Consider the following 52,881-nt stretch of genomic DNA (forward strand, 5'->3'; position numbering starts at 1 on the left):
GTATATAAAGATTTTGTAATTTGTAAAAATGAGAACTTGTTTTTTTCTTTTAGATCCTCGCCGTATAACTAAAAATGTAAAACCAATAATTCAAGAACAAAAGCATATTTAACACAATTGCTTTAATGTAAACACACTTACGATCGTTTCAAAAAAGATTAAAAGCAGCAACCGTAATAATAAACCTCCTGGGAATTTAAATAATTTTAAAAATGAGTCAAGTAATAATGAGAAGAGTTTCATGAAAGAGTTGTCAATGAATCAGAGTCTGACAAATTACTTTTATGTATTAGGTTTTTACTCAAACAAAGAGTTTAAACACATGATAGAATAAAAAATATTTCAAAAATAAGCTACAAATGTTTACGAATTTTTGTATATTTATAATCTGAAATACGTCAATGCAAAACGTCTCAAAAATAGTTGCATTTTAATATCTATTTAAATGTTGTAATATTTTAATTAAAACTTTCGTTACAAATTGATTTTAAAAAGTACATGAAGTATACAAATATTGCTAAATATAATAAATAAAAAAACAACCATTCAAATACCGAACTACCGCTATTTGAGCCTTTTAATACCGGTATTCAAAACTAGACAAAATCCACCGAAATCCCGTTTTTCGGTATACCGGTATACTGGTATTGGATTTCCTACTTTATATATTATAATTTTATGCTTACATTTACTATTTATTAAATATTGGAATATATTTATATATTTTCAAACTCTAATTTACTTCCAAAAAGATTGCAAGCAAACACTATTAAGTTATGAGAATGAATAAAAATAGAATAATGAGATTAAGTAAAATACTAGGAAATGGTTAACTGAAGACTTGGAAAGTTGTAGGTTGTATATAAAAGAAAAACATGAAGATTGCTGATAGTTATAAGGTTTTTTTGATGTGCAAGGAAAAAAACTGGATTAATAAAAGTTTTTATAGCATGAAAGAACAAATACAGTGAAAGGATGCAACTTGTTGAATAAGAAACAAGCGAGAATGAGTTTTGGTTTATCGTAATAGATGATAGCTTGTTTGAGCATTGACCGTAATTGTATTTGTAGAAAAAAGAAAGAAATGCAACCTTAAAACAATGGGACAGTGGCTCAAGCTTGGCAGATAAAGCTGGTCTAATTAATAGTTATTTTTTTTTTTATGTTTGTTCACTTCCCCAAGGCTGAAAACACCACTACAGACAAGGAGGCTACTTAATTGTGGTTATAACCCTCTCTCAACTATATAACTTTAAAACACGAACCATAACAATCAAGGCCGCTGAGCAACAAGTTGAGCACGGTACTACCAAATACGTGGTGGGGATCGAACTCGGTACCTCTCGCTTACGAGGGTAGCGCATTACCACTACACCATGACCACATTACATTTACAATGTGCTTATGACTTTGTCCGAGAGTAAGAGGGTTGTTATTCATCAATATAGAAATACCAACATTATTGTAATACTTTTTTGCAGTAAATAAATCAGTTTTGTTGTCTAACAAAAATCGAAAATTTTAGGTCCAGAATTTAAATCCATAAACCACAGCAAGCCTTAGGCTGTTACAGAAGAGAGATCAGATTAAAAACTAGCTACTTGCTCTAAGCAATCAAAGAGTAACAATTTTTTGTCAAGACAAGAGTATAAAGTTGAGTTGTCAACAAATAGAGCCGCTTTAGATGTTAAATTTGTATGAATATTGATATTGTAGATAAGAAACAATACTGGAGCAAAGATTTAAGGGTACCACAAGATGCCTTTCGGTACCCTTATATTTACTTGAAAAAAAGAAGAGTGTAGGCCTTCAAGAATAACTTTACTGCAGTTAGTAAGAAATAATTTAATAATCTCAAAACCTTTATATAAAGAAACTAATAACAGAGTGAAGACTAACCATATGAAAGTTGGAGAGGTTAAAGTGTTTTCAAGAGTTTTGAAAATTGGAACCACTTATTTAGCACTTTTTAAAAATTAAATACTATTAAATATTATATAATTAATAAGAATTAATGTTAGACTTACTTTAGTTAATGATATTCTTGAAGACTTACCAAAAGTCTCTAGAACATAACCTCTGATATAAGATACAAGATTTAGTAAACTGAGAATAACAGAGCTTAACATCAGACGGGACTTTTTTACATTGGCTTCTTGGAATAATAAAGGGACATTTGCTCTTAAAAGAGTTGTTCTTGTAAAAAAGATCTAATAAATGATTAATAAAGCAACTGCTCAAGATGGTGAAAATATGGAGTTGAATGAGGTTTGACTTGATGAGTAGGAATAAAAGCTTCCAAACATTTTGACCAGAAGAAATAAAAGCTTGTGAGATGCGCTTTCTGCATACATATTATGGATATAAACATATGTTTGCTATTTATTTGAATGCTGGCATACAATATCATTTCATATTTATATAAACTTATCATTTCATATTTATATAAATTAGAACTAGGATCTATAGTGAGTTTAGGCGATTTTTCAAAAGATTTTAACTAAGTTCATGTTAACACCGATGAGCAAAAGTGATCTAAAGACTCCAAAATGGTGTTCTTTAGATTCACTATTAGAGGTAGTAAAAATGAAATATATATAAAAAAAGGTTTCTTTAAATATTAAAAAAACCTGAAGCAAACGATTTATAGTTATTTTATATATATTATATATATTATTTTGTATATAGTTATATATAATTTATAATTATGCAACATCTAAAGCTCTTAATTGGAAATAATCGCTGATAAAATCATGCTAATTCCAAATAAAAGAATTCAAATAGTTTGTAAATTGCCTTAACTACACCGAGTAGCTTCAGTCCTGATAGTGTCTACTTAAAAATATAAATAGTATGTTATTACTGCAGAGCTGTAATTTTCGGTTGGATTTCTTCGTTACAATTTTTTTAGTGTTTTGTTTAATTTCAGAAACAAGAAAATAATTTTTTCATCTTCAGGTTTTGATGTTTTTTATTACAAAAGTATAGCATTTTATTGTTAGTAGAATTAGGATAATAAAATAACAGAAAATATAAAGAATTAAAAAAATAGCTATAACAGCCCAGCTCTATCAACACAAAACACAGAAACAATAACGCATAGCATAAGATATTTGTAAGCACGCATTACTATGTCTCTCCAAAATAATTAAAAAAGAAAAAATTATAGAAAGGCTATACAACTTAACGTAAAAACATGGCCAAATAACACCACAAATTAATAAGATATTTTATCAACTAAAATATTTGAACTAAAAAGATTTATTACAATATTGAACAATCATGGTTAAACAATTTGAACAATTATATCATAAAATAGCAAGCAACTCATAAAATATTTTATATACATGATCATTATCAATTGTGGTATTAAGAAATACGTAAGAACTCAGTAATTGCATGTTTTATTGATGCTCCCTGTACTAATTCTCATTTAAATCTCATCTAAGAGAGAGAGAGGGAGAGAAAGAAAATGTTTCCAAAGCAGCATATTAAAAAAAGTAAAAGAGACACGCAATAAATAATATTAACTGGTTTTATTAAGTTCCAGAAGTTCCAGCTTTTTTCTAACTGTTGACTAATGATTAAAAGAGTATATTTGATATCATTAAATTTACAAAATTAAAACCATGTTTCAACAGTAAGCAAACTAACAAGTGATGACAAAGGCAACTAAAAAAAAGAACATAATTATGTTTGAATTTATAAAAAAATTCAAAATCATCTTAATTTAAAACTGTTATCAACTGTTAATATAAATAGTAAAATTCATTCTTAGTATTATTCTAAAGTGTTTAAAATCAAATAAACAAACATTAACACTGCTTGACACTGACTTCTGGTAAGAAAGTTTTCTGCTCGCCGAGCAGCATTTTTTACATTTCAACAATGACTAATTTCATCTTGCCTAGCTCTATCTCTTTCAATTGGACAACAATTATTTTTGCCTATTAGAATTTACACAAATAAGTTCTTCGCCTATTATTTGCCATTTCAATATCACTGTATTCTTTAAACATACTACCAGTATTACTATTGTTACAATTGGATAATAAATAAATGTAAAAGAACCTCACAAATTGTGATCTTTTCTAATTAAAGACAATATTTTAACTTAAGATTAATTAAAATCCATATCTTTTTTAAGTATATATATATATATATATATATATATATATATATATATATATATATATATATATATATATATATATATATACAGAGACGTATTTGAACTTTTGGCGCCCTGGGGCACTTTTTCTTTAAGCGCCCTTTTTTTAAAATAAATGTCAACTTTGATAAGGGTGATTATTAAAAAACAAAAACATTTTCTATACAAACATATATTAGGTTATATTAAACACTATAGAAAATTATAATTTTCTATGCGAGTTTTGTTTTGCAAATGTATTTATAATGTCATTGAAGTTCATATCTATGGTAAGTGCAGATTCTATAGATAGAATTGCTAGCCTATTAAGACGATCACCTGTCATTCGTGACCTCAAATAAGATTTAATCCTCTTTAATGCTGAAAATGATCTCTCGGCTGAACAATTGGACGTTGGACAACATAGATATATTCTTAATGCTATATCTACGTAAGGAAACAGCTCTTGAAGTTTTTCAGTTTTTTTAAAACTAAATAGCTGAGTCTATACCTATTTCTGTTAATAAAGTTAATTAAGCGTAAAATAAAAATAATAGGTAAAACCCATCATTTAATAATTTCTAGTATGTTGTTTACTAATTAATAAATAAGGATCAAATATTTAATCAATAAAAATTGAAAATCACTTATTCTAAAGAAATTTAGAATTGGTATACTAGTGGGAATCAGATCTCGGAACGCCGGCGCACGAGAGTAGAATTTATCCATTACACTATCGGATCATGTTTAGGAGGTACATTTATAATAAATAAATTGTTTTAACATGTGACTTAGTATTAACCAAGGTTTTTGGATGAATAATTAGCGCATAAATATGTTTAATTTGCAAGTTTATGATTTGGTCATAATAATAATAGTATAAAATTTGATTTATGTATGGCCTAAAATATATTTATATATGGTTTATGATTTGGACATAATAATAATATAAAAAATTTTGTGAAACGATATAAAATGACTATTTTTTGATTTTCTAAAATTTTAGCATACAAAAAGCAGGCGCCCTGTCAAAACGTGGCGCCCGGGGGCCAAAGCCCCCCCCCCTAGCCCCCTTAAATACGTCTTTGTATATATATATATATATATATATATATATATATATATATATATATATATATATATATATATATATATATATATATATATATATATATATATGTATATATACTTAAGTTGTTTATCAAAAATAAAATAATATTTATTTACATCAATAAATTGTAACTTAACAAAGAATCTAGACAACAATATACTATCTAGAAGAGTAAAAAATGAAGCAATATCAGTCAGTATATTTTACTCTTAAGTAATAAAAAAAATAAAAGAATTCAAGAGTATGTGTATATTAATATTATAAATTTATTTATCAACAACTATATAAACTTGTCAATTATATAAATTTGTCAATAAATATATAAACTTATTTGACAACAAATAACAGACAGTTTTCCATAATAAATTCATGAAATATATATCTAATAAAGAATATACCCAATACAAAATAAAAAAATATAGCAAACTTACTAAAATCAGTTCTACAGTCTAAAACTACAGTACCAGTTCTACAGTCTACAGTTCTACAGTACCAGTTCTACAGTCTAAAAATTTTTATTATTATTAAACCTTCTAATAATTATAAAAAATAACAATAAAGTGATCTGAAGTAATTAAAAATCACTTCACCTTTTTCCAATTGCTCTACAAAAATAATTTTTAGCTCTTTCCAATTGCACTAAAATATAAAATAAAACTTGCTTAGCTAAGCTGCTTAGTTTTTAAAAATCTGAAAACAGAAAAGCAAAAAACCTGGAACAAATATTTTTTATTAAAACTACTATATTTAAACAAATTAAACTAAATAAAGCTCTAGGACTTCCTACATTGTTGATGGCAAAACTACAACACGTCCTGGTCTAATATTATGATCATTTCAAAGGTTGTTTACATGTTTGGGTAAGACATCATACTGCTTGTTTCTCTGTTTAGGTTAATTGTCTAACTGAAAGTCTATAATTGAAATAATGAGATAATGCAACATGATTTCTAACCAATGTAGCACATTCAGGGTTGTGAACCAATTGATTATGCCAACCAGCATCACCCCTTGGAAAAAATAGAGAACAAACCATAGGATCTATGTTGGCAGACATAATTGATATAGTTTTAAGAGGATGACCTCTTGGGTAAATAACATCTTCCCTGGAAGCAGTTGGAACACTATCTTTGCCAACAAATACAACTGCAACATCACCATGTGAAGGGAGATTATAGCAATGTCTATCTTAACATTTTTACAACTGACACTGAGCGACCTTCTATAGCTGCTCGGCGAATTTTTTCATCTTTCACTTCAGCTATGTTTTTAAATGCAGGACCAATTGGGTTCTCTTCGCTAATAATATTTTGCAATCGAAACATTAAATCATTTAAGCAAAGATCATTACCACATTGAAAAGCAATTGCTTTTCTGAACATAAAATAATTAAAATTCATTATTAAAAATCACTACTTTAAATCATTCACTAAAAGCCAATACAAATATTTTGCCATATATACAATTTGTTTTATCTCAATTTGATTTTTTTTATTTAAATACTGCAAAGTGAACTATTATTTATGCAAACTATTATTTATGAAGAACATTACGTTAATAATAATAACAGTTAATATAATTAATAACAATAACTGACTTGCTGATTTAATCAATATTCTGTTGTTCTTTTGTGTGTGTGTGTGTGTGTGTGTGTGTGTGTGTGTGTGTGTGTGTGTGTGTGTGTCTGTGTGTGTGTGTGTGTGAGTGAATTTAATTTCTTGGTTTTTATTAATTTAAGAACTAAAGATAATACCCAAGATTTACAATTATTATATACACACCTGTTTTAAATCATGATATTTCTATAGAGGATATTTCTATTAAATACCCTTTAACAACTGCAAACAATCCAATAAAATTTCAAACAGTATTCAATAAGATTACTGTATATATATAACTATAAGACATTTTTCATTCTATGTTTTATAAGACTCTGAATGAACAATACCTTTTAGTTTTATATTTTAGGAATCCTATTCAATCTTGTTGCAAAATCTTATAGGAGTTTTTATCCTATAAGACACCGATTGAGCAATATCATACAGAAACCCTACTCAAATAAGTAGGATTTCCGTGCATATAAAACTATAGGATATTGTTTACCGGTGTCTAATAGGATAAAACTCCTATAAGGTTTTGAAACAGGATTCCTGCACGCCCACACCTATAGGACTTTTATATATAGTGTCTTATAGGAAAGAACTCCAACAAGATTTTGGAATAGGATTGTTTAGGAATCCTATCCTAAAGAAACTCCTATAAATTGTATTTAATTGCGTTATCCTAAAAAAAATCTATTGACATTTCGCGTTATCCTAAAGAAAAGCCTTCGACAAGTCAATAAAAACAACTAATGTAAATTGGGATCTTTGAAAGGAATTTTAGATTCCTACAAATTGGATGACTGCATGTTTTGTGGAAATTTTTTTTTTAAACCAAATTGGTTATTTTATAAAAGATTATTGGAAACAAGATAACTGTATACTCTATTGTACATAATACGCTCTAAGATTTTTGAAAAAGTAGAAGCAATAGATATAGGAAGATATTGTTACTGATATTGTAACAGTCCCTTTTCTTTTAAAATTAGAATAACTTTTGTAATTTTTACTCGATCATAAATAACTCCTTCGTGGACAGATGATTTATAAATTTTAAAAAGAGTATTTTTAAGATGGTCTAAACACTCAATAATTATGTCACGATTAATCATCAGCTCCAATAGCTATATCCATCAGCATCCATAATCCATCACCAATAGCTTCTTTTTTTTATTTTTTTTTTATTTTTTGTGGTTTATAAGCAATTTTTAATTATCAAAAGATAATTATGAGTGTATTTCTTTAGAGCAGTTGCAATCATCCATTGGTACTAAGAAATCATTAAAGTAGGTTGTGGTTAAGAGAATCTTATTAGCAAATTTAGGGCCGATTTTGATAAAGTATTTATCAAATTCGTCAGATATAACTTTTGATTCATGAATACATTTGTTATCAACTATAATAACTTGGGGGAGAAAAAAACACTTTAGTTTTTAAAAATAAAATAAAAATTTAATTTAAAAATAAAACAAAGTTCAAATTTTTTTTTAGTGTAAAAAATTAAAAACAAAAAATATTAAAACAAATAAGAACTAAAAAAGAAGAAGAAAAAAAATCAAAAGTCTGAAAACAAATACTGTAAACTATAATATCCATATATATATATATATATATATATATATATATATATATATATATATATATATATATATATATATATATATATATATATATATATATATATATATATATATATATATATTTTCGAACATCGCATTAGCAATAAATTTGTAAAAATTTTAATAAAAATCACAATATTTTTTATTCTTGACATGTTTCGTAGTCTTACTACATTTTCAAAAGATTTAATTTACAATTAAAACTCTGGTAAATAAATTTAAAAACTGAAGACAACACAGAGAAAAATTAACGGACAAATAAACTTGTTACAAACCAATTAAAAATTATATTACAAATTATGACAAAATACACTTCCTAATATTAAAATATTAATAATAATAATAATAATAATAATAATAATAATATAGTAAGTTAGATAGATAAATTTATAATATAATGAGATGTTTGTTTATTTAAAGAAAGATTTTCCCATTTAATGTGAAGTGCTTCTTTTATTTTTAATTTGTTCATGGTAGAAGCAGTATCTAAAATCTGAAAGCAATCATAACTAGTTAGTGTTTTACAATTAATGGATGAATTTAAATGTTTAAAATTATGCGATTGCTTGTCACTCGTAAGGTAATCATTTATCCGTGTTGTCAAATGTCTGTCTCTTAAAAAGTATTGTAAAAATGTAATAATCAAATTTATATTCACAACCGTTAAATTAAAAAACAATTTTTGCATAAAAGATCCACTTCCTAAGATGGTTAAATCTAACGTTGTCTGCAAATTTTCTTGTGCTGGCTGTAACGCCAGTTATATTGGAGAAACCTCCAGACATTTGACAACACGGATAAATGAGCACCTTACGAGTGACAAGCAATCGCATATTAGATATTTAGATACTACCTCTACAATTAACAAATTAAAAATAAAAGAAGCACTTCATATTAAATGGGAAAATCCTTCTTTAAATAAACAAACATCTCATTATATTATAAATTTATCTATCTAACTTACTATATTATTATTATTATTATTATTTTAATATTAGGAAGTTTATTTTGTCATAGTTTGTAATTTTTAATAATTTAAATAATTTTTAATTGGTTTGAACAAGTTTATTTGTCCGTTAATTTTTCTCTGTATTGTCTTCAGTTTTCAGTTTATTTACCAGAGTTTTAGTTGTAAATTAAATCTTTTGAAAATGTAGTAAGACTACGAAACATGTCAAAAATAAAAAATATTGTGATTTTTATTAAAATATATATGTCAGGAATTAAGAAGCTGCATTTGAGTTTGCCGTTTAAACGATTAAATGCTTTTTAGGTCTTTAATATTTTTATTCTGGAAATGATTCCATATTGACGGACCACATTTTGTAATTAGAAAACTTAACTGTTGTGATTTAATTGTGATACAATGGGTAGAAAATCACATTTCACCTCAGCTGAGCTCTTAGTAATTCAATGACTTAAAAACAGTTGAAAATCATATAGAGGGATTTAAAGAATAACTAAGCGTTCTGTTGGAATGGTTTAAAACGCTCTTAAACCACAAAAATATGTGGAAACTAGAAATCGAAAAACAAAAACAACTTACCAAGAAGATAAATTAACTGTTAAATTATCTCAAGTAACACCATTCAAAAAAATTAAATATAACCTCACGTGCAATTAGAGGGCACCTAGAAGTGTGCCTTTATTAAAAAAAGACATATAAAAGCCAGAAAAGAATATTGCCATAAACATTTTGCATGGACATGTAAGAAATGGGGCACAGTTTTGTTGACATTTGATATTTTTGGATCAGATGGTGAGCAGTTTGTCCGCAGACCAACAAATAAAGAGTTTGACCCAAATTACACAAAAATAAAAACAGTAAAATTTGGTGGTTGTAGCATTATTGAATGGGAATGTTTCTCATCTTATGGTATTGGTCCTATTTTTTTAATAGCAGAGACTATGACACTTGACATTTATACTAATATACTTCAAGAAATATACTTCATGAAATTGGATATTTCATCAAGATAACAATTCAAACATACGTCTTCTATTGCAAATATATCGTTTAAAATAATGGTATTAGACAATTGAAATAGCCAGCACAATCGTCTGATTTAAATCCAATAGAAAATTTATGGAAAATTGTTAAAAATAAGGTAGCAAAACAAAAGCCTGGAAACTATAATGATTTGTGGGATGCTGTAAAAGTATCATGGAATGCTATTCCACTATCAACATGCCATAAATTGATAAACAGTATACCCAAGAGACTAATTAAAGTAAAAAAAAAAAGGGGGCGTGCAATAAAATATTAACTAATTATTGTATTGTATGAAGTGATACATAAATTTTTTGCAAAAAAATTACTTCTTTTTTTGCGTTATTATATTTGTTAATTGATTGTTACAGAAGCACTGAATTTTCTTGATTATTATAAAGTTGAAAAGTACATGAAAAAAATAAATGAGGACTTGATAATTTTTTTAAAGACATAAGTATTAACACTACACTTCAAAAGAAAACAAAAAAAGTTATATTAATTATTATTTAATTACGTTATATTAACTGCTGTGAATGAAAATGTATTTTCTAAATATTTAGGTCGTGTATTTGTTATTTTTTCCACCACTGTATACATATTAAACCTTTAATTATTACTGAGATTGTAAAAAAAATTAAACAAATCATAAATTTTAGATTATATTGTTTTAAAAGGTATGCTTATACTTTTTAATATCTATATCTGGGATCAAAATTAATTGTATGAATATAGGGTAAGACAAGAATACTTTTCGCTGGCTAATTTCTCTAGAGTATATCAATGATGTGGTAGATAATACAGTTATCATACAGTTAAAATGTTTTCAAAACTTTATTTAATTATTTGGAAAAAGAAGTTTTACAGTTTTTTACTTGAAAATTGCATTGCAGCAACATCTCTATAATTTTGATTAATAGAATTTATTTGCCATAATAAAAAGTTTTTTGTGTATTACTTAGCGTTAAAAACTTTTCGATCAATAAGCCGAAGTGACTGAAGTGGTTAGCGCGCAGTGTTTCTGAAATACATCGCCGTGGTTATAGTCTTTCCTGAGGCACCTCTTTTTAAATCTTTTTCGATTTTTCAAAATATGATTAAAACATACTTTTGAAGTTTTTTAGATATTTTATACAAAGCATATAATAGATATTGTATACTATAACAAACAAAAGGGAAAGAATTTTTTAAAAAGCTTAAATTTCTAAAAACATCAAAACACCAGAAGAATTTGTTGCGCATTTGTTATGAAAGAGATACTTATGCTATTAATTTGCTCAGGTAATTAGTTCTAATAAGCAGCGGATGGTCTGAAAAAAAAATTATAATCTGAAACTTAGTAAAGAAAAAATTTAACAAGACAGTCCTGCTACTACAAAAGACGCTGCTGTAGAGATAAAATAATAAATATACTGTCATATAAATTTCTTGTTATCTTTACGTATAAGAAAAAGGTTCGTATGTTATTTTTATTTTGTCCTTAAAGTAATATTTTTAAATAATTATTTTTCTACAGTTGGCTAAAAACTATTGAAGTATATTTAAGGAATAAGAATAGAAATGATCGGTGTAGAATAATAATTATGTATTGAAACGGTCGGTTTAGTGAAGACCCGTGTTTTACGGGTCCGGACAGCTAGATTATACGGAAAAAGTATAAATAAGGCCGGTGTTGACCCGTCTTTTTACTAGTCCGGCCAGCTAGTAAATATTATAAATATGCAATAAAAAAAAAACAGTAATTGGCATAGCTTATTTATTTTATATTTTGTTCACTTTAGCGCATCGTAGTCTATACACCTAAAAATCGGACGTAATAGTAGTATGTACATTAAAAATGGCGTCTATAACGTGTGTTAAGTACATCGCCCAATATAGTTGCAAATGTAACCAACTGGGAGTCAAAAAAATGCATATCTTAAGTAAATTTAAAAATTTTTCTAAATTGAGGCCGGTAGACAACAAGGTTTTGCTTTTCAAAAAACCACAATTAGCTAATTATTATGTCAAGAAAAAAGAAAAAAATCAAGGGCCTTCAGCAAAATTCTGGTTTACTCTTGGTGGTGTTGTTTGTGGATTATGTATTTCAGCTGTAGCTATTTTAGGTATAAATTTACCTTATTTAGAATTAATTTTACAGGTGATTGATATTGTTATTGTTTTTTTTCAATTAGTTTGTTTAATTCAAGAAAGTCAAGTTAGCTCAAAAAGCTCTTTTGCCTTTTTTAAAAAGCATATGAAATATTTGAAATTGGCTGGAATATTTTTATTCAAAAATCCTAAAGTGACTCGCAATATAATTTTTGTAAATTTAAAGAAGCTCAAAATATGCTTATAGTATGGTTAAACAAGTTTCTAAAATGTGTGGATTCTTTTAGGTACCGTCAACTGAGGTTATTTCTGACAATTTTCAAAGAATTTTATTTATATTATATTAAAGAAGCTTATCTATATTTGTATAATAAAATAAAGATTCATTATTCTTTGCCTCTGATGCAATATTCGATTTATTATAGTAGGTATGTAGATTGAAAATTTATCAAATACTAAATACTCATACATCATAAAAACAAGCTTTAATACAGTATTTTAATGGTGAAAAAATTATCAAAATCGAACAATTCTACAAAAAGTTATAAGGTTTTAAGTACCAAATTTTTAATATATGGAATTGTTAAGGAAACTATGGTCAAATTTTAGTTTTTATTCATCTAAATTGTTATAACTTTGTCAATTCTTATCTAAATTCATATAACTTGGTATCAAAAGATGGATATAGCATTGGGCTACAAATTTATAAAAGTTTCTACCCACCGGGCATATCTTAAGGGACAGAGGGGGTGCTGAACTACCACTCAAACGTAATTGTTCACCTAATAGAACAATTTACTTTAATAATACTGAGTAATTGCTCAGCTTTATATAATTAAAATTTTGAGCAAAATTGCTAAAAATTTTATAATCTAAAGCTGAGCAATAACTCTAAAAATACTGAGTAAAAGCAATTGTTTAATTTATATTTATATATATATGTATATATATATATATATATATATATATATATATATATATATATATATATATATATATATATATATATATATAATGTATATATATATTTTTTTCTTTATAATTCATTTCCCCAAGGCCGAGAAGGCCACTACAGATGAGGAGGCTACTTGTGGCTATAACCCTCTCTTAACTCTTTAACTCCAAAACACAAGCCATGACGAACAAGGCTGCTGCGCGGAACTCGGAACCTCTCACTTTTGAAGTGAGCGCTCTCCCACTACACCACTACCGGGATACATATATAAATGTATATATATCCGTATATGTATATATACTGCGCATATATATATATATATATATATATATATATATATATATATATAAGCATATTGATAATATATTTAAAAAAAAGAAGCCAGAAGATAATAATACAAATTCAGATTCTAGTGAGATTCAGCCGTCTACCCTGGAATCATAAGTTTAAAATCAAGAACACCAGGTCTTCCTTCAATCCTAGATGGGCGTTATTATGAAATGACCAAATTTGTTGATGAAAAAAAAGTGTTTGCTAGTTGTAAAAGCTATCCAAACAAATGCTTATCAGCACAAATTGACTCGATTTCAAACCTGTTAAAGCATCTAAAGGTAGTTACTTGTTTATCTACTATTATTGTAATTATTGTTACCACTATTAATATTGATGTTTTAGATCAAATGCTAAAATATTTAAAAAAACATAACAGACATACTTTACTTAATTATTTTAATACTATAATTGAATATCTTTTATGAGTGGGCTAATAAGAATAAGATATATAACAACAGAAATCATTAAAAAATTAAAGCAAAATATCTATTTGTTATTGATTTTAGTAAAATAGTTAAATTTATTAACTTTTTATTACTTTTGTGTAGTTTCTATTATAGTAATAATTTTTCCTTTTTATGTATACATAAAAGGGAAAAATTATTACATATAAGAAGCAATTTTTTATCTTTTAAATCAAATTTTCTTTAATTTGAGAATTAAAGAAAATTTGTTATATTCTCTTGAGTTGTTAAGATTAAGAATCAAAATTTGTTAAATTAGAAGATTAAAAATTTATTTGAAAATGATAGAGTTCCATCTCCCATTTTTACTGTTGATTGGATTTAGCTTTGGATTAATTATTGTAGTATTCTGGTATTATTAATTATATAACTTTAATATATTAATCTTTATATTTTTATTTATATACTTCTTAAAATTGTTTATTTTCGTTAATTTCAACTTTATTTAATGAAATTGGAATTAACAATTAATACTAAAAATAAACAATTTTAAAATTTATGAGAATAATTTTAAAACATAAAAACATATTTTATCAATATAAATAATAACAGCTGTAAAAAAGTTAAAAATTGATAGTTAAATTCTCACAAAATTACAAAATGGAGATAGAACACTATTATTCTAAAGTCTCGATCTGTAACTTTAATAACACAAGTAAAAAAAAATTATTTCATTTAATTTTTTAATCTTTTTTTCAGGCTGTTCATCCTAGCTCAATTAGCGGCTACAATGCATACAAGAAAGAAATGTCGATAAATATAAGAAAAAGGGATCCGAATGATACTGGTTTGTCCAAGAAAGGTGTCCTTGCAAAAATATTTTGTAGTAGATTTGGTGGTCAACTAACATCGAGTTCAACCACAAGTAAAAAAAAAATTAACAGTAAGGTCTGAAGTTCCTCCACAAGCAAAAGTAAATGATTTAATTATCAACTACATTATAAATGAATTTTGACCACTAATAACAGTTGAAAAACAATCGTTCAAAGATTTAGTCACTGTTTTTTCTCCCTCGTCCAAGTTGTTTCTCGTCTAACTCTTAGAAAAAAACTAGATAGTAAATTTGAAATTATATTAAAAAAATTAGAGATAACATTCAGAAGTCAGTTGAACCTGCTTGCCACAAGTGACATTCCAAAATTGATTAAAAATGGATAAGGTTTATATAAACAGCAGTACAGGGGAGCAATGGCTAATTGATAAAAACTGTGGTCACGTGTCAGCCGAAGCATACAAGCATCAGATGCTGTGGAGAATTCAACTAAAATTTCATTGAGGACACCAGGGGAGACTTGATGGAATTCAACTTATAATACCACATGTCCACTTTTGGAGCCAAGGTAAAAGAAAAGCTCCTCCAAATCATGGATACATTGAAATTGCGTTGTTTCAAACTAGTGGAGATGGAGGTATTGGAGGAATACAAGCAGTATATGAAACCTATTGCTGATGCTCTGGACAAACTGCAAGGGGAAAATAATTGTTTTCAGGGATTCCTGATACCAACGGTTCAGCAAGTTCGAAAGAAACTTGTAGTGCTTGTTCCAAAAGTTATCCACAATGGAAGTTTGAGGGATTGATTTCAAACATAGATCAGCATTTACCACATTTGTTTGTATACAACAGTTCATCCAGAATCTATGCAATTGCAGCTACATCTCATCCTCATTTAAAACTGCAATGGGTTCCAGAGGAAAAGAGAAACTGGGTTAAAAAAGCCTTCATAGAAGAGGCACAAAAAACAGTTTAGCTGAAAGTTCTGCAGATGCTGACGAAGATTTGACATCTGGAACTGATGATTTTTTGAATCACCAAAAACAAGCTGCATGCAAGCTAGTCAGTCAGCAGTCACTATCGAGCGTTTACAATATCTTGAAGATGATTTATACACATCTTGATTAGCATGTTTGGAACAATATCCAGTTTTTAAGAAACTCTTCAGAGATGTTAATGCAACTGTTCCATCGTCTGCTCCAGTTGAATGCCTATTTTCTAAAGGAGTCTTAATTGCTGTGCCACGTCACAATCGGTTATCAGATAAACATTTTGAATAAATTAGCTTTAGTTGCTTTAAAGCACTTTCAATAGTCTTTTTTTATTTTTCGCTTTCCAAAAGTTTTTTGTATTTTAAATACTTTTATATTGAGTATTTTGTATTTTATATTTTAAATACCTTTGCTTGAGTGTAATTTAATTACTTTTTTGATCCAGTATTTGTATTTGTATTTTAAATACTTTTTTGAAAGTATTTTTTACAACACTGCAAATCATCACCTTAACTGTCAAAAAATATATACTTTTTTCGTAAAAAAATTTTATTCATGAAATTTGTAATTTTTTCAAACAAAAAGTTACCAAAGTTTGATTCCAAATCACTAACAAATATGATAATTGTAATAATTGTAAGTTGCAGGAGGATTTAACCTAAATATATTAACTTAAAAAAGAAAAGAAAAATTTAAAATCAAAAACATTGTAATTACTTATGAAAAGTTACTAAAATTATATTCCAGATCATAAGCAAATATAAGATGTGTATTTTGGAAATGGAGGATGTGGTTAAATTGCTGAATGAAAAGCTTTCAAAATCAAACTTGAATTTGGCATTTGACCTTTTAAAGCCATAAATTGAATTTTCTTTAATGGAAGAGGGGCCTTTGCTATTGCTTTCTTTTATTAAGTTTTTCTCCCACCATACATTAGAGTTAGAATATTATTATTATTATACCATTAATAGCAGAGTTTTTGTCCAAATATTCTCTTTAACATTATGTCATCTAAATTATCAAGTTGCTTTGTAGACAATTTAAATAATTACTTAACTTTAAAAAAAGATAGTACCAGCACTCTTGTTCAAACTCTTTTTTTTCATTTATCCATTTTTTTGGATTTGCAAAAGTGCTTTTTTAAAATCTCCTTTTTTTTATCAGCCATTTGAAAAAACCACAAAACTACATTTTTTCTAGATAAATGATATTTACTATCAAGATAATCCAAAGTTCTATTATTTTATCTTGATTTACATAAAATATAACAAACTGTTGCATTAGATGATTTTTCTTTGACATCGATAAACATTCTCAGTAGTAGCTTGTCATCAATGGAGAATTAACTTATTAATTTTAAATCAAATTAAATACTCCCAAAAAAGTGTGCTATTCTGAGACACAGTGCAGCTGAGATATATATTAACAAGCTTGAGTTGTTTTTAAAATATTTTTTACTTACTATATACCTTCAACATGATCAAAAACAGCATCCTGAATTTTTTTTTATTTATGAACAAAAAAAAACATTAAATTTTTATGTAATCTAAAATCATTTTGTATGTTATACTGAAATTTACTAGCAGAAATAAAAAATACAACAAAATAAAAAATATTTATAAAATAAAGAAAAACAAAACATCTTGATATTTTGTGTGTGTGTGTGTGTGTGTGTGTGTGTGTGTGTGTGTGTGTGTGTGTGTAAATATATTAAAATGCACTGTTATTTTGATTTAGATTTATCATTTAGTAAATTTAATTTTATTTTTTAGCAAGTTTAAAGTTAAATATGAAATTATGTTTAAATCTAAATATCAAGTTATAGATTTTTTGAACAGCTTCATATTTAACTATAAACTTGTAATTAAAAAAAATTCAAAAAATATCTTAATAAAATATTATCCAATGAAAAAATAAAAGTTATAGAAATCCGCCCCATATCTTCGGTTGACGAAATCAGAAATACAAAAATTAGGTGCCAAAAGTGCTTTTTATGCTATCTGCTACATTTTACTATATTTTCTATGAAATTTGGTATATAGGAAATTTGGTACATAGGAAATTTGCATCAAAAACTATCTGGATAGGTTTGCAAACTATCTGAGCATATCTTCAACAATAATTCGATGTGAGAACAATAACCTAATTTTTAAGATCAATAAACTCAATACAAAATTTACCAACCACACATTAATGTCATATATAATTGAAGTTTAACTATTTATTTTTTCAAAAATAATCTAAGTTTATATGTTTCTAAAAAGAAACACCTTTTAAAAATGTTTATTTGATGCTACCTAAAAAAAAAAGTTCAAAAAGTGTTAAACAGAATTTTAGTACAAAGTTCGGTTCTGTCAAATGCAATTTCCGCATACCTAATTGAAGGTATGTGACATGAGATTTTTAAAGGTGAAAAAATTATTAAAATCCAACAAATCTACCAAAAGTTATGATGTTTTGCATATTGATTTTTCGATATAGGGATTTGTTGAAGAAACTGTGGTCAAAATTTAACATTTTCCTTCAGTAAAATTGTTATAACTTTGTCAATACTTATCTGAAAAACTATATCTTTGTATCAAAAGATAGTTATATGAAAGGACTATGTGTTTACCTTGATCACTAGTCAATGGGTGCTACCAGAAAGTTAGAGGGGCATTAAACCACTGCCTTTACCATCCGATAAATGCAAATTTCATCTATATAAAAGTGTATAAAAATGAAGTTAGTAGGTTTTTTATACAAAAAGTCATTATTGTTTCATTTTACATCCCAAGGAAACATTAGAAGTGTATCTTATAGTTAGGTTGGATATGGTGGTGATGGTTCAATACACCCTAGTATAAAAAAAATTGTATAAATATTTTTTTTATCAAAACTATTATCACAGTTATAACAAATTAATTTTATACTCTACTTGATTACAACATATACCAGTGGTGGATAGGTTGAAATATATGGAAGAGGCATATGGTCGTCCCCTTTGGCTTTGACCTAACCCCTTTAAAAAAAATTTTATATGCTTTCACTATGCGTTTAAGTTACTAAAACAAAATTTAAATGCAAATATAATACCTCATGATGCTTAGTATAGACATAATGGGAGCTGCTCCACCGTCATAACTATCCATAAGAGTATATTTCTTTAAACTAAAATCAAAATTTTATTTTCATATTCATATTTTTGTCTTTATATTAATTTTTTTATCAAAACTGTTAAAACAATTATAATAAATTAAATTTATATTCTACTTGATTACTAGTGATGTACCAATGAAAAAGGCCAGTTGTAGCTAATAATAAGGTTTATTGTATGTATATAAAGGTAATATATTAATATTAGGTATGTAATTTGCATATATAATTTGCATCCAGTTGTGGTTTGGCCTATTAGCTACTGTCAATGTCTTGGCCAATGGCAAATAATCAGCTCAACTATCGGCCAATAATTGGCAGAATAATTGCCATTGGTTGAGAAATCAACATTAGCTAATAGCCAAAACCTTTACTGGTGCATAAACACAACTTACATATGCAAATTACAAACCTAGTATTGATATATTATCTTTATATACATACATTAAACCCTATTATTAGCCACAATCAGCCTTTTTCATTGATATATCACTATTGATTACAACATCTACCAGTGGTGCATAGGTTGATAATAAGAGGAAGGGGCGTATGGTCATCCCACCTCTGCCTTTGACTTAAACCTAAATTTATATGCAATTATGATACCTTATCTGGCTTGGTATAATCAGAGTAGGAGCTGCTTCATCATCTTGACTATCCAAAAATACACATTTCTTTAAACTAAAATCAAAGAAAGTTGCAATTTTATAGTTATTTGTATTGTTATAAAATGTGAAAAAATTATTACTAAAAAATGCTAAAAATTACCGATTCATTTGTGTTGTGTTCATTTCCTTTTGGGACACGGCGTTTGCCCCCTCCCAACCAACTTTTAAAAAAATTTTCAAAATCAAAATTGTAATAAATTTTCGTTACCTAAATAATATTATACATTACAATATAATAAAATCATACAACACAACCTTATAAAGTAATATACAACTGCTATTGATGGAACTATTGAACTATGTTTTAAAATAAGGAAGTAATAAAAATCTCTTTAACAATTTTTATTACACAGAGAATGCATTTAGTTTTATTTTGGCTTTAAGTAAATGATTAAAAGTTAAAATTCTAATAGTGAAACTATATAATAACCAGTATTAATGATAGACACCATCTGAAGGTAAGCCAGAGCCGTCTATCAAAAATTTTATGCAAATTTCATCACTTGCAATACCTTTTTGCAAGTCACAACACCTGCAGTATCTATTTTGCAAGTTTCATCATTTGCAATACCTTTTTGAAAGTCGCAATATCTGCGGTATCTATTTTAAACATAAAAATTATGAAAATAATACACATTAAAACTATCAACAAATAGCACGCATTAACATTAAGAAAATATTAATTCTCTTGAAAAAACATCAGCAGCAAGCTAGAATTTTTTTACGCAATAATCAACAGCTTCAGAATCTGTTTCATTTTGTTGCCAGTAAGAAATAGTATAAATTCTGTCTTGCAATCTTTTCTTTACCGACAATTCTCTCAGACATAACATCATCTAGATCATCCAGGTTTGTAGTCAACTGTTTTTACAAATTCTTGTTTTTTATTTGCGCCAGATTGCTATTTTTTTAAACTATTAATGGTAAAGAAAACGCAACCAAACAAAAACGCAAGTGCCTAATAAGTTCTTATAATAGTATTGAAGAATATTTTTTGCCTTCGTCGCTTTGATGTGTATTTAAAACGCTATTAACTTAATATTTACGATTAACGGTTTTTATATTTCTTGATATTTTTTTAATAATTAATTTTTTTCGTAAATTAATTAATAATTATTAAATATATTTTTTTATAATTTCTTGTTTAATAATGCTTTTTTTTTATCGTCAAAAAATTAGTAGATTATAACACAAGAATTATTTGAAATTTTTCTTCAAAGCTATTAGTTGTAAGTTAAATAACAGGTTTTCCCCTTAACTGTTGTCAGCGGTCTTTCCTCTTTTTCGTTTTCGAAACTGAATGCTGCTAATTCGTCAGTCATATTTTCATCAGCACTGTCTATTTCATCGTTGTCATTGAGAACTTGATTTGGAATTAATGATGCTGTTATCGTATACACATTTTTACTAATCAATTTATAGCGTTTAAATCGTTTTATATAATATAAACATCGATTTGCTTAAGTGTGAAACTGAAAAGAATAATAATAATAAGAAACTGAAACTGAATAGAAAATCAAAAAACAATAATAAAAAAGGGTTAGTTAAAAACATATTTTTAACTGCGTCATTAAAAAAAGATTGCTGTGTGTTTTCTTATTTAAATCTAGCTAAAAACAATATTGTAAGTAAATAATCAAACAATAACAAACATCAATAATACAAAAGTAAATAGGAAATTTATTAATAAAATCAAAGTTATTAGATTAACATTAGTTCTCTTCAGGTAGCCATTCCGATGGAGTTTTGTCTTGTTTACATATTTGCGTTGATTAACATTATTGTATAGACCTTAAAAAGTCCTTTAAAAAAATGAAGGGTAGTTCAGCTTTGGTAGTTAAATAGATCCAAAGTTATTGAATTTTTTGTTCGGAAAAAATTGCTGACATTTTGACAAAAAAACATTGTACTTTTGCTGTAAAAGTTGGATGCACTCAATTAAAGAGTTTTTTGAAGGTTGTATTTACTTTTGAATAACTTTTGAACTTTTAATATATTTGGCTTGAAATTTTCCAGCTATACAAAAAATTCCAAATGCCATAGTTTTTTTATTTGTTGAGATTTTCAAAAATAATAAATTAGATTATTCTTGACAATTCCAAAAGATTGAAAAATTCTAATTTATACACCAGCATGTTTCATAATTTACAGACCAGTCAGTACAATATTACAAAATGACCACACAAATCGATGGGGCATATTGATTATACTTTAAACCTTTATTAAATTTGGGTTTAAATTTTGCACAGTATTCCAATAACTGAAAAAAATTTGTATAGTTATAAATATTTTTTTTTTTAAGTTTGTCAGGATTGTCCAGAATAATCAGTTTTACTAACTAAAGAGTTTTTACTTATAAATTAGTTTTGGAGAAAAAAAGTTATATTTTTATTGCAATAAAATTAAAATCGTTTTCTTGATGTCCAATTGTTTTTTTGTAACACCATGAAAATGCCACCTGAAGACCTAAAAAAGAGTCATCTGGGAATATTTGTTTACAAACTTATTGATATCATCATCTACCTCTATGCCTTTCATGTCCAATCTGCTATCAAAATTTGATGATCTTATTGAGTGTAGGGCTTTTACTTTTACTTAACCAACTATCTGAATGATAGCCTGTATCCACCTATTTTTAATGTTTAATGGCAACAATGCTTTCAGAGTGACAGTTTATCAAGTGTCAACTAGTTAGGTTATTCAAGCTCTATTCAACTTATGCTTGTCACCATCTCAGATTTTGATAATTTTTGGTATAAAGGCCTAATTTAATGGGAAAAACTTCACTTCAAGTTATAGTGTCTAACTCCTTATAGATTCAGAGATATCTTTACTTTGTCGAAACATTTTTTTTTTTAAATGCTTGTTAAACCAAGAAATTGGAACCAGTCTTAGTAGTCGTATTTTCTGATTTTGATTAAAACTTAAAATTTTTTCTTTAATTTTTCTTATAAGTATATCCATGTCATTTGCTTTATGAATAATTTCTTAGAATAATTTATTGAAAGAGTCTTCTTGACTCAACTGAACAGAATTTATATTTAAAGTCCTTTCATTTCTTATAGGCAATATATATAATAATAGGCAATCCTTCATATATTAAAAATTATAAACTGTGTGTAAAGTCTTTAAAATGAGATACTGGAATTCTATAAATAATTAAAGAAAACACGCACACAAAAAAAGTTATATATATGCATAAATTTTGTTAATATTAAATAACAGTTTTTGTAATTTTTTGGGGTTGTTTTTAAAAACTTTATAAAACTTTCAATGCAAATAAAACAGATTTAAAAAAATAAATTCTTGCAGGTTTTTTTGCATTATGGAGTTTGTTACATATAAGATCAAGGTATCAGACATTTTGTGGTGTATAAACTTTTATTTAAATTAAGATCCTAGAAGATAAAGGGTAGATGACTAATCGAGTACATTGTTGCGATAACAATTAGCTGAAAAAATAGAATTTTATCTGAGTTTAAAGTTCACCAGTCACTGAGAGCTTCATGTTGTAGCAGAGGTCAGATCGTTTTTGAGCTCAAATGTCCCCTCTAAGCAATCAGTTTTGGCTTCTTATCAAGACAAGAATAAAAGGAAGTATCATCAGCAAACAATACCATTTTTGGTGTGAGAATTTCTGAGAGATCATTAATATAAATTAAAAAGTATAGGTCTAAAGATAGAACCTTGAGGAGCCCCTGTTACAGAAAAGCATCTTCAAAATTTTTGGGCATCTGTCTTTTTAAGATGTTATTTAAGCCAATTTTTTATCTTTTGATTGGCATTTTCTTTTTTTGTCTTTTGATAAGCTTTTTCTTTTTTGTTTTTTGCATTTTGTATTTTCTAAAAATGTTTTAGTTGCTCTGCTCTTAGCTGAGACAACCATTTGAAATGTGTAATGATAAATCTTTAATGGGAAAATGATAGTAAACAGCTGAGCTGTTTGCGGTCATTTTCCCATTTAAGAACACGGTTTTTTAAGAGCTGAAAAATGATTGTGTTCTCTGCAAATTATGTCTCAGCTAAATGTTTAGGAATAGAAAAATCAAACTGAAGTACTAAGTGTGAAACTTACAGTATTTAAATGTGCATTAAAAAACTTTGCATTCATGATCCATGATCCAAACCAATGAGGAAAATGTATAAGTACGTAAAAATAGCACATGTCAAGATATCCTACACAGAATCCAGAAGACTATTGATGAAGATCCAAGAAAGTCAATGTGCTCCTTAGCAAAAGGCCTGCATATGATGCAACCATTCACACGATTATTGCTTTTCTTGTTAGTGTGGTCCAAAAGTTTTTCCATTATCTATTGGTGTAAAAAAAATTAAAAAACAAGATTTTTTTTTATTAAATTAAAAAGATTGCCTGCCTAACCAAAATCTTGAGTCGATGTATGTATACTCCTCGCATATTTTACCTATTTAAGTCAGTCGATGTATATACACATAACATAACATTAAAAAAAAGATTCAAGTCAATTAAGTTTGCGTTTTTATGGTAGTTTAAAAATTGTTTACTCCCAATTATTATAATTGTTTCGGCTTCAAGACACAACATAAGTGAAATAAGATAAGTGAAAGTCAAAAGTAATTAAAGTGGCATAATAATATAATAATTATATAATTTTTTAATACTGAATTTAATGCTGCTGCTCTTACTCAGTGTTTGACACGGCAGTCACAAAATATATGTATATGTATATGATAATTATCATAAATAATATTTAAACTCTAAATAATGTTTTTGTTTTTTTTTAGGTATATTAATATAACTATATTAATAATTAGTATAATAGTATTAATAAATATTATGTAATTTTGTTGGCCTAAATATTATATCTCGATATATTTTTTATTTAGGAAAAGCAGAAGATGGACAAGTAAGTTGATAGTAACTTTGTAATAATTATTTAAATGAACTTTTTTTTTAAAATTGTGAAAATAAAATTGAAGTCATTACACTACAACATTAGTTGTAGTGTAATGAATTTCTCTATCATAGAAATTTTGTACACTACAACATTAGTTGTAGTGTAATGAATTTCTCTATTATAGAAATTTTGATAATATTTTTACTACAATCATTTTGATTTAAAATCTACAAACAGCAAATTTACAACAGTTTAATAAAAGACATGCAAGAAGATGATTTTTACTTTTTGTTTGTTTGTTTGGTATTAAAAGGTTTTATTTTTAAAGTGTTTAAGCTATTATGGATGTGTGTAAAATGCAACAAACTGCCAAATGTTTTGTGAATAATGATTTAATTGATTATTAATAATGAAGTGTTGTTTTAAGAATTAATCTCTTATTAAATAAACTTTGTATTTTAATAACTTCAATTAAAAAGCAGGTTTTCACATTTAACTTATGTTACATGCACAACAACTTTATCAAATATCATCCTATTTAAACTGTTTACTTAGTTTTTAGCAATTATATATAAAAGCAGAGAATTATATATAAAAGTCTGAAGAATAAAACAAGCTGAAAAGTTTTGAGTCTGACAAAAAAAATGACAATTTTAGGACTGAAGTTACTGTTTAACCTTTCGCAAAAAAACAAGTAAAAATATATTTTAACTTTTAAGTCGGATTTCTGCTAACTAGTATTGTGAATCATATTAACACTTTTAACACACTGTTGTAAATTACTCGTTACAAAAAGATAAAAAAAGTTTGAAAATTGAGTTCAATGGTTACAAATGCAAAGTATTGACAATCAAAAAAGCATTTAACTCAATAACTTATGATCATACACTTAACATACAAAAACAAAATAAAACAGTTGGTGAATCCTCAGGTCAATGGTCAAGAAATGAAAGTAAGGACAGGAGTTCTATTGATTTACCAGAAGATAAAAATTTTGAATGTAATAACTGGTAATTGTAATGCTAAAAAATTTGCATTACACCTGAAGCACCTTCAATGGGAGTACACCACTTTGATCTATGTTTTTTAGCAAAATTTATTAGAAAGATTCAATGTTTATATTAATTGTTTATTACATAATAATACTCTTTATTACATTATCAACTTGTGCATTGTGTTGACATGTCAAATAACTCTTATAATTTGTTGCATAGGTTGTAATCTAAATTTGAATATGATAATCAAATGAGTCAAATTAATGGGGATGGGTGGAATAGTAAATGTATTGGAAAAATATTATAAAATTTATAGTCATTATATTAAATATTAGGTAAATTAGACTAAAAGTCTTTCATTTCAGTTTTACCTAATAGGCTACTTATAAGTTTTATATGAAAACATTAAAAACTAAATTTCAGTTTATATGTGTATGTTTAGTGGTGTGTTTGGGCATAAAGACACTCCATACATCAGACATAAAACCAGACACATCATGTAAGGAGAAGTGTTCAATTACAATTTTTTTCTAAGTTCTGGGAAAAAATGTGCATGTTAAAAAGTTAGTGGACGGGGGAGGGGGATGGGGCAGGAAAGAGCTAGGGTATTTAAAAAATGAGTTTAATTCAGGCTTAATTAAAGACTTATTTCTAGTACTGATTATGAAATACTTTTAAATTCATACAAACTTTGTATTGCAATATATAATACAAACTAAAGTACAACAATAACTTTATTTTTATTGTTTTAATGCATTTTGGGCAATTTTCATTGTTCTGATTTTGTAACTTCCCCATGAGTATCCAACTATTTTTTTTTTCTAAAATCACTGTAATAACCTCTACTAAATTAGGAGGGAAAAAAATCTTATTAAAACCAGTGTTGATCATAGGTTACCGGTGGTTTGAAATGGAGGCACATTTTCCTAAGTTTTAGCTGCAGCCATTTTTAGAAGCCTGTAATTTTTCACTGTATTGTATCAGTAAATTTCTAAAAATTTGGAAGACTACCATATATAGAAACTAAAAAACTATGTCTTTTCACTTCTTAAACTGCAGCTTTGGTATATTGACTCATCAAAAATCAACTTTTTATATTTGCAAACATTTTTTTAAGTTTTTTAGGTAGCCATTATGGAAAAATTGTGACATTGGAGAATTCAATGTCAAAAATTTGTTAAAGTAAGTCTAAGGTTGTATACAATAAAGAAAGTTAGAAGGTTTTCTGAAATTTTGTTTTTAAAATATAAAGCTTCAAAGTATGAAGAAAACATGTTTTTGCTACTAAAGTTTTTATTTTTGGAAAAATCAGAAATTTCAAATGACCATATCTCAGGAACCACAAAAGATTTTATGCTGAAATTTTCAGGAATTGCTTTTCTCAATAATAATAAGAAACCTACTAAGTTTCATCAAAATCTGAAGGGGTCCATGTTGGACCTTGGTTCAGTTGGCATAGAATGACTCAAATACTAATATGGTTGCTGCTAGGTGAAACAAGAGATGATAGCAAGATATTATCTCTTGTTTCACGTACCATTCACTCTTTAACTGTAAATGCTTTACAGTTAAAGAGTGAATGGCTTTTTTTTTATTGTAAGTGTTCCTCATACTAAAAAAACTTTATTAATCTATTTTTTTCTTTGAACTTCAATTGTGTAGAATTCTCAACCATCTTTATATTTTCCTGAATAAAAAAGTTTACATTCTAAAAATCTTGTGTCAACTGTTTTTACTCTCTTTAACTCCAAATTAATCAACTTAAATATGGTATTATAATAATAATTAAACTTAATTAATTTAGGAGTTTACCAGTTTGCATTTTACCCACTGCCTAATGAGATGTTAAATTATGTTGAAGTGATAGTTTGCAGTACTAATGATTTTTTATGGTTACTAATTTTTTGTAATTATAGATTTTTTCATCACAATTTATCTTTTTTTTTTTTTATTATTTTTTATTAAAATTGTATTTTTAGAAGGACTTATACAAAAATGGTACGACTTTTTCTTTTATAGATATTTGAAATATTTTAATGTTTTTATTTATTTTGAAAAAAATGGCAGCAATATGTATGTTATTATTGTTGTTTAAACTATAATAAAATCATATTGTGAAATTTTTTATCTTCTTACATGATGGTTATTATTTAGATTTAAACTATAATATAATTCGAGTTTTTATTTATACTCTTAATTATAAAATTAGTTTTAACTAAATTATTTCATCTAAATATAGTTAATCCAATCATGGCACATATATATCGACTTCGTGACCGTCTACATGAATACAGAGAGGTACCTTAACTTTTGTTAATTATTTAAAAACTTTTACATTGTGGTTCTATAGAGTGGTTCATTTTATTTTTATTTTAGTTTTTTATTTTTACAGAGGTTTTTAGCAGTGATTTAATCTGGAAAGTCTTAGGTATCAAAAATTTAGAATTAAATAAGAAAATTAAGTACTCTCGAGTGCTTAATACAAGGGAGGGGGGGAGAAGGGGGTGAATTTTAGTCCAGATCTAATAAAAGGGGTTCAAAAGTTAATAAACTTCTCCTCCCACATATTAATCACCTAAGAGTATAGGATTGTGTAAATATTGCAGAATTTTTTTGACCCTTTATTATTATTATTATTTTTCAGCAGGATTTGCACAGTAGGGTGGGTCGTACTTTTAAAATTTTGGATATGGGAGCGCGCGCAACATTTTTTTTATGTATTAGGGTATTAGAAGAGACGTGAATAATTTTTTTTTTCTTAATAAGTTCATCTAGTGTAGGCGCAGGGCGTTTGAAAAATGTCAGTTTTACGAAAATCTTATCATATTGGCATTTTTCGGCCTTTTTTATATTAGCCAAAGGAAAGGCAATTATTAAAAAACAGACATAATATAGACATAAAAAAATATATATATTCGGTGCTACTTTTTTAATGCTATACAAACACGATAGACGTAAGAAAATGGCTACCATTATGGATTTTACAAAAAAATTCTACTTATAAATTTTAAAAATGAGAGCGTGCGTGATATTTTTTTTATGTATTAGGATATTAGAAAAGACGTGAATAATTTTTTTTTTCCTAAAAAGTTCATCTATTGTGGGCGCAGGGCATTTAAAAAACAACAGTTTTACTAAAAATGCATCAAATTAGCACTTTTCTGTCCTTTTATTTAAGCCTATGGCGATGCAATCATCAAAAAACAATCAGGTATAATATAGACATTAAAATAAAACATAATTTGGGGTGCTACTCTTCATAAAGTCATAAATAAAATATATAAAATGTCATCTAAAAGATACAATATATTTAAAGTTCAACTTATTTACTGTGATCATAAATAATCAAAGCAAAACATCAAAAAATTAATATTGCATAAATTAATTTAAATAGATCTTTTTTTGATTGGTTCACGGGCATGATTTCTCGATGTGCTAATGTTGCTCTTATGAACCCATCTCTTCTATCTTTTCCAAATACCGATTGAGAAGCTCGTGTAACTTCTTGGACACATCGTTCAATAGCTTGCCCATGAACAGGAAAACAAGGTACATACATCGGAATATCATTGTATTTTAAAAGTTCATCCTTTGACAATACGCATGTAAGTAAAGGTTCGTGTACATCTAAACTCCAATCAATTAGATCAAAAAGTGATTCAGCATTTTCATTATGTATATGATGTTTTCTACTTCTTACACTAGTGTTTCCGTATTTTAAATCTCCTCTTAATTTTAAAATTGTTTCAACTGCAAATTGTCTTTCTGTTTTTTCTAGACTACATAACAACGTTTGAAGAACATTTTCACTATGAGCATTCCATGAAGAAGATAAAACGTAGGGCATTACAATGTCTTTAACTTTAAGTCTTTGATGACAAAGAAGTTTTAACTGCTAGAGTATATGATTAGGCCCTTCAGTCCACTTCCACTTTACTTTGATTTCAAACCAAAGTAGCGCATAAACACCAACAATAAACTCCACCAGAAGTTGCAGATTATATGTTTCTTCAACTGAAAGTACGATTTCGGAGCACCAAAGTAAACATATTCTATTTGCAAAATTCAACCATCTTGCATGCGAATGTGGACCAATTTCTTTACTTTTAAGATTTTCCGGAAAAACCCCAGCGTTAATTGCATGGGTAATTTTATAAAGATTCTTTTGATCATCTGATAGCGACTTTACAACTTCAGAGTCAAGTTCTATTATTGCATTAGGAAATTCAATTTTTACTATGCTATCTTTGACTTTGAAGCTAGTTGCCTTGCCTATAAGTTTTCCAATAGAACCAGAAAAATTATTTTTAGACGTAGTTTTTCCATCAAGCTGAATCATTAGATGTCGGAGAGGTAGTTCATTTGTATGAAGAGCACAAATTATCCACATTAATTTTTTATCCAATTTATGTTCAAGGAAATAGATAACACCTCCTTTCCAACCAGTGTTTAAATTTGTTGAGTCTGCACCAATGGCAACTAAATAGTCTCCGACATCATGATTCACAATCCATTCGTAAATATTATCAGCTATTTGCTCAGCTGCAGTCTCTACTCTTTCTTCAGAATTGTTAGTGAAATGAAATTGGTATTTTCCTCCAGGTTGAGAACAAACTGAATAATGTTCTTCTTTTTTTTCCGATGGGTGTAATTTTCCATCTTCTTCTTCTCTCATGTACTTAGTCAAATCTTTTCGTCCATCAAAAAATATTTTGAATATTATCCTTCATCGCTACTTTTTCAGCTCTACCTCGGATTTCTTTCATTAACTTAGTCTTACTTCGTTTTATTTTGTTGTGATCAGCGAAAATATCAGTATTTTTCTTTAAAAAATTTGCATCTTTTGCAGAAGCTAAAGTAGCAGTAGCTATGGCTGCTGCAGCTCTGTTAGATACCCCATACCTAGTAGCTGCTTGAGAAACCCTGGTAATATCTAAGTAATTTTTTTTCAAACTGAAGTCAACTTTTTCTGTATTATCTGCATTTTTGTTGCCAATGTCCGAATCGTCTGTTGTTTGAAATTCTACTGCTAAAGGAGAAAATAAATTATGTTAAACAATTTTAATGAAAAAAATTTATAATCAATTTATACTCAACTTTTTAATTCACAGTTTAAACAAAAATTGACAAAAATATTTTTAGTATTTTAGCATTTACTTGCATCCTCACTAAGTGTTCCAGGTATTTTAGAGTCTGATTCTTTTCTACCTAAATATCTTGTTAACCGATGTGTCTCTGGTATATCAACTAATCCTATTTGTAAAGAACTTTTGTTACCAATTTTATTTCTTTGAGCTTGTAGGAAAAATAGTTCTTGCAAAGGTATCTTTGCTACTTTTGGACATATGCAAGTTACATAAGCTTTAAAAAGACAACCATTGCATCCATTTTCATTACAGCTAAAGATGTTGCACTTACATTTCGTCAAGTCAAATAACTTATCAAGCTTGTCTGTATACATATTTCTTTTTTTTGTAGTTCTCAGTTTTCTAATGTCTTTTGCAATCTTCCATTCAAGGACAAGTTTATCGACTGCGTATTTTTCTGAGACCAACGGGATTGTAGAATTTGCTGACATCCAAATACTTTTTATTTTAATAAATATTTGTATACACATACATCTTGTATTCAAATGTGTAACTGATCTATCACGCAACAAAATTCCATACCGTAAACTATCTCTCAGCGTAGGCAGCTCTGATAAACAAAGTTCGAGTCCGTTACCCAATAGCTCATGCAATTTAGGGCATTTTAACATTGTTTGAGCTCGAGTAGATTTAGCCATTTATAGCAATGAAATTGATGTTATGTTTGTTAAGAAATATTGGTACTTTTTGTAGTAGGTAAAAAAATGACCTTTATAAATATGTTATAAATTTGTTAATTACATTTTTGTTACAATATTTAGGATGCCAAAGTGATCATAAATAAATAAAACTCGTTTAAACCGCAAATTGTCAGGAAACTATTATCTTAGTAATTATCCTACAAATAAGCTATTGGAACTTTATAAAAATAAAAAATCCTACACCATTTCCTGTATTTAAATAATTTTAATGGTTTTTAATAATAATGGAAGGGAGGATATAAGTCCAAAGCCCACAAAGTTTGATGACTATGTTTCATGATTCACCTCATTTTATACTAGTAGCATTACGCACATTGAAAATAACAATAACAAGTTTTATATACTGATTTTTTTTAAAGTTTTTCGTAAAACTGTCGTTTTTTAAACGCCCTGCGCCTACAATAAATGAACTTTTTAGGAAAAAAAAAATTATTTACGTCTTTTCTAATATCCTAACACATAAAAAAAATTTTACGCGCGCTCCCATTTCTAAAATTTATAAGTAGATATTTTTTGTAAAATCCATAATGGTAGCCAACTTTTCTTACGTCTATCGTGTTTGTATAGCATTAAGAAAAGTAGCACCGAATATATATATAATTTTTTATGTCTATATTATGTCTTATTGTTTTTTAATAATTGCCTTTCCTTTGGCTAATATAAAAAAGGCCGAAAAATCCCAATATAATAAGATTTTTGTAAAACTGACATTTTTCAAACGCCCTGCGCCCACACTAGATGAACTTTTTAAGAAAAAAAAAATTATTCACGTCTCTTCTAATACCCTAATACATAAAAAAAATTTTGCGCGCGCTCCCATATCCAAAATTTTAAAAGTACAACCCACCCTATTGCACAGTATCTTTATTATAGGGATCCCCGAGTGTCGAGACAATTTGTGTTCATATCTTAAATAAACCTTAGAAAATGAGCTTAGACTAAATTGAACTTCAAAAATAATTTATTTATAGAGATATAACAAAAAACTTTTTTATTGATAACATTATTTTTCGCAAAGGAAGATTCCAGTTTGTTCATTTTTTTTTCAAAAGAAATCTGATCTGATTAAAGCGTGTATATATCTATAAAATGTAATTATTATTGTTAAAGTTAAATTATATTTTATTTATAATTATGTTTTGGTTTTCCCTTTTTTTTAATATGTGTTAGGTATTAAAAAAATCAGAGTATTCTTAAAACTATAAAAAATTTTAAGAATGTTTGTTTAACGTAGAGAAATAAACACTGTAGCTGTTTGTTTAATGTATAGAAATAAACACTGTGGCTGTTTGTTAAAAACAGATGGCTCTAATAAAATCAAAAAGCAGAAAATAAAGTTTTTTGCAATAAAGTGAAAAATATACAAATAAGTTTGTCTGTGAAAACAAAATAGTGTTTTTAAAAAATAAAAATAAAAGTAGTTATTTAAGAAAAGCTTATGTTTTGAATATCTGACATTATTTGAATCAACATTATTTGCAGATGACACAACAGTTATGACAAGTGATACCAATATAAACCATCTAATAACAAAGACTCAGTCAGCATTTAATAATTTTATTGATTTTATTTTAAAATAGTTTTAAAAGTTATAATAAAATGCTAAGTTATGGTCAAGAGAAGATTTTTCATTTTGTCAAAAGTGATAGAGAACTGCATTTTAGTTTATAAATGCTTCATAAACTAAAATGCAGCGAAGAAGTTGTTTTAAATTGCAAATTAAAAAAGGGTAATTCTAAGCTCGTGGGTAAATTAAATCATTTTAAAAAACCAATATGGTGAACACATCCTTCATTAAGCAAACCAGATATTTTTAGTTTAAAAAATCGAACCAGAATTGTCAACTAATATTAGGATTAGAAATGGCAAAGTTATAAAAAAAAATTTATTATTAAGTTGATAAATAATTTGTTTTTTTAAGTTTAGTTTACTCTAAACTTATTTTCTAAGGTTTATTTAAGATATGAACACACCTTGTTTTGGCACTTGGGAATCTCTTTAATGACTTAGAAATAATCCTTCAACAATCAGTCCTAATTCAATAAAGACATGTTAATAAGATATTTATATATTTCAAATTAATATTGTTACTGTCATTTGTTATTGGAAATTCTTTTTAATTGGTGAAAGTTTTGTCTTTGATGTCTCCTGTGAGATTAACACATTGTTTTGCAACATTGTTGAATAGGAAAGGTTGCATGCAATTTTTTTGTGCAATCATTTTGAATTTATTCCATTGCTCTTATGGAATGTTTGTTCACTCTGTTTAATCGAATAGATGAAACTTGATTTGTTACTAAAGAGTTATGATGTTGTGACAAATTGTACGGGCGGGGTTAAAATGGTCAAAAATTGTGTGATTTAACTTATGGACAACCTCTTAGTTCAAATAAGTAAAAGATTTGTTAGCTGGGGCAGCAGCAATAATAGCAACTTGCAGAAATGTAATTTTACTGACATACAACTGTTGACCTGGAAATGTTGGCATGCAAAGATAAATATATAAAAATAATATATACTGTACAAATATATACTGTGTTCAATGTTATTTCAAAATTAATTTTAAAAAGTCAGACAAGTTATCCCAATATAAAATGAAAAAAATAGTTTATTCATCCAACATTAGTAAGTTACTAGCAATACTAGAATAAACACTAGAATAAAATACATGCTGCTTCGTATCAAGACCTGAGCTTTATCTAGGTAAGTTGCAAAGCTTTAAATCCTTTTGTTTTGGCTCCAATAATTTCAAATTGAAAGTTAAAATATAAATATAAATTTAGAATACAGTGTGTTCTATGGAACTTGTGTTTTTTGATTCAAATGTTTTTATTTTAGTATTAAAAAAAAGTAAAACGTTTAATAAAGTTGTTTAGATCTTGTTACTGTTAGAGTCTCTCAATTTGAATTAAAACTATTAATTATTTATACTTGACATAAAAAATATACTGACTACTTAATTGTATTATTATCATATGAACCGTTTTGTACTCAAGCTTCAACTCCGATATCAACTGCTAAATTAAGTTTAAAATCTATAGTTCTGACTTCCTTTCCAATTAAGCCACCTTCATAACATCCCTACTTTGTACCATGAATTTCAGTTGCCTGTATGAATAAACCTTTAGTTTGACATACTGTTGAATTAACAAAAAAAATTTGCAGAGCAAAACAAAACTTTGTTTGCTGACTGTGTACTTGGACATCTTTTTTGTTTCTTTTCTTTTTCTTCTTTTTTGCTTCTTTGGGTTTGGGTTTAAAAGTATGAGACTGTAGAAATGTTTTTGAATGGTAAATGGCCTTTGACATCTATCTTGCATGCTGAGCAGCATACATTACTTCACTATATACTTCATGCATTTTATAGGCCATCTCTTTACTGAAAACTTTTTTGATCAAGAGGCTGTTTGCTTTCTCTAAGTATTTTATATTCTGGATAAAGTTATGAAATTCTTCGTTTCATAACCTCAATCATGGCTCAATCATGGTGATTTCTTCAGACATGGAATAAGGTGTCTAGATTCGAGTGGAGTAGAAAACTAATTTGCTCATCACTTAGAATCTCTATTTAATTAACTGTTTATCGACGGTTTATTAATAGATAACATTGTGTTTGACCAGTTCCATTAGCAGTTTTGGAGCACAAAGCAATTCAAGAGGTTTTGCATAGCAACTCTACTTCTTTTTTCATTAGCTCATTTAAATGATTTTCTATTTCAATGATATTTATTTTTTATTGAAATAGAAAATCATTTAAATGATTTTATTGAAATAGAAAATCATTTAAATGATTTTCTATTTCAATAAAAAATAAAGCATCAAAAAATATTTTGATGCTTTATTTTTTCTTTCACAACAAATATTTATCTCCTTCATCTCTTTTATCTTTGTCTCTTTTATCTCCTTTATCCTTTTTCAAGAATATCTAAAGAAAATTCTATATGATTATTGGCTTCATTAACATCATTAATGGTTGAGTAAAATTTCTTCCTAATATAAATCATTAATGTAATAATTGTTGTGTTGTTGCTTCTTTTTTTTCAGCCCACAAGAAAAACTGTTGTGGGTGTTGTAGGAATTTCCTGTCTTAGAAGTTGGTAAAGCTAACAAAAATTTTAAGAGTTTTTCTAGCTTTTCTTCATACCTTCATTGTTATGGGAGCTTTTTGCAATCAAATAGAAACATTAAAATTATTGTTAATCTTAGCAAGTATTTCTGTTGTGTAACCATATTAAAGATTATTTTGTTGTGTAACTGTGTTAAAGGTTATTTTGTGTGAATAACATACTTAACACAATCAATATGAAAAAGGTAAATAGATAAATTAAAAATGATAAATAAATAAAATGTCCAAAAAAAATTTATTGAGTATTTTTTTGATAAAGTATTAGAAATAGAAAAAAATATGTAGCATATAAAAAACAGTCAGAAGATACAACAGTTGATACTGTGGGTATAAAAAAATGTGTAAATATAATTAAACCTTTTTTTATATATATTCATCTTCCCAATGCCTTCCCAAAGAGTATATCATCCTTCTTGAATTCATTCTTATATGTAGGTTTATATCATCTTTATATGTGAATTTGTATCATCTTATATATTAATTCATATCATACTTATATGCGAATTCATGTCATCCTTATATGTGAATTCATATCATTCTTATATGAATGTAAAAAATGAAACTCTTAATTTTAAACAAGTTGGAAATACAGAAGAGTATTTATTTACAGTTAACCCTGTTAAAGATTATTTTGTTGTGTAACCTTGTTAAAGATTATTTTGTGTGAATTCATATCGCATACTTAATGCTTGATTGATTTGAAAAATGTTAAATAGATAAAATAAAATAAAAAATAGATAAAATGCAGCTAAAAAAAATTTGTTGAGTAATTTTTTATAAAATATTAGAAATATAAAAACATAAATATATATATATATATATATATATATATATATATATATATATATATATATATATATATATATATATATATATATATATAGTAAATAAAACAATCAGAATATACAATATTTTATACTATAAATATAACAACTATAAAAATAATTTTGTTAAAAATATGTTTTTTTAATGTTTAAAAGTTTTATTTAAAAAGAAATATAATTCAAGAATATTTTTATAAAATTATTTTACAAATCAAGGTTTAAATGAGCCATTATGAATGTTGAGATCCAATTATTCATTTTACTTTTATGTGCAATTTTATTACAAAGACAAATTGTATTTGTGTTACAAAGATGTTACAAAATAAATAAAAAATTTGTGTTTAACAAAATAAAGTTTTATATAAGTCAGTTTTATTTTTATACTTTTTTTGTAGCTTGTTGCAAAAAAATGGCAAATGGCATGAAGTCCCTGATGAATTGTAAAATAATAAAATTATTTAAATTTTAATAATATGCACACATTTAATAATAATATGCTACAATATTTCTTAAGAAGTAAAACTTTTAAAATACAACATACAAAAGACAATATTTTTACAAAAAAGTTTGTGTGCAAGAATTTAAATTTAAATTATTAAACTAGTTTTTCAAAGAGTGTGTTGCCTAATTTATGTCTGTTTTTAGTCATCACATTAGCACCTGGGTAGTTACTTGGCAATCCACTTAATAGAAGGAAATTTTCTGAAATTTGCTAAAGAAAGATTAGACATTGTTTATTAATATTTTAATCTAATAAAAAAATTTTGATTAATTACTGTAATTTATTTTTTGCAAAGTTACTTGCTAATACTGAAATTCTTCATAATAATTACTGTTGTGAACTTTTAAGTTGGCAACTATTATATCTCTAATTTTCATCTCAATGAGAATTAAACAAAACAAAGTTTTCACTTCAAACATATGTAATCATTTCTTTTAAAATATTAACTTAATTATCAATTATTTTTTGTCTCTATGAGCCATGTCTCTGATACTACTTTGGAAATTGAAAGTTGGGAAAGGGGAAAGTGTAAAAAATGTTGTAGATTTGTTTACTTTATTAAACAAATAAAATGTAAATATTTTAATTGTCTTTACGTTTTTTTGATTAAAAATTATAAATTCTGCTATTTTTGTGACACATTTGTTTTGAATGTAAATAGACTACTGTACATACTGTGACACAAAATATATTTTAAAAACTCATTTTTTTTTAGTCCTTTGCAGCACCTTCTTCGGAAGTTCTATTACCTGATCCTTTGCCTGAACCATATATTCAACCAAAGTATACATTAGTGTTGGAGCTTACAGACATTCTTGTTCACCCAGAATATGATGTATTATTTTCTTACAGTTTTTAATAGGTGGTTATTTTTCTCAGCTGAAATACATATCTGTAAATTATTTTTAGAGAAAAAGTGGATGGAGGTTTAGAAAAAGGCCTGGAGTAAAACAGTTTTTGAGCTCGCTTACTATGCCTCTTTTTGAAATAGTTATTTATACTCATGAAAATGGTTTTGTAAGTTTTTTCAAATCCCATTTCTTTATATTTTATACATTTTTTTATATTTCATATTTTAATATTTCATGTATATTATCTTTATATATAACTGGTCTATTAAATATTTTTACAATATTGTACATTTTTGAAACCTTTAATAAATTTAATAAATTCTGACTATAGTTAGTTTATATATCAGAAAGTTATCTTTATTTAAAAAAAGTTAAAATAAAATTTAAAAAATTATGTCTGTTTTTTTTTTGTTTAATTTGTTTATACTTTGTATAATTATGCATTTATTTTTAATAATACTAATATTTATATATTTGTATTGTGTATGTATTTATTATTTATTTTGAATTAATCTTTAAAAATTCATAAAATTGTTTAAAATTAATCTTTAAAAATTATAAAGTATGAAATTAAAAGGTATTTAACAAAAAAAAATTAAGAATAAAAGAATTAGAAAATGATTAAATAAAATATTAAATAAAATAGAATTTAAATAATTTAAATGACATAAAATTGGAAAGTCATAAAATACTTTTGTAAAGAATGTATATATGGAGAGTCAATTAGACAGTAAACTTTCCTTAATTTTTAACTTTTAATTTATTTTTTGGCAAAATAGTTGTAAAAGCATTATTATTTTAAAGAACATTTATCAATTTAAGAACACTTTTTTTTTGTTGTTTATTTTTTAGAGTTTGATAACTTTGTTTAAATTACTTCAAAGTTTAAGTTTTTACAGTTAAAAAAATATTCTGGCTAGGATAGCATTTGTCTTGATTAAAAAATCATCAATATTAAATATAATTAAATATTAATCATATATAATAATATTAATTAGAATGATGAGTTTAAGTAAAATAGTTTACATATTATAACATATTAAATAAATATTAGATGTAATATTCGCTCAGTAATTTTTGATAGACCAAAACTTAGCAATAAAAGAAGATGTTTTAAAGCAATTTAGTTAATTCTCAAGCTAAAAAATAATGATATAGCATTATGCAAACAGCATAGTGTTAGATCATCACAAACAAGGAGAACAATTGCATGAAATTTCTGGTGATTTTTAAGTTTTATAGTTATAATAAAGTTTTGACTTTCCCAATAAAACCCCTCCCCTTTACGTTAATTCAGCAGGTGAAAAATGTTATTTTTGATTTAAAAGATTTTAAATCAAGAAGAGCTTTTACCAAAATAATAAAAAGATAAAATAGTTTATATATTTACTTATGTATGCATATATATATTTATTTACAATCAGCAAAATATCAATTAATAGAAAAAGGAACAAAATCTATAACTTTTTGACAATTAAAAAAAGCATAAACTGATAAGAAAAAAAAACAAAATATATCTTTTCAACAAAGTTTATTTACAAATAAAACAATACGAATTCTTATCTATTAAAAAGAATGAAATTTTTTTTTTTAGATAAAACATTTAACTAAGCAAATTTTTATTATTTACAATTTCTATATATACAAAATAAGAAAAGAAAATTATATATTTACAAAAAACATTTAACTGCATCTACGATTTGTAGATTGGCAAACTACAAAAATACTAATTATAGATGTTTTCCTACCACTTCCTTCCCTCATATTTCGCTTTCTAAAAGGGCCACTCTTCCAATAAAGGGAGGGTGAATTCGCTATAAAATTGGGCCCACACTCTATGTGTGTTGAAGGATGTGGGTACTCTATTCGTTCTGAAATATGCTGATTAACCATTACAAGATGAATCTAAAATCAAAAAAAGCAATTATGATATGATAAAAGAAGTAAAGACATAACATGTTAGCACTACAAATCAGTTTACCTGTTGCTGTTGTTAATGCTGTTACTGCTACCTATGTGGCTGCTGGTTTCATAATACAAATAAACAAATACAGAAAACGTTGTTTTTTAATCCTTAATGTTTTAAATTAATGATTGTTTGTTTAAATATTTACTAAATTTTATAAAAAATCTGCAATGGTTGCTTTATTATTATTATTATTATCTAAATAATGATACTGAACTAAATAATTTAGTCAATTTTTAATACATTGTTTCCAGTTTAGGATGTTGAATGCTGGATCTTCTTGACTCAATGCATGGGTTTGCTTGTGTCACTGTTTTTATGACTAGGCAACTCATTCTATTATCTCCTTATGAGGGTACAGCTCTAAAACTCAGTTTTATGGTTCTGAGGCCGGCTGGTAGTCAGGTTTCCCGAACTCTGTGGTAGCTCTCAGAGAGGCTGATTCCATCAACAGCTGAAAAATATCAAAGTATTAACAGTGCCATGTTGCGCATGGATGGTGTCCCTGTTTGTACTTTTGGTGTGCATTGCGGAGGCCACATTTGGAGCCCTTTGTTACGGCTTAGGGTTTATTAGTAGTAATGAGGCAATTGCTTGGGCTATTAAACAGTGTTCTGAGTACTATCTATGCTTTGAGTCAAGTTCTTCAATCTAATTTAAAAATGAATAAAGTACCAAAAACTATAAAACACAAAAAACCATCATCATCACCAAGTTCTCTAAACCTATCATTCACTAATATTCGTGGTCTTCGAAGTAACTTTTCTTCTGTTGAGTCTTATCTCTTGCAAAGTTCACCAGACCTACTTGCTCTTTGTGAGACTAATTTGAGTTCGGCTGTCTCATCTTGTGATCTTAGTGTTGATGGTTATCTTCCTCTGATTCGTAAAGACTCCAATAGTCACATGCTTGGCCTGGGCATTTACATTCGTAAGAATTCACCTGTTTGTCGTGAAACTAGGTTTGAATCCACAGACTATTCTTTCATGTGCTTTCGTTTAGCACCACTTCACTCTATTGCCTTTCTCTTTGTTCTATATCGATCTCCTTCATCTCAAGACTGTACTCTTTTTGATGTTATTTCTGATCATATTGACCAAGCCCTCTCTCTATCCATCAGCTAATATAGTTGTTGTCGGTGACTTTAATGCTCACCACTCTGAATTGCTTGGCTCTAGTGTCAGTGACTCTGCAGGCATTAAAGCCCACAACTTTTGCCTTTCTCAATCTCTAACTCAAATAGTCAACTTTCCAACTCGCTTTCCTGACAACCCTAATCATTTACCTTCTCTACTCGACTTATGTCTTGTTTCTGATCCTAGTCAGTGCTCAGTTTCTCCACATTCACCCTTAGGTGCTTCTGATCACAGTTTGATCTCTTTAAAACTAATATCTCATTCTTCTTCATCACCTGAATACCCCTACTATCGAACCTCTTACAACTACAGTCAAGCTGACTGGGATTCTTTCCGTGATTTTCTTCGTGATGGCCCTTGGGTAGAAATCTTTCAACTTCCTGTCGACAAATGTGCTTCTTATATAACTTCGTGGATTCAGGCTGGCATGGAATCTTTTATTCCCTCTCGACGATTCCAGGTCAAGCCTCACTCTCCTCCATGGTTTTCCTCACACTGTGCTGCTGCGATTGCCAATCGAAACCGTTACTTCCATATTTATCAGCAAAACAATTCTCCAGAAAACAGACGTCTGTTTATTACTGCTAGAAACAACTGTAAAAAGGTTTTGTCTAACGCCAAAACCCGCTATTCTCAGGTCATGAAATCTCGTATCTCATCTCAAAAATTAGACTCTCGTGACTTCTGGAGAATCTTTAATAATATCAACAATAAGGGCAAATCTATAATTCCACCTCTCTTGTATGGTTCAGACTTTGTCACCTCACCTAAAGACAAAGCCGAACTGTTTGCTAAAAACTTTTCATCAATATCATCTCTTGATTCCACTAATTGCGTTCTACCTGATATTGCCAACAAACAGGTTGATTCATTGCTTGACATTCATATCACTTCAGCATCTGTATCTAAAGTGATTTCCTGTCTAGACTCTTCTACAGCTTGTGGCCCAGACAACATACCTGTTATTGTCTTGCAGAAGTGTTCTCCAGAGCTGTCGTCTATACTCTCAAAACTATTCAACAAGTGCTTATCAGAGTCTTGTTTTCCAGCCTGCTGGAAAGCCGCATCTGTTATCCCTATCTTCAAAAATTCTGGGGAGCGATCTGATTCGTCTAACTACCGTCCCATAAGTCTTCTTCCTATCATAAGCAAGGTTTTTGAATCTTTAATTAACAAACACTTAATTTCTCATCTTGAATCTAATAACTTACTTTCTGACCATCAATATGGATTTCGGTCTTCTCGTTCTACAGCTGATTTGCTAACAGTAATAACTGACAGGTTTTATCGTGCATTAGATGAAGGTGGAGAGGTTAAGGCCATCGCTCTTGACATTTCAAAAGCGTTTGATAAAGTTTGGCATGCTGGTCTTCTCCATAAGCTTTCTTCTTATGGTGTATCCGGCAACATCTTTAAGATCATTGAATCCTTCCTTTCCAATCGTAGCATAAAAGTTGTCCTCGATGGACAACACTCTTCTTCTTATTCTGTAACTTCAGGGGTTCCTCAAGGTTCTATCCTTGGCCCTATACTCTTTTTAATTTACATTAACGATCTTCCAGATATTCTCACATCTAAGGTGGCATTGTTTGCTGATGATACTACCATTTATTCTTGTCGTGATAAGAAACCAACACCCTCTGATTGCCTGGAGGGGGCATTTGAGCTTGAAAAGGATCTCACTTCTGCTACAGCATGGGGCTCACAGTGGCTGGTGAACTTTAATTCAGATAAAACTCAAGTTTTTTCAGCCAATCGTTATCGCAATAATTTAGATCTTCCTATATTTATGAACGGTGATGTACTCGATGAGTCACCTACTCTTCATCTTCTAGGATTAACTCTTACTTCCAATCTTTCTTGGAAACCATATATCAAATCGGTTGCAAAATTAGCATCTGCTAAGGTTGCATCTCTTTATCGAGCTCGCCACTTTCTTACTCTGGATTCTATTCTCTACCTCTATAAATCTCAAATCCGGCCTTGTATGGGATACTGTTGCCATATCTGGGGCGGATCTTCTAATGATGCCCTTTCTCTTTTAGACAAGGTGCAAAAACGCATTGTAAACATAGTTGGACCTGCTCTTGCAGCCAACCTTCAACCATTATCACATCGTCGTAATGTTGCTTCTCTTTCTCTTTTCTACAAATACTATAATGGGCACTGCTCGAAAGAGCTAACGTCTCTTGTGCCATCTACTAAAATTCATTCTCGTGTTACTCGTCATTCAATTAAGTGTCATCCTTTTTCTGTGACTGTTCCTAAGTGCTCCAAAAACGCTTATTCGTCTAGTTTTTTTCCTCGAACATCAGCTCTTTGGAATTCGCTTCCTTCATCTTGCTTTCCTGATTCATATAATTTGCAATCTTTTAAATCGTCCGTCAATCGTTATCTTGCTCTACAATCTTCATCTTTTCTCTTACAGTAACTTCCAACTTTAATTAGTGGCTGCTTGCAGCCTTGTTGGAAGCGAAGATGTTAAAAAAAAAAAAAAAAAAATCTAAAATCAAAAAAAGCAATTATGATATGATTAAAGAAGTAAAGACATAACATGTTAGCACTACAAATCAGTTTACCTGTTGCTGTTGTTAATGCTGTTACTGCTACCTATGTGGCTGCTGGTTTCATAATACAAATAAACAAATACAGAAAACGTTGTTTTTTAATCCTTAATGTTTTAAATTAATGATTGTTTGTTTAAATATTTACTAAATTTTATAAAAAATCTGCAATGGTTGCTTTATTATTATTATTATTATCTAAATAATGATACTGAACTAAATAATTTAGTCAATTAAAAACAAAATTGATCAAAACAAAAAAACTTAAAATGTTAAATAATGGAATGCAACCTTATACTTAAAAGAACATCGTCACTAATACTATTAGTACTTAGTGACCATTTTAACCATGGTTTAATACATTATCTACAAAAAAGTTGCTAACCATGGTTTAACACACTTTTAACAAAATACGATGGTTTAACAGACTAAGATTGAAATGATTTATTACCTCGCATCTTCTTTACTCATTTTAGATTTCTAAAAAAGAATAATAATAAAAGATAATAAGATTTACCTATTAATAAACTGCTGATTATATGATTAAGTCAAATTATCATATAATAAAATAAACATGTTTAAATCTCAAAACTGGTTAAGCAAATACATACATATTAATGAAGACATTGAAGAACTTAACATTATTGACTGTGTATCATTAAGATTATAAATGCACGATCCCCAGCATGCACTTTTAGTAAGTACAACATTCATATCATTTTACTGATGGGAAAGATTTTACAAGTTCTCATAAAAAATTAATTATTAGAAAATATTAATTTTTAAAGCATTGTTTAAAATAGTCCAATCAGCAAGACACTTATTAAAATGACAACAAACTGTTGCATAAATTAGCAAAAATATAATAACTAACAGTACGAACGCATTTTTGGTCACAAACTTTGTTATGTTACCAGAAAATAAACTTTTACCTTACTTTAGCTTTTCAATTTTTTACTCTATTTTAGAGCTCTGCACCAGTTTGTGAGGGTTTAGATCCAGATGGATACATTATGTACAAATTGTTTCGTGATGCAACAAGTTATATTAATGGTACTCATGTAAAAGTACGTTTTCTCAATATTTCACTTCATTTGAAGCATTTTGTTTATTTCTAACGGTATATTTTATTATTACATATGTATTTACGATTTTTTTTTATTTGTGTGAATTAGGATCTTTCCAAACTTAATCGTGACATTACAAAAGTAATTTTAATCGATTGTGACCCAAACGCAAGTATTTTACAACCAAGAAATTCTTTAATACTGAAGAAATGGGAAGGAGATCCTAAAGATACAACATTATTGGAATTGATTCCTTTGCTTCATAGTAAGATTTTTTATCAAACCATTACATTGTACTTGTTTTATCAAATTTAAAAAATTAATTCATTCTTAGCTATTGCTATGTCAAATGTGGACGATGTCAGGCCTGTACTTGATTTTTATCGCAATGAAGATGACGTAGTTGCAGCATTTCGACGAAACCAAGAAATTCTTTTAAAACAACAAGAGGAGTTTAACAACGCTCATAAGCAGCAGAAAAAAATTGGTGGAAGTGGCTTAATTGGAAGTTTTTTCGGGCGGGTAGTTAATTATATTTAAACAATTTATTTTTATGATTTGCTTTCACATTTTCGTCTTATTAAAATAAATGGTTATTTATAAAATAATTTTATTTAGACACCTGTACACACACCATTTTTATATATATATATATATATATATATATATATATATATATATATATATATATATATATGTTGCTTTTTCTTTAGAGTTAAATGGTGATCTTTTAATAGCATTAAATATCCGACTTATATATATCCGATGTTTGTGATATATTGAATTATATTATCATATTATTTCAAAGTTGTCGAAGTATTTATTGATATTCGTAGACAAAAGTTTTCATTTTACAAGTGTGATGAAGAAATTATGAGGAGAATTACCAATAAAGATGACTGTTAAAAATTCACGAAATTTTTTATGAAATTAGTACAATGGTTATACACTTGTAAGTAGATTCTTGGCTAAAAACATTTTATTTGTTCTTTCGAGCAGATGCATGATGTGTTTTTATTCCGAGATTAGATATCATTAGAAGACAATTTAATTTGAGTTGATTTTTATTCAGCTAAACTAATGGCTTCAACCCGGGCTGAAACATTTGATTATTGGCTTAAAAAGCTTCATCGATATTTTATCGTGATACTTTTAAATTGAATTTTTTTTATTCTATTAGAAGTTTAAAGAAATAAGTATATGAGTTTGTTAAACATTTTCTCCTAAAAAGATAATTAAAAATCTTTTATCCGTAGTTTTTATCGAATGATATTAATAAGAGTTTTAAACTATTTAAAATAATATTTCAATTTTTGCGCAATTTAGTTGAATTTAATATTCTTTAATTGTTGTTTTATTACCTTTTTAACTTGGTCTTTAATTGATTGGTTTCTTAGAATTCAAATTTGTTGTTTATATTGTTTTAAATCTTTATTTCAACCTACTTTTTTATAATTGTTTCAGCTTGTTTAAAAGAAAGAAAAATTTCACACATATAAACCTTGTCTTAACTTTTTATCTTTTTATCTTAAACGCATTTTAAGAATTATACTTTAATAGCTAATTTAACAGCATTTATATTTACTATTTTAAAATTTCATTACAAAGCTGTGCGAGAACAAAATCAAATTGAATTGACATAATGAGCAATAAATAAACCTTTTAAAGCATTTACGCAACCTGGTTATTTTGCTTGCTTGCAATTACATATTTTTAACGTTTTAGGATGAAAAAATTTTAGGCGTAGCTTTTTAGAATCATAATCATTTAACAACCGGTGTAAACTCTAATAACCGTTTATTTAACACAAACATGGTTGAGGTCATTATATTTAAAAAATACTCGAGTACAAAGTAAAAGTTCTAAAAGTAGTAAAATAAAGTAAAAAGTGCTACTGACCAAAATACCTAAGTAAAAGTCAAAAAGTACAGTTAGTACAGTCAATTGGTGACAAATAAAAGCATGAAACTTGGCCTACATGTTGGTTATAATGAAATAATCATTTTTAGACTCAGACCCACTTCCAAAATAGTTTCACCTGCCTCCATGGTAACTGGATCATGTCTGTAGCGGGGGAAAAAAGTCTTAAAAAAAGGTCACTTATGCATTAATCGAAAGCTCATTAAAAACGCAGCAAAAAATATACAAACACAATATGTTAAAAATAAATCGGTAACGAGAGCCAGGGCTTTAAAAACCTAAAAGTCAGGGGGGTAGAAGTGTAATATTTTTGTACCATATTTTATTTACCGTATCTTTTAATTATAATTAAATACTCATATGACACTAATAGTTTAACCTTAATAAAAATTATAAATAATTCTATAATATTTAATAAATAGTTAAAAACACAATGTTACAGATCAAAAGTTACCCTTTAAAATTTTTAAAAAAACTTTAAAAACCCGTTATATTTAAATCTTTTGGTGAACTATGAATTTAACGCTCACAATCACATTTTTCGATTATAATTAAATGTTCTTATAACACAAATAGTTTAACCTTAATAAAAATTAAAAAAATAATTTCAAAATAGTACTAAAATATTTAATTTTAATATTTAATAAATAGTTAAAAACACAATGTAATAGATCAAAAGTTATCCCCTAAAATTTTATATAAACTTTAAAAACCCGTTATATTTAAAACTTTTGGTAAATTAAAAATTTAATGCTCACAATCGCCACCACATTTGCTAAGTGCGGTACGTGAAAGTAATTCTTTTACATATTTATAAAGATCTCTACAACCTTTCTCTATTTTGCAGCCACATCGTATAAGTTCATTGCGCATTTTGAAAACTTTCGGAATTTTCGTCCAAACAGTTTCGTAAATATTGTCTTTCATAATCCAACCCCACTCACATGGATTAGACAATGAATCTTACTCAATGATTGTGAGAAATACGCAGTTAAGATTGAGATATGCAGTTGCAAAGCGTCTTGCGTAGGGAGTAAGGCGTCTGGTAAACATCCTTTTTTTGAAAATAAATCTTTTCTGCATTCATTTACACTACATAAGAACTTATAGGATCATATAGTAGCACAATAAATCTTTCAATTAAGTAGAAAATACTGATACTTACCTTTGAGGGAAAATTGGAAATTGATTGCAAGGCGTTAGTGTGATCTTCAAATTTTCTCCAAGTTTTCTTGGAAAATTTTTTCCTTTTTCCAGCTAAAAATAAAACTTGGTCGCAATCTGTTATTGCGTGAAATAGAGGTAAACATTTCTGTTTTGGACCAAGACATTTTACAAGATCGTGCAGTGAAATGAAGAGTTGGTTTTCGCCAGTACCAAACCATATCCATAATTCTTCTGAATGTAGCTTATGAAAAAGAAGCTGAATGATTGCCAATTACTTGGAATCTTTGATTTGGGCAGCATACGACAACGAATACCTAGTTCTCTTTTAACTCTTGCTGATTCTTTAAGACTGTTCTCTGTGTAAACGTCCCATATAACATCAACCCTTGCATACGATTGTAATTGTTCCAAAATAAATATCTGGAATACCTTGGTTGAATAATCTTCGAAAGTTTCACAATTCTTGGGTGATAAAATATTTACAACTACAGCTCCATCAATAATCAAACATCCCACTATAGGTTTATCCTTAAGTGCATTGTGCAAATCATTGAAACAAGTTAAAAAATCTGATTTATTTCCACTGCGTAACAGTTCATCTTTGGAAAGAGACAAAAAGCGTAAGGTTGCCATCTCGGATTTGGTAGGGAAAACAATTGGCAGTTCTTTTGAGCACTGTTATTTGCGATTGATCTTTTAACTTTCGTTTCGTATTGAAGTAACTAAAAAGTTATTTCGTTTTATTGGATTGAAAATAAACTCCTTACACTCTATTATTCTGGTTTGGAAAACATGGTTGAATGTTTTTTCTCCGAAATTCTCAACTGAATTAACAGTATTTACAACTTCTTTGTCTTTGATATCATGGGTATCAAGCCCCAGAGGCTCTAGGCTTTCTTCTTTAAATGGATTACTCATGTTTGAAATTACATCAACTAAATTTGTAACCGAGCAAACCAATTTCGATGACTTTTATTTATCTCATGATGTTTGAAACTTGTTTCCGCGAAATCACCTTCATCATTTTCTGCGTATGGTAAATTTGATTCAAATTCATTTACGCATCGAGCTAACTCAGATCCACATATTCAGCGGAGTTTTGGGAATCTTCCGTCAATCCAACTGCACCTTAATAAAGTTTGAAAATTTTAATTTTTAATGTATCGATGTTTCACTTATAAATAAGAATAAAATATTACCAAAACAACTTCAATAAGTTCCATATTTTCAGATAAGCTTCTTAAGTGGACATTCTATTGTATTGTAATAAAAAAGAAATTTCCTTCTCCTTTGACGCATTTGTTGTTTTGCTCATGAGCATGGTCTAACCCAATTGAAGAAATCTTTTTCTTCGTTTTGTTTACAAAAAACATGCCGTGCTGAAATAGTTTTGCAATTTCTGGATTTGTTTCTTCCTGTTGAATCATATCTGCTAAATGTACGAATAACCAGCGCGAGTAATGTGTATGGTCCAGTGCAAAAAACCAAGGCAACAGTTGTCGAATGCACTGCCTATACAAATCAAAATTTCCAGTCCTTATTGTTTACACAAAAGCTAATATAACCAGCTCAAATCTGAGTGTTATTGACGAAAATCCAAATTGGGGATAAACCTGTTTACAATCTTCTCACCAATCATCAAAAGGTTTTTCACATCTTTTACTTCGAATCGCGTAGTCTTGATAAGCTTGTTTCATCAAAATATGAAAAGCAGCAGTTACCTATTACGGAATTACTTTTTTTTACTTAGAGCGTTTATAACTCAAAATTTTCTGAACAATGATGTTTAGTAGTTGTTTGTATATAATAAAATCAAGTTCATCGTTTCTAAAAAGGAAAAAATAGACTTTAACCTGATGCACACTTCTTGTTTTTGATAAATAAGATGCATTAAGGTATGATTCAGCTTTTAAACAGATACCACCCAGAATCTTTCAACCAATCTCCAATTGTTTTGGAGATTGGTTGAAAGATTCTGGGTGGTAAGTGCCTCCATTTTGATATGAAGTGGCTCCATCATAATGATAAAAGCTTTTTTCCGTAGTATTCTTTCCAATTCTACTGTATAAGTTTAGCCAAGGAATACAATAGCTGGTCAAAAGTAATGACAGTTGTTTGATCTTTATTTAAAAAATCAACAGCAGTCTTAACCACATTCATTACATGTTTGATCATGGCAGCAGATATAGAAGATCCGCGGAATAGTGGGAGCGACGCCGAATGATCAATTACTTTGACGGCATTAATCTGTGATGCATTGAATACTAAGCAAGTTATGTTGGAGCTGATTTCGAAATTTTCCCTCAATAGTGGGACATCTTTAACGTGGTACAACCATCTGAAATAAAATAAAAATTGTTTATATATATCTTTGATTAACTATATAAACATATAATATGCATAAGATGGTATTCAAATAAGTCTTACGTTTTTTTCGATTTTGAGTGTAAGTTTCCGAAAGAAGTTGTTTAAACAGACGTTGGAATAGTTTTCCAATTCGGGTCTTTCATTAAAATTCAAAAGTGGTCGAATCTTAGTGTAAATGCTAAACCGAACCCGAATGGCTCTTTAAAGAACTATTAGAGGTTCTTAGCGGTTATGCCAATGGAGCACCCTAAAATCTTATTTAAAGAACCTTTTATACTGGTTCTTCGTAAGAACCCTCTGTAAAGGTTCTTTAAAGAACTTTTCTACGGGTGCTCCATTTAAGCATCCGAAGAGGTTCTTCAAAGAACTTTTTTTTGTAATAAATAAAATACTTACAATATATAATAAATTCGTATATAAACTTATATTTATATATATAATTATAGGGCTTACAAAAGCAATATGAGTATGTGTAAAATTTAGGACAACTGGACCTCCTTCCAGTCAGCGTATTTAGACATCTGGTTTCCCTTCCAGTCAGCATATTTGGACAACTGGATGCTCTTTTTTTACAGAATAGGACTACGCATAACCACACACGCATACATTTTAATGGTATTGATGGGATCCCAAAATTTTAAAAGCACGATCCCAAAATTTTAAAAGCAATATTCGACGGATATATACACAGAGCATACTCAATATGCAGCGAAAACCATTTAAATGATGAGATAAATTTTTTTATTCAAGTGTTTATTGAAAATGGGTACGATGAAAAAATGCCTAAAGATTTCTTATCGCATTCGAAAAAAACGTTTAGCAAATAAAAATGAAATTCTATCAAACTCTAATAACCTTCCTACACTTTCTTTACCATGGATACCAATAACATCTCCCAGACTTAGAAGAATATTCAGAAAAGCCTGGTTACAGAACTGTTTTTAAGTCAAATGCTAACCTAAAAACGCTGTTAACGTCTAGAAATAAATCATAATTACCACGCAACAGCCAACCTTGAACCTATTTAATTAAGTGCAAATGCTCCAAAGTGTATGTCGGTGAATCAAAACTTCAAATAAGAACAAGGGTTAAACCAGTCTGCATTAGCTTCGCATAAAGTAAATTGCGATAAGGATATTGAATGGGATAGGGCAGAAACACTTAAAGTTGAGGATAAAAAATTTGAAAGAAAAGTCCGTGAAGCCTTGGAGATACAAAAACATAAATGTTTTCCAATGTACGGTGGTATTAATTTGGACAATGGACAATATGTTAAAACAAATTTTTGGACTTCATTTTTTTCATACTTAAGTAAAAGAAGCCATTATAAAGGTGACGTCAAAATTTAAAAATTTTCATTGTTATTTAACGGTCACAATTTTTGTAATTATATTATATTATATTATATGTAATTATATTATATTATAGATGATGCCGGTGCCTATAATCCGGCGAAAATTTCAAATAAATTATTTAGTATTGAGAGAACTCGTATTATCTGATGTTTTAAATTAGTGTGCGTGTGTGTGTATGTATGCGTGTGTGGTTATGTGTAGTCCTATTCTGTAAAAAAAGAGCATCCAGTTGTCCAAATATGCTGACTGGAAGGGGAGCCAGTTGTCTAAATATGCTGACTGGAAGGAGGTCCAGTTGTCCTAAATTTTACACATACTCATATTGCTTTTGTAAGCCCTATAATTATATATATAAATATAAGTTTATATACGAATTTATTATATATTGTAAGTATTTTATTTATTACAAAAAAAAATTATATTGGAATATTTTAGGAAATGGCTTAAGCTGCAACTCATTATTTAGTGCAGAAATTTTTAGAATATTAAAATATAAAATGTTTTACTAAGAATAATATTTTTAAACCAAATAGTTATAGTTAAAAAAATTGTGATAAAAAAGCTGAATTTTTAACTCTCTGTATAAATCAATTTAGAATCTTATTTAAAGTATTTGCCATTCTAGTTATTGTTACTGGTTGTTCTTTAGATGATAACCCATACACAACATGTTCATAAAACAATAACGTGTTTTTTGAATGTTATATATATAGTATGACGCAAATATACAGGACATTGCTTATGTAACATCAACATTGTTGCAATGCTCTATGATATCACAATCATCCAACGTTACACTACAGTCTTTCGTTGTTAGCATTTTTCTTTTTGGCATTTTAATGGTTGGTGTGTTCTGCATTGGTTGAATGTCAAATGCAAACAAGCAGTCAATGGATTCTCTGAAAAGTGTTGGGAGCAAAAGAATGGCTGCATTTAACGTGGCATCTGAAATGTTACAAATCATTTATAATATATAATTTATAGATAGAATCTTATGGTACAATACAAAAGTCCTTGGAATTGAAACAACTTATACTACACAAAAATATTGCCACAAAATTTTCAATACAACAATATAGAAACAAAATCAACAAAAACTCAACAATCTAGTCACTTTTAGATTGGTAGCTAGGTCCGCATTGCCAAATGCAGACCTAACTCCAAGGATTGCATAAAGATTATGATATCATACGCAATTACTATTAGGAATTGAAATCATTTTTATTAACTTTTACGTTATTTTTTATTTTTTAAAATGTTATTATACTATTAAATATATTATTGAACATTATCTTTTTTCATAGATTCATCAATTTCGCACTCTATTTCTGCTAAAATTGCATTTACTTGTTCGTTTTTATGCTTGGACTTAACTAGTTTTATAATTTTTTCAGCCATTTCACCCATCGATGGGTGGAATGGCTGTTAGTCAA

The 52,881-nt window shown here is 27.8% G+C and overlaps 1 protein-coding gene across 1 annotated transcript; it reads left to right on the forward strand.

Moving 5' to 3' along the window:
- The first annotated feature begins 12,277 nt into the window (after nucleotides 1–12,277).
- LOC100214829 (mitochondrial import inner membrane translocase subunit TIM50) lies at nucleotides 12,278–46,139 on the forward strand. Its single transcript, XM_065805746.1, has 10 exons — nucleotides 12,278–12,576; nucleotides 24,750–24,769; nucleotides 27,735–27,753; nucleotides 27,995–28,053; nucleotides 37,771–37,890; nucleotides 37,965–38,072; nucleotides 44,541–44,639; nucleotides 44,748–44,904; nucleotides 44,974–45,161; nucleotides 45,353–46,139. Exons 1-10 carry the CDS (start codon nucleotides 12,309–12,311, stop codon nucleotides 45,356–45,358), a joined length of 1,044 nt encoding a protein of 347 aa, XP_065661818.1. The 5' UTR covers nucleotides 12,278–12,308; the 3' UTR covers nucleotides 45,359–46,139.
- The last annotated feature ends 6,742 nt before the right edge of the window (nucleotides 46,140–52,881 follow it).

Source organism: Hydra vulgaris, chromosome 09 (genome assembly GCF_038396675.1).
Source record: "Hydra vulgaris chromosome 09, alternate assembly HydraT2T_AEP".
Taxonomy (NCBI): Eukaryota; Metazoa; Cnidaria; class Hydrozoa; order Anthoathecata; family Hydridae; genus Hydra; species Hydra vulgaris.

Coding starts and splice junctions, on each gene's coding strand:
- LOC100214829 (XM_065805746.1), top strand. CDS start 12,309: ATGGCGTCTATAACGTGTGTTAAGTACATCGCCCAATATAGTTGCAAA. Junction 28,054..37,770: donor GTCTACATGAATACAGAGAG/GTACCTTAACTT, acceptor ATTTTTTTTTAG/TCCTTTGCAGCACCTTCTTC. Junction 44,640..44,747: donor TTAATGGTACTCATGTAAAA/GTACGTTTTCTC, acceptor TGTGTGAATTAG/GATCTTTCCAAACTTAATCG.